We start from the raw sequence: 72,089 nt of genomic DNA, 5'->3' as shown, positions 1-72,089 counted from the left end.
AGAAGCGAACTTTGCTGCATACCGGCCATTGCAGCACTGGTTCATACAACCATGCTGACTGCTGTTCATCAGGCGACGAAGGCTGGAATTTGCACGCCAGTACCGCAACTGAGTGGCGACAGTGGCCTCTTTAGATGAATCACGTGTTATGCTCCATTGGAGAAATGGCCGTTGCCGTGTACGGCGTGAAACGTCTGAAAGCAAACACTCGGGAACAATCATCGGAAGGCCGGAGGAGGGAGAGTCGTGGTCCGGCTAATGTTTTCGTGACATTTCCTGGGTGATCTTGTCATTCTGGAAGACACAATGGATCAACACACTTATGCATGTATCCATGGGGACCATGTATACCCACATATGCAGTTCTTTTTTCTTCGCGACGATGACATGAACCAGCAGAACAATTGTAACGCCCCAACGACCACCTTAAAATCAATTAAGAAAGAACATGAAGTAGGGAAAGTTATCTTGGCAGTTACGACATCTTTGCCGATGAGCTAACACCAAAGAGTTTTGTCAACGACTACATTGTACACCACTGAGCATATTTGTTAGCGAAAGAGAAAGACGAAACATCGTATTTCAGCAATGGACAAATATCCATGTGACAAATGTGAAATTAATATCTCAAAAGTTAAGTCCAAAGTAATGTCATCAGAGGGAACTTTTATGTGGAAGAGAGTTGTAAGCGCAACGAAGAAATTCAATGCGCCTACAGTGCTCTTTCACAGAAGAAGACGCTTGGTAGAACTCATCCAGTGCAGACGCACGAGAGCAGTTCTGATCTGAATTATTGACATTGCGAATCGTGACGAGATTGTTTTATAGTTTAGAAGTGTTTGTTGCGTGACGGGATTCACGGCTTAAGAAACTGATTTTATGAACTGAGACAAGAACAGATAGACTCATTTAACCGTGCACTACGGGTTAATTGAAATCTAATAACGGAATTAGTGAACATTGGACTTGACTTTAAATTAGTTATACCTTAACGAGAAGTGAACATTCTATGAAAGAATACACGCAATTAGTCTTGAGTAGGACCCAAGTACACGACATCATGAAGATAAAACAATTACGCTAGAATGTTGAGTTGTGGTAATTGCCAAGAAACTATAACTCAATCGGACTGACTTAACTAAACTATTCCGTTGTCGTGTGGTGCGGGAGTTCTAAGTATTTAGTGATAAAATAACAATAAACTGTTCGCTACCAGTTAAACACCCGGTGTGGACTACATCATTAAATAGTTTGATAAATGACTAAATCGACGACTGATCATGAAAGACTATTTCATTGAAGTGCAAATATTCACGTCATTAGTTTAGATGTGAGCTTTAAAATATTTTCGTATTACGACGCAATCTTACGAAGACTGTATCAAAGAGTATCTCTGGATCTCGTTGCATACCAGCCCAACAATTCCATACCAACGAGACAACAGCGTAAGAAAAAACTGTTAACTAATATATTTCCTCGCAATCAGTGGTGTGTGCTATGCGAACGAGAGAAAAATTAATAAGTACTGCAAACCCAGGAAATTAACAATACAATATTAATAATGAAAAGCATAAATTTAACGAGTTCGCATAAGTGGAAACGCTGCAGACTTGTAATACAACGACCACGCGAGGAACGCCTTTTCGGAAGTTTTTCGGGTTTTTTCTCCCGTTAATCTACGGGGACTAACGTTATATCGCATCGTGTCTCTACTGTGCCGCGAGAGCTGTGGCAGTAGCAGCTCTACGGCGTCGACTACATCAGCACGGGGTTGGAGTCCGGGGGCACGCACCACACAATACATGTCACACAGTTTGGAGTGTACGCGTGTGGTTCAAAGAGCACCAGGATGTGTTTAACATACTGCCCCGACCACCAGACTCCCAGGATTTAAACCCAATTGTGAATATGTAGGACCGTCTTGATCGGGCTGTTAGCGCCGTCGATCCTCAACGGATAAAATAGCGCAACTAGCCGCTGCACTGGTGTTGTCATGGTTCCACATCCCTGTCGGTACCTTCGAGAACATCACTGACTCTCTTCCTGCAGCAGTCCGCGCTGCAAAAGCTGGGTATTCAGGCTTTGACAAGTGGTCACATTAATGTGACTGCACAGTCGATTTGGCCGGAAAATGCTTACGATCTCCTAGAGGACGAGATATAAAACGCGGACTGGCAAAAGAATGAAAACCATACTAGTAAAAGAGAGATTTGTTAAAATCGGTTATAAATTTGAGGGTAGGAAGTCTTTGTGAAGGATTTTGTCTTGATTTTAATCCTATTCGGAAGTGAAACATCACAATCATTTTAGACAGGATTATGGAGTGTGGTGCTACAGAGGAATGCAGAAGATTAGACGGGCATATCGCATAACTAATAAGGAGGCACTGAATCTAACTGTGGAGAAAAGAAATTTGTGGCATAACTTAGCAAAAAGAAGGGATCCCTTGATAGGAACACCTAAGGCATCAAGGAATTGTCACTTTCGTTATTCGGGGAAATGTGGAGAGTAAAAGTTGTGGAAGGAGAGATAGTGATAAACAAAGCAAGCAGGTTCAAATAGTTGTGAGCTGCGGTACTTATTCGGAGATGAAGAGGCTTTCACACAATGGACTAGCGTGGAGAAGTGAAGCAGACCGGTGTTTGGACTGGATACACAGCAACAACGCTCTCTGATTACGATCCAGCATCTTAAGCATTCTGGCTCCTCGTTGAGTAAAGCCTTTAGGATACCGTGAACTTTAGCTGGCGCGTGACTACCACTATCTGACAAAAGCATACGAGACTCCCAATACCTGAGTCAGTGAACGCCACACAACAAATGCCATGAAGAAATTAGGAGAGGACTGGAAATCAGCGTAAGTAGTCTTCTTTATAACTGTGGTGCTACCGTTAGCCATACATCTTGTGATGGCTTGCAACTCTGAGTTGTCAGACTCATCAGCTTTTGTACAATAAATGACATTTGCCACCTAAGTCTGGCTTTCTTACACTCATTCTCTAATGGCCCAAGTAAACGATTCACCGGGACATTTAAGTAATTAACATTTAAGACACTCGAAGAAGTTAGTTGTGACCGGACAATGGTGATATTTTTAAGCATCCTTGGTGCTACACCTGTCTTTGACAAATTACAGAGTAACTGGAGACAATAAAGTGCACGGAGATAGGTACGAGTACAGGGGCCCACAAGTTCGGGATACACCGCGTACAGTTAAAGTGTAATATCACGACGTAATCAGACCCTGTAGATTAGCTCTAAGGTAGAAAGTTGGTAATTTGCCACTAATAACACAACGTGCAAACCGGTACCGATATGTTGTTGTTGTGGTCTTCAGTCCAGAGACTGGTTTCATGCAGCTCTCCATGCTATTCTATCCTGTGCAAGCTTCTTCATCTCCCATTACCTACTGCAACCTGCATCCTTCTGTATCTGTTTAGTGTATACATCTCTTGGTCTCCCTCTACGATTTTTATCCCCTACGCTGCCCTCCAGTACTAAATTGGTGATCCCTTGATGCTTCAGAATATGTCCTACCAAGCAATCCCTTCTTCTAGTCAAGTTGTGCCACAAATTTCTCTTCTCCACAATTCTGTTCAGTACCTCCTCATTAGTTATGTGATCTACCCATCTTATCTTCAGCATTCTTCTGTAGCACCACATTTCGAAAGCTTCTATTCTCTTCTTGTCCAAACTATTTATCGTCCATGTTTCACTTCCATACATGGCTACACTCCATAAAAATAGTTTCAGAAACGACTTCCTGACACTTAAATCTACACTCTTCTTCAGAAACACTTTCCTTGCCATTGCCAGTCTACATTTTATATCCTCTCTACTTTTACCATCATCAATTATTTTGCTTCCTTAATCTAATTCCCTCAGCATCACCAGATTTAATTCGACTATATTCCATTATCCTCCTTTTGCTTTTGTTGATGTTCATCTTATATCCACCTTTCAAGACCCTGTCCATTCCGTTCAGCTGCTCTTCCAGGTCCTTTGCGGTCTCTGACCGAATTACAGTGTCATCGGAGAATCTCAAATTTTTTATTTCTTCTCCATGGATTTTAATTCCTACTCCGAATTTTTCTTTTGTTTCCTTTACTGCTTGCTCAATATACAGATTGAATAACATCGGGGATAGGCTACAGCCCTGTCTCATTCCCTTCCCAACCACTGCTTCCGTTTCATGTCCCTCGATTGGTGTGAATCAATTATGTGTACTGTGTACGTTATGTCTGATTAGTTGGTAGGCAGTGCTGAATGAGTTGTGGATGGTGCTATGAAATAAAACACGAATAGAAGAAAACATCGTACGCCACGGAATGCTGTATTGTTCATGGACACACTGGAGGAAAAATGAGGGCCGAACATAGCAGTGAGTCTTAGCAATTTCCTCGTGTATGGCAAGTAATACCATCACACTCACGTAATCATTGTGGTCACAATGAAATATTCGACGCTTTTTCGACACAGCTGGCAGCTTAGACCAGATAACCGGATAATAACAATACCTCTAACCACAATAGGTTTTGCTTGGACAGTGTCGTACTACTTTGCTTAATTAGATGAATCGACTATAAATAAGGTCTACACAGCAAGTCTTATATCTGATGAATGCTAGGCGATGAACAATATAGTTATTTTGTGAATAAAAAAACACCTTCTCTTTCTGTACTGTATTTTATTACTCCCAGACGTGTGTCACCCATATACCTGAACCAACATAGTTCGTTGCATACTTTTGCTACAATTTTTGTAAAAATCATCTATTCATTGTGATTTATAGAAATATAATAAAATTACTGCCAATTCAATAATGAAGTTTATTTACCAAGAAGCTGAATTACCAATGGGGTACCCAGTGTCAGGACCCCTAGCAAATATTTTTATAAATCACAATGAACAGATGATTTTCACAAAAATAGTAGCAAAAGAATACAACATACTGCATTGGTTCAGGTATATGGTTGACATCCTCTGCTTAATAGATGAACCACAAACAAAACTCGAAAAATTACACACATCAACGAGGTACATAAAAATATAACGTTCACATTGGTAAAAGAACAGAATAACCAAATGAACTTTCTGGGTATAACAATCGCAAAACAAAACAATAAGCATATGTTTGAAATGTACTGTAAACCTGCAGCAACTGACATTATCATTCCCCAATCCATGAATCCATGAACCACCCATGAGCACAAAAGCAAGCAGCACTCCTATACATGCTCCATAGACTCATCACAGTGCCACTCAACAAAGAAAACTACCAAAACGAACTGGTCATAATAACGCAGATAGCCCGAAATAATGGTTACAATAGTAACGTTGTCACAAAGCTTGTAACCTCCCTGCAAAAATGAAAGAAAATATTTAAATGAGAATAGACATTGTGCTAAGTGTAACCTCCCAGTAAGAATTTTTAAATGATATGAATTGAATGAAAATGCAAATAGAGCCAAATGTTAGCTTCCCACAGTAATAAAAATCAATGATAATAAAAATGTGCAAAAATGTCACGTCTCCACAAAGTTAACGTTAAGGTGAACCTGATAAATTTTATAAGCGCAGCTTCGCTGACCTTAGGCCCTGTGCAATAATTAATCTGATAAATTGATTCCGGGAGGAAAAGCATGGGAAATATTGTTTCAATTGTAATAATTCTTTTCTTAAAAACGATTGCTTTAAAAAAAATTATTATTGGGGCATTTCTTGAACAAATTAATTACAATTAACATATGTTATTGGCTGAGCGCAATGCTGCTTCATTGCCTTTGATAACAATATACCTCGTCCTGAATCGTGACCAGAGACCCATGTCGACGCCCGCCGACTCCTCACACACAACTGCGACTCGCAACTACATGCTCTCGCGACTCGCTATGTACAACTACTTTCTCGCAACTGAACTCTCGCGCAGTCAAGCGCAGACTAGCAACGATAAACAACTCTCTGGTCAGAGATTCTGTCATGCCTCGCCATCGCTGCGACTGAATACACACGTATTTCATAACCCTCCACGGGGGGGGGGGGGGGGGGGGGTGGCAAAAATTTGGCAGCGATGGTGAGTCAATTGGACTTGCCATGAGCAACAAATTTTTTCTTAACTAATTAACTTTACAGTCACAGAATATTCAGATGTAGAACATGAAGTAAATGTGGTGCACATGCACCGAGTACAAAATATATATACAATGAGTACAAAACAAATGACATAAGTGCACACACACTGAAAAACTCTTTACCATTTTCACAACAGATAAACATAATGGCAAAAAATCATGTTGACAAATGACATAAGTGCACATGCACTGCAGTTCAGAACATATCAGCAAATCAAAATGTACATACAATGAGTAGAAATCATGTTAGAAAAATGACAAAAGTGCACTCGCACTGAAAAACTCTTTAGTATTTTCACAACAAATAAACATAATGGCAAAAAATCATGTTGACAAGTGACATAAGTGCACATGCACTGCAGTTCAGAACATATCAGCAAATCAAAATGTACATACAATGAGTAGAAATCATGTTAGAAAAATGACAAAAGTGCACTCGCACTGAAAAACTCTTTAGTATTTTCACAACAAATAAACATAATGGCAAAAAATCATGTTGACAAGTGACATAAGTGCACATGCACTGCAGTTCAGAATATATCAGCAAATCAAAATGTACATACAATGAGTAGTAATCATGTTAGAAAAAGTGCACACGCACTGAAATTCACAATATATCGAAAAAAATGTATAGGCCATGAATACAAATGATGTTAGCAAAAAAATGATTTTCACTATGTTACAAGAATTAGGATAGAAAAGGGAAGGATTGCATCACAGTTGTAGCACTTTAGGTTGCACGCAGCTGCACTGAAAGTCCATATCTTTCCACAGAAGTACAACAACAAGTGACACAATCTGAAGTTATTTTCCCAAAAGTATTTATCAGCGTACCCAAGACACTGAAATGTCGTAGTAATATTCCATGTTATCATTTTGGCAGTACATCAGGTACACCAAACAGTAGGACCACAATAACGTCTCCATCGCTCATGGTGGTGGACAGCATGTCGTGTCAACACCACGCTCTTACAAGGCACACCAACGTAGAATTAGTGCAAAAACCAAATATAGTGCTCCATGATCAAGAGGATATACAGGACAAATGGATATTGCAGTAATTCAGGGTAGTTAGGTCAGAAGGTGAAGGACATTAAGTCACATACTAGTCTTCATTGGGAATTACATTAGTTGTTTGCGGCATTCATAGCCCAGTTATTGAACATTTCTGTACCATGTATGTAGTATTACAGAAAAATGTTCATTAATTGTTTTACAGACGACATTGGCATTGGTCATTTCAATACAGTAATCAGTAGCATTCATTTCCTACTTACAAAGCATTATTAATGATTGGTCATTGCAATACCATAATCAGTAGCATTCATTTCCCAGTTACAAAGCATAATCAGTAGCATTCATTTCCTTGTTACAAAGCATTATTAATTAATCATTGGTCATTTAAATACAGTAATCATCTCAATACAGTAATCAGTAGCATTCTTTTCCCAGTTACAAAGCATAATCAGTACCATTCATTTCCTTGTTACAAAGCATAATTAGTAGCATTCATTTCCTAGTTACAAAGCATTATTAATCATTGGTCATTTCAATACAGTAATCATTTCAATGCAGTAATCATCTCAATACAGTAATCAGTAGCATTCTTTTCCCAGTTACAAAGCATAATCAGTAGCATTCATTTCCTTGTTACAAAGCATAATTAGTAGCATTCATTTACTTGTTACAAAGCATAATTAGTAGCATTCATTTCCTAGTTACAAAGCATTATTAATCATTGATCATTTCAATACAGTAATCAGTAGCATTCATTATTCAAGTGACATATTATTCATAGCTGATCAGCATTACTCAGAACTCTCTTAAACTGGTATCATTATTTGGGAGTGGTAATACATTTTTTTGTTAGCAATGCATTGCTTTGGGTAATTATAGGGGAAAGCAAGAAAAAAAATTTGCTTCTGGGTTGTTGCTGTAAATGAAAATGTGTAACGTCATTCGTCATGAGTCCGCTGTTGCAAGATTATGAAACAAGTAGAGTATATGCAATCACATTCATAAATGACATAGATTTAATGAACAACTGCTTATAGCACATTAATTTCATAAATAATTTCTCCTGCAAAAATATACAAAAAATGGATTATTAAGCTGAAAGAAGAAATGCGTTTTATGCTGAAAAGTAGTGAACTTCGAATTAACAGGTAGTGAAATGTGTATAAAAATGTGTTCCATAGCTGTCCTTTCCAAAACCTTCCATCATTATACAATGCAATATAACACCTGCTGTCAAAGCAAACTGCAACAAATACTTAAATAACTACATAGCATAAATACATAACTTCAGCAATATCCTCATCTGTAAAGAAAAAACTTCATTATCCATAGTAGCATATTCTTCATCGTTATTCATCAGCATTCATTATCATCTGCAAAAAATCACTTCATTACTCATTATACAACTATTCCTTATTTCTATCATATTTCATCACTAAAACTAAGATGTGTAGTTCTGTCAGACAGCCTGCATCAATCGCCTCGTATTCTGAAACAAAAAATTAGTTAAGACTGCTATTCTACGATGTGTATGGTATATTCTTGTTAATGCTTGTTAATCCTGATCCATTTACTCTTCATCACGAGGTTTGCATCTTCTTTCGTTCATTCCGAAGGTGAAATTCCCATTTCTGTTTAATTTATTTCTTTTACGCATCATTTCTTTCTGAAATTGATGAACAAAGATTAATGTCTTGCATTTAGATCATATACTCACTAAATAATGATTGGTTTATGGTAACATAATTAAGCATACAGCATAACATGACAGAAAACGTAATATGTAAAAAAAAAAAAATAGACAGTGTTCAAATGCAAAAATGTACACAGAATATCACAATGCAGCAGCAAAAAATGTAAAACAGTCACGATGTTGAGATATCATAGGGCAAAAATGTCCAAGTCAACTGGTGTGTGTTATATCTTAACTATTTCACAGTGCATACAAACAAAATATGAAAACAATCGTACATACATTAAAAAAAATGACAAGAAATGTGACCTTCTTTGTGTTCAGCTTGTATGTTGTGTAGTTAGTAGAGGCAAGAATTAAAGCCTTTAATGGAGAGAGAATTTAATAAAATTAATATGTCACTAGATAAAATTGCATAATTATTCATAAGATACGTAAGTTTACTTGAAAAAAAAAATGTGCACAGTCTGATATGTAACGACAAAAAGAGCGACCTGCTAACCTTACCTTGCCGGGCACTTGCCAAGAAAAAATACGATAATCATCAATAAGTAGTCACATAAATTTAATTGCAGAAATAGTCATAAATGTGTAAATTCATCTGGAAAAATATGCACGGTCTGATGTGTAACGACAAGAAGAGCGACCTACTAACCTTACCTTGCCGGGCACTTGCCAAGAAAAAATACGATAATCATCAATAAGTAGTCACATAAATATAATTGCAGAAATAGTCATAAATGTGTAAATGCATCGGGAAAAATATGCACGGTCTGATGTGTAACGACAAGAAGAGCGACCTGCTAACCTTACCTTGCCGGCACTTGCCAAGAAAAAATACGATAATCATCAATAAGCAGTCACATAAATATAATAGCAGAAATAGTCATAAATGTGTAAATTCATCGGGAAAAATATGCACGGTCTGATGTGTAACGACAAGAAGAGCGACCTGCTAACCTTACCTTGCCGGGCACTTGCCAAGAAAAAATACGATAATCATCAGTAATTAGTCATGTGAATATGATTGCATAAGTGATCATAAAAATTAGTAAATGGCATCACATAGTATTTTGAATCATAAAGTGTCTTCATTCAATAAAGGGTTTAATATTGGAGACATGGTGGTTGCCTTTACTTTTTCTGGTTCTCAGAGTTTCGACGTGTACAACATTGGGGTGAGGAATGCTGCGAATCCGATATGGACCTGCGTATAGAAGTTCAAATTTACTGCACTTACCTTTTATTCTGCTGGATAAACAGTGTGTACGTACTAATATCTTCTGACCAATGTGAAAGTCGCGGCATATACAAACTTGTTCTTGCTGTCTTCTCCGGCGCTCTGCGGCACGTTTGATGTTGTTCAGCGAAATGTTAATTGTTTCATGGTGTCGTAGTCGACGAGATGTAGGAAAGTTTACTAATTCTGTAATTTTGTTAGATGGTTCAACATTTTTCAGTGTGACAGACGGAGATAGCATAGTAGATTCATTTGGTATGGAATTAATTACATCTTGGAATGAGAATATGTGTGTGTCCCAATCAATATGTCTTTTGTGGCAGTATATTCTACACAGTTTACCAATTTCTTTCATTAATCGTTCACGAGGGTTCGAAGAAGCATGGTACCTGGATATATAGATCGGAGAAATGTTTCTAGTTCGTAACATACGTGTCCATATAGCAGAACGAAATTGTGATCCATTGTCAGAAATTACTTTCAACACATGCCCTACATGGAATAGAAAATGCTTTACAAATGCTTTCGAAACGGTTTTAGCAGTAGCTTTGCGTAACGGAGTGAAAGTATCAAATTTTGAAGTGAGCTCAACAGCGACAAAGATGTAGCAAAAACCTCTATTAGTTCTCGGAATTGGACCAAAAATGTCTACAGCGGCCATATGTCTCAATTTAACAGGTACAATTGGATGTAATGGGGGAATATGTGAACTTGTGTCTGACTTAGCTTTCTGGCAGATTTTACATGACGCTAAAACTCGTCGTATACGTTTCTCCATGTTGGTAAAATAACAGTTCTGTCTCAGTATAAGAAAACATTTTCTGGCTCCGTAATGTGCATAACTTAAATGAGTATACCATATTAATTTGTTAACCAGTTCGTCAGGAATGCATAATAACCAATTGTTACTGTGAGGATGAGAGCGGCGAAACAGAATGTCATTGCGTACTGTGTAATGGTTTCTAATCGTAACATTATTCTTATCTTGCCAAAGGTGTTTAATTTCTTTCCATACGTTGTCTTTATTTTGCTCTTTTGCTATGTCCGGTAATGACGACGAAATAAAATTTTCAAATGCAACTTGCTGAATGTACATGACGCTGAAATTTGCTTTGCAGAAGTTGGTTGCGATGTCTTGCTGACTGTTGCTGAGAGAACGAGATAGTGCATCTGCTATAATATTTTGTGTGCTGGGAATGTGAACAATTGTGAAATTAAATTCCTGTAAATAAAGCTTCCATCTGCTTAATCTATCGTGTGTGAATTTAGCTGAAAGTAAAAATTGTATCGCTCTGTGATCTGTGTAAACGGTGGTATGTCTGCCATAAAGAAAATGCCTGAATCTCGTAAAAGCCCAAACAACGCATAATGTTTTCAGTTCCGTAACGGAATAATTTCGTTCAGCAGGTGACAGAATGCGGCTTGCAAATGCGATGTTTTTAATTACTGTTGAGCCATCTTCTTCAATTTCCTGAAAAATATGTACGCCTAAAGCGGTGTTGGAACTGTCGGTGGCAATGGAAAAATTTCTGGTAAGATCTGGGTGCGATAAAAGTGGTGCATTGAACAAAGCATGTTTCAGGTTCATAAATTCAGAATGTGCTTGCTTATCCCAAGACCAAATAGTGTTTTTACCTGTCAATTGGCATAATCTAGGTGTGTCTAAAGCAGAGTGATGAATAAATTTACGAAAAAAGTTAATTAATCCCAAAAAGCTACGTAGTTGTTTTTTCGTCGTAGGAACAGTAATGTCACGTAGAGCTTGAAGTTTTCCGGATCAGGCGCAATGCCTTCTGCTGAAATTACGTGTCCAAGAAATTTTATAGAAGTTTTACCAAAATGCGATTTACTGAGGTTAACTGTGAGTCCTTGTGCACGAAAAGTTTGTAACAGTCGTTCAAGAATCATATTGTGTTCAGACCAGTTAGCTTCTGCGATAAGAATGTCGTCTACGTACGTCGTGATTCTGTCTTTAAGTTCTGTCGGAAGTATTGTGTTCAAACCGCGAATAAAAGCTGCAGAAGAAATAGTTAAACCGAATGGTAATTTCCAAAATTGATAACAGTCGCCAAAACAGAGAAATGCTGTGTACTTTCTGCAATTCGGATGAAGCTGAATTTGCCAAAATCCCGATTTTAAAGCTAATGTAGAATAAATAGCAGTACCATGAAATTTCTGTAGAAGTTCCTCTAATGACTGTGGTCGATCTGTTTCATTAATAATAATGTCATTAATGTGACGCGAATCAAGTACAAGGCGAAGTGAGCCATCTTTTTTCTTAACAATATGTAGCGGGTTTATGTACGGACTAACTGCCGGTTCTATAATTCCTTGGTCAAGCATAGCTTGCAACTCTTTTTTAACTTGTTCTCTGTGGATATATGGAATGGGATAATGCTTTGCTTTAAATGTGTCGTGCTGTTTGACTTGAAATTCATACATAAATCAGGACATAGTACCAGGAATGTTGTCGAAAACTGGAGCTTGCTGTAAAAGAATTTTGTGTAGTTGCGTGCGTTCGTCGTCTGTATTTGCACTGCTTTGTTTAACTTTATCAGAAATCATCAGCATTACGTCGTAGTCAGCTTCGTCTGGAGTGTTATAGTTATGTACGTACGTATCTGTGAGCAATGTGGAATTACAGTCTATGCTACGTGATACGGAAATGACCTCTGTGCGATTAATTGTTTGTTCTTCTGCAGATAATGAGTGCTGAAATTCTAAAGCCAATTGTACATTTTCGTCCTTCAACATTAAATAGGAATTCTGAAAATCGATAATGGCATCGTGTTGTACCAGAAAATTCGTACCTAAAATAATGTCTGTCGTCAATAACGGAATAATCCAAAAATTTGAGTGAAATGTGTGACCCGCAATGCAAAATGATAAATGTGTATGTAATTTAACGTCTACTCCTTTATTCGATACTGCTCCTTTTACTTTCGTTTTGCCTAATGGTAATGTAGGATAGGTATTCTCTTTGTTACACTCGTTGAAAGTTTCTTCATTTATAACTGACATAGGTGATCCGGAATCGATTACTGCTGAAAATTTCGATGAACCAATTTTAATTTCGATGACGGGGTGTGAAATGGTTTTTTTTTTTAACAACTGGTCTTTCCTGTAAAAGAGTGTGTCTGATGTCGTCAAAAGTAATAACATTTTCGTGAACAACATTCTGCGTGTCAAAAGTATTGCTTGCGTTACTGGAATATGCAACCTGTACTGTGTCTGGTCAACTTCTATCGTACGTGCTGTTATTTACGGGAGGATGCTGTGGCATATCCACTATTTGAACTGTTCTGTTATTTCTTCCTGACTTATTACGCTATGGATGATACCTACTGTCGGGTTCATTCATGAGAATATGTTCTTGCGGATGATTTTGCTGTTGGTAAGACCGACTGTTATTATATGTACGGTAAAAATTTTGCTCATTATTTTTACGTCTGTCGTGATAGTCATTCCTATACGGTGCATTGCGATAGGAATTGAAATAGTGTGTTTCTATACGTAGTTATTTCTTTGCTGCTGTGCGTTACTATTTGTTGGAGCTGAGACTATACGTGCACGCGGCGAAACATTAAAGCTTGGTTGACCTTGTATACCACATTGTTGGTTAGGTATGCTAACCGGCTGGTTTTGATGCTATTGCGGTGAAAAACGTCTATTGTTACAAAAATGTGTTAGCGACTGCTGAAAATTTTACACATACTGATGATTAAAATTTTTTCTGATATTAACATTACGCTGGTAGTTCTGGAGTGCCTAATGATAAATGTCACTTTCGGTAGGAACTTGTCTTATCGGGTTTTCATTAGTCATTTCTTAATCCTAGGTAGAGCAATAGTTAAAGAGCTGTTTTAATAGATATAAAGGATAGTAGAAGAGAAGGCAGCAGTGCAGAAAACTAAAGATGAAACAGCACTACTACAGCTCGGGGCCCTATGCACGCTACGGCACATATTCATTAAAGCGTAATGAATCCCCTGAGGTCTATTACGCGCTGCAAATGCATTTTAGCTTTTGCGTTACAGGCAATGCCGGTGAAAATTCAAAAGTAAATTGCTGTATCCATGCTGATTGTAGTTTCTGCATTACACGAAATGTTGGTAAAAATTCAAGAGCAAATTGTCGTATCCAGTTCAAAGCTAGTTTCTGCGTTACAGCTAATACCGGTGAAAGTACAAAAATAAATTGTCGTATGCAGTTCAAATTGTGTATCTGTGCTCTGTCATTATTAAATTCCTTAGATTTTCTTATAGATAAAAATTGCTCGTAATCTACGTTCTCGTCACTGAATTTGAGAACACGTTCAGGTTTGTGTGAGAATCTGTTTGTCTGTGTCATTTCGGATTTCAAGTTGCGTAGCTTTTCAGATTTTAAGTCGCATAGCTTTTCGGATTTTAAGTCGTGTAGTCTCTGTAAATTGCTTAAGTTACACTGGCTGTGTGAGTGTGACAAATGCTCGCAACGTGGCGTATTCTGTGACGTGTTATTAACTGAAATATTTTTTATCTCTGTTACCTCTTGCTGTAAACTTGACAATTTTCTATGTAATGCATTATTAGACGAATCTATCTCACTGATTGTCTGCTGTAGATTTTGGAATTCAGGTGTTTGGTTAAACGAAATCGGTGCAGTATTGTCTGATTTATTGTCATTATTACTTTCGATAACATCAATACGACTGGCCAAATCATCATATTTTTCAGTCAGTATTTTTGCCTGATCATCGTTTTTACTGTCAGAAGCATTAATCTGTTTTTGTAATTTACGTGTGGTTTCGTTCAATTTTTTAACGTCAGCTTTGACGACATCGGAATCCTGTGTTAGTTCTAATTGTTCGAATCTGTCTGTCACTGACTGAATATCTGCTGTGTGTGTATCTGTTTTTGATTTAAGATCAGAAATTTCATCACGTAATTCGGCGTTCAACTGTTTGATGATATTAATTTCGTCGGACACTGTAGCAATATTGTTGTCTACGTATGTTTTTGCCTTCGCAAACAATTTACGTTTGTCTTCTTGTCTCTGTGCTGTGATTGTTTCCATTTCTTGACGTTTTACTTTATTTTGATCCTGTATAAATTTGCGGAAACGCGTATGTGGTGATTGAAGCGCTCGTCACTTTGAGTGTTCTGTTGTTCGAATTTCGCGTCTATCTTTGCGTCCATTGTGCGCGAACGTTCTGCTGTCATTAATTTAAACTCGTCGCGTAATTGTGTAGCTTTTTCAGAGCATTGTTTACCGACTGTACTAATTTCGTCTCTGAGTGATTCTGTTGCAGCTGTTTGCATATCCCTTAATTCTTGGGCAACAGACCTAATTTCTTCGCTACTTTTCCTTGAACAAGCCTCAATTTCCTCGCGTAATTGTTCCTTAGTATCATGACACTGCGCAGCAACGGCTCTAATCTGTTCACTAAGCTGTCTGGAATTGTTGTCTAATTTTTCATTTAACTGTCTGGGATTGTTGTCTAATTTTTTATTAAGTTCGTCTTGTTTTTCACTCTGTTGTCTGAAATTTTCTTTAAATTGTTTGTTATCTTCACTACTTTCATTAAGTTGTTTACTCATTTGTAGCAACAATGCCATAATTGGATCCGACACAAAATTAGCATTTCTATTCTCTGTGCTATTTAATGGTGGTTCTGGAATTGTCTCGCTTTCTGTAACCATTTGGTTATTCTGAGATTTACAAAAAGGTTTGCCAGTCAAATGTGCACTGTCAGTCACTATTTCGGAATTAAATGAATCCGTCGTACTTTCAGTACACTGTCCATTTTCATTAGACAAATTTGTGTGTTCGTCAAGTGAATTTAGCAAACCGGTTGTGTTAAGCTGGGCAGCGCTCATTGCAACAGAACGCCCCGCGTCATCAATTGTCGTCAAATTAACAGACGAGACAATTGAGTTCGTTTGTTCATCATTAAGATGAAAATCATCATTAGTGGTTGGAACGCACTGATTGTCAGTGAACGCAGGATTGTCATCATTACATTGCATGTCACAAGTACTATCAGTGAAGTTGTTTAAATCGGTTATTTCATTCATTATACCTCGCGATGCACTATTAATAGTCTTTCGAGGCATTTTTACAATAGTCACAATTATTCGCAAATGAAATAAGCACAATGCAAAAAGTGACAAACACAAATACAGCAGAGCAACGAATTGCCGATGATCTGAGGAAAGAAAGTCATAAAATTAGTAAAAGCGTTGCGCCAAATGCTAATTATATTAAGTAAATAAGAGCAAATATCTGACTACTTTTCAGAAGATTCTCAAAGAAATACGATCCTGGTCCGGATGTCGCCAAGTGTAGCCTCCCCGCAAAAATGAAAGAAAATATTTAAATGAGAATAGACATCGTGCTAAGTGTAACCTCCCAGTAAGAATTTTTAAATGATATGAATTGAATGAAATAGCAAATAGAACCAAATGTTAGTTTCCCACAGTAATAAAAATCAATGATAATAAAAATGTGCAAAAATGTTACGTCTCCACAAAATTAACGTTAAGGTGAACCTGATAAATTTTATAAGCGCAGCTTCGCTGACCTTAGGCCCTGTGCAATAATTAATCTGATAAATTGATTCGGGGAGGAAAAGCATGGGAAATATTGTTTCAATTGTAATAATTCTTTTCTTAAAAACGATTGCTTTAAAAAAATTATTATTGGGGCATTTCTTGAACAAATTAATTACAATTAACATATGTTATTGGCTGAGCGCAATGCTGCTTCATTACCTTTGATAACAATACACCTCGTCCTGAATCGTGACCAGAGACCCATGTCGACGCCCGCCGACTCCTCACACACAACTGCGACTCGCAACTACATGCTCTCGCGACTCGCTATGTACAACTACTTTCTCGCAACTGAACTCTCGCGCAGTCAAGCGCAGACTAGCAACGATAAACAACTCTCTGGTCAGAGATTCTGTCATGTCTCGCCATCGCTGCGACTGAATACATACGTGTTTCAAGCTAAATGACAAAATTAAAACTAAAATGAAAGCAGAATGCACAAAACCATTTATAACATCGCAACAGAACCAAACCCAATCACATACACTCAGTATCATAACAACTACACAGAACAAGCAGGAAAATATAAGAGAAAACACAGGATGGTACACAATGACAAACAAACAAAAATTCACACATAAAATCGCGAACATTTTCAAAAAAAACAGGGAATAAACATAGGATACACAGCAGACAATTATATCCAAAAATAGGCTCCAAAATTGGCAAAAAACACAGATATATGCCAGGAAGCTGATGTACATCAATTACATTGTAACACTTGTGATGGCAAATACATAGGACAAACAGGCAGAACATTTGGTGTCAGATACAAAGCGCACATGACAGCCTGGAAATATGGGACAAACCACACCATATTTGCAGAACACCTAAGAGAACACAATCACAAACCAACGACTAGAGAAAAAGGCATGAAAATAATTAGAATCAACAATAAAAAAACACTTTCTGACACTACACGAAAATTATAACATACAGGGAAACAAAGCAGAAGAGGAAACCCTGTTGAATGATCAAGTAGACATGACAGACAACTCATTCTTTACACTATTAGATAAAGTAATAGCGTAACTCGTAACGCTACAACAGATTACTGTTATAATAATAATAATAATAATAATACCACCACCACTTGTCCATGAAGATATCAACAAAACATTTAAACCAAAACTCAAATCAGCTGAATGCCTAAACTTTCAACCATTCTCTGACAGCTATTGCATTCATGTTCACATGTTCAACATTCCGCAGCTTGCACTGAATAACCACCACAGACACACACACACACACACACACACACACACACACACACACACTCACACTCAGATACAAATATTACAGAAATGAATATACGTTAGCTTTCAATATACAGGGTGTACATAAAGTCTGGGAACAATTTCAAATTATTAATTGCACAAGAACTAAAAATTGTACAGTTGTCATACATATTGTGTTTTGAAGAGAAACTCTGATTTTTTTTTTTTTTTTTTTTTTTTTTTTTACAAACGTTTTATATGCGAACCGTGAGTGACCCGGCAGATGTCAACACGGTAATCGAATTCTTGCCATACCTGTCCGAGCATGGCATTGTTGACTGTGGCAGTCGCTTCCAGTATTCTCTCCCGGAGTTCTGCTACAACACGTGGTAGAGGCGGTACGTACACCAGATCTTTAATGTGTCCCCCACAGAAAAAAGTCACACGGAGAGTCCGATTGCATTTGAGGCATACGCTATTGCTGCAACATGCCCAAGTAGGAATATCCAGTGACAGTGTTTTCGGCGAAGTGATCTCGCACCTGAACTCGCCATGTTTGCGACTAGCGCTGTGTATTGGCAAATTACCAAACTACGCTTTGGCGGTATACAGGAAAAAAAAAAATTTTCAGGGGTTCTCTTCAAAATGACATGTGTATGATATCTGTACAAGGTTTGATTCTTGTGCAATAAATAACTAGAAGTGTTCCCAGACTTTATGTACTCCCTGTGTACTTCCGTAGGTTGGCAACATGTAATTAAACAAACCAAACAAGATGAGACATATAGCGAACTCAAAGTAGTTACATATTGAAATCACAGTTTTCGATGAAATATGTATAATTAGTGACAGAAGACTGATAGGGCATCACAATTGTAAGTGCAGACAAGATGAAAAGTAGGAAGAAAAAAGTTCGAAACATAAAAATATGCTTACGTTTCGTAAATAGGGCTGTAGTGCGACCTCCAGCCAGATGAGAGGAAACACGGATGCCAACTAAAAACGCGAAGAACTATAAGTAATCTCTTATTATCATAAAACTGTTTTATAATCTATAGATTCCACATAGCAAACCAAAACTATATCATTCTGGATCCCAGTGATGAAGCGTTAAAGTGAAAAAGGCGAAACGTGTCTGGGAGAAATAAAATACAGTGTAGCAAGAGAAGGTGTTTTTTATTTGCAAAACAAATATTCCTGTGCTTGCTGCGGGGGATGGTCACGCAAACAAGCTCGTGATGAACAATCTATTTACGCTGCTTTAAATGCTTGCCGTCTCTCTATTTTTCGGCCGAATTGCGCCAATTTGTTATGAATGACGGATTTATGTACCAGTCTGACGTGGGGCCAGACTAACACTGAATTTGAGTTTCTTGGTATTTCAAGTAGTTCACCTTCCCCTGTAATCATTGTTCGCTTGAGCTGCTTGGTAATGGCGTGAGTAGGCCTACGTAGTAAACGACATTCCAAGAACCTAAACTCCGGTCTCGTTGGAAGCATTCAGCTTTGACACGCAAGTCTCCCATTACCTGCACGTGTTGCGTTAAAAGTTCCGTGCGACAATCAGCAGATTTCTGTAGTGATCTGTCTGGGTTATGGTCCTTCTCCTGTGAATATCATTTGAGATACTAAATTTCATTTAATTTTTTTAAGTGTGCATGAAAGCATGTGCATTCTTTCATTATAGATTACTACTGAGGCAGCGATAATTGACAGCGGCCGGCCGCGGTGGTCTAGCGGTTCTGGCGCTGCAGTCCGGAACCGCGGGACTGCTACGGTCGCAGGTTCGAATCCTGCCTCGGGCATGGGTGTGTGTGATGTCCTTAGATTAGTTAGGTTTAAGTAGTTCTAAGTTCTAGGGGACTTATGACCTAAGATGTTGAGTCCCATAGTGCTCAGAGTCATTTGAACCATTTTTGAATTGACAGCGTGCGGCGTTATTCGGTGAACTGGACCAATGCTTTTTCTGGCGCCCAATGCACGTATTGTCAAAACACCATTACTGTGACACCAACAGATGTGGGTTGATGGTTTAAAGTTCCCCCATTATTGAGAACAGCACTTTCGTTTATTCTTAAAGTGCAGTTGTTGACCAGTAACGGCGAGTGTGGTAAGTGATATTGGACCTGATCTATCAGATTTTTAGAGAACGTCAGAGGAGGAAGGTGAACACGAATGAAGAGAAAGTTGTTCGTTTCTCAACACTTACGAAGGCAAAGAACGTATGCAAACACAAGAGGTTTTACTGATGAATTTGAATTCCTCACAATCCGCAACTGTCTCATTCACCTAACTCATCATCAAATACGTCTTCGGGTTAAACGTTTTTGCTCGTTCCGAAACAAAGCAGTTTAATGCTGATCGCACCACCTTTCTCGTGGTCAACCCGTCCTCCTTATACCACTGGGTCTCCAGCCATAGTTTTCCTTGGTATCCGGCTTTGATCCATTCGTAGTAGATGGTCATGACATTGATTTTGGATTTTTCCACTGTTTCTAGAACACGGAGTTTCTGTCTTATCTCTTAGTTCCTCTCAAGACCTTCTAATTTGTATCCTGCAACAGACGAGAGTTTCATTACTTTGCTTCAGTTCTCTGTAATTGTTTGGGCGGTAAAGTACATACTTAGGATCAACAGAACAGTAAAGGTACAGTGGTAGTGTTATAGAATTTAAGTACCGTCTTTCTTATGGTTTTGTTCAGGAGCATTCTCTTAACCATACCTACCTTGGGCAAGTACGTTTGTAGTTTTTCTTAGGCTCATTATCACAAAGTGCACTGAAGCTCTCAAGAAACTGGTATAGGCAAGCGTATTCAAATACAGAGATACGAGTATGTAAACAGGCAGAATACCGCTCTGCGGTCGCTAACGCCTATATAAGACAACTAAAGTGTCTGAAGCAGTCGTTAGATCGGTTACTGCTGCTACAGTGGCAGATTACCAAGATTCAAATGAGTTCGAACGTGGCGATATAGTCGGCGCACGAGCAATGGGACACAGCATCTTCGAGGTTGCGATGAAGTGGGGATTTTACCGTAAGACCATTTCACGAGTGTACCGTGAATATCAGGAATCCCGTAAAACATCAAATCTCCGACATCGCTGCGTCAGGAAAAAGATCCTACAAGAACGGGACCAACGACGACTGCTTGAATCGTTCAACGTGACGGAAGTGCATCCCTTCCGAAAATTGCTGCAGATTTTAATGCTGGGCCATCAACATGTGTCAGCGTACGAACCATTCAACGAAACATCATTTATATGGGCTTTCGGAGCCGAAGGCCCACTGGTACACGTTGGACGACTGCACGACAAAAAGCCTTACGGCTCGCCTGGGCCTGTCAACACCGACATTGGACTGTTGATGACTGGAAACATGTTCCCTGGTCGGACAAGGCTCATTTCAAATTGTATCGAGTGGATGGACGTATACGGTTATGGAGACAACCTCATGAATCCATGGGCCATGCATGTCAGCAAGAGAATGTTCAAGCTGGTGGAGGCTTTGTAATGGAGTGGGGCGTATGCAGTTGAAGTGATATGGGACCCCTGACACGTCTAGATACGACTCTGACAGGTGATACATACGTAAGCATCCTGTCTGATCGCCTGCATCAATTCATGTCCATTGTGCATTTCGACGGACATGGGCAATTCAAGCAGGACAATGAGACACCCCACACGTCCTGAATTGCTACAGAATGGCTACAGGAACACTCTTCTGAGTTTAAACACTTCCGCTGGCCACCAAACTTCCCAGACATGAACATTATTGAGGATATCTGCGATACCTTTCAGCGTGCTGTTCAGAAGAGATCTCCACCCCCTTGTAGTCTTACAGATTTATGGACAGCCCTGCAGGATTCACGGTGTCAGTTCCCTCCAGTGCTACTTCAGATAATTGTCGAGTCCATGCCACGTCGTCGTGCGACACTTCTGCGTGTTCGTGGGGGCCCTACACGATATTAGAAAGGTGTACCAGTTTCTTTGGCTCTTCAGTGTATAAAAGACATCACAGCCTAGACAGCTGGATGTATGAGCTTATGCCACTAATTCTCGACTATGATTTTTGTCCTAAAATGTCTTTTTCACAATAGACAAAAACTTTAATTTTCTTTGTGGAGATAATTAAAATATATCGTTTCAGCAAATTGTTGCAAACAATTTCAGACGATTCACGCCGTACGTGCGAACAGCCGTCTGTCTTGTGGAGCATAAAACGTAATTCATCCGAGAAGGTCTTCTGTCACCACTCAGTTGACGTCCAGTTGTGGTATTGGCGAGCAAATTCCAGCCTTCGTCGCCGATGAACAGTAGTCAGGATGGGTGCATGAACCAGGCACCTACTGCGAAGGCCCATAAGCAGCAACTTTCACTGAATGGTCGTTGAGGAGACACTAGTGGTAGCCGCTTTGTTCATCTCGGTGGTCAGTTGCCTAACAGTTGCTCATCTGTTCGCCCATACACACCTCTGCAGCCGTCATTGACCTCTGTCATCTGTGGTCCATGGTGCACCACAGTGGCTGGTTTTGGATAGCGCCCTTTTGCCATGCACTCTGTATTTTAACGATGGTGGCACACAAACAGTTTACAAACTTAGCCATTTCCGAAATGATTCCGCACTAGGCCCGAAAGCCAATGATCATGCCCTTTTGGACATGCAACAAAGACTACACCATTTCCACATCACCCTGCCCCGCTTTATATACACTCCACTGCTAGTGCTGTGACCTGCCGTCTTTAAATGGTTATTGATCGTTGACGTTGAACATAGACGGTGGTAACATTAATGCGACTAGGATGGGTATGTTAAGGAGTAAAAAATCATGGACTTCATCTCTTCCCAAGTTTTATTACTCCCCCAGATTCTGGAACTACATGCATCCTGCCTCACTTTTAGTATTCGACTACTTTCTACCACCTGTATCCTGTACCAGCTAATAAGATTCCCACACGTCCTCGAACACCTAGAACACATTCACCTCTCCTAAACCTCCCATAAACTTAAGTCTGAACACCCTGTAGTCCCCCCATCTTTGCGAGCCCTGTATGTCTGCCGCCTTTCTGTCCACATGTCCTCCATTCTGGCTGTCTCCAAACATTCCATTTCCTCCATCCAGGTCATGAAATCATCGCCGAAATCCACCCTGCCATATAACTTGCTTTATCAAATTCAGATGATTGCCTCCATCATTTTCTCCAGTAGTGGGGCAAGGCCGATTTTGGGACGATTGTTTAGTGCAGGTTGCCTACATCAGGGACAAGTATGCACTCAGAGACCAACCTGTTGTTCCCTTTTGATTAATGGTCTTTATCTATTGTTCTGCAAAGAGGATTGTAACGCCCTGGGGTAAATCTACCCTTCTGAGAAACCTCCCCCACCCCTGCCTCTCCCCCTCATTCCCCTAACCCCTCAGGCAACCTTCACCACCCCACAGCCTCCCTCTCCCTCACTGATAAAGGTACACTTTCAGGCTTGGGTTATTCGAATAGCCCCCTCCTCTCTCACTCTATCAATTTTATTGACAATTAAATTACCGACGTGGCCGCAGCCACAGCCGCGTGCATGTCAGAGTTCACCACCCCTGGCCAAGGAGGGCATCCAGCGATGATTGGAATAGTAAGAATTCGGATGTTATCGTTACCTCCAGCGCAAACGTCCATCATTTGGAATATTTTCTCACGTAACACACACATGTCCACTTCTGTCGCGCTCACCAAGCACGCTGGTCACTTTGCCAGCACTCACTGCCATGGGCAAGATCAGACAGGTATGTGCATTCTTTGTACCAGTCACAGGCTGAGCTAATCCATTACTTCCGGTTGCTGACTCCTCGTGACCACCATTGCAGCCAGCCGTGGTGGACTTCAAAACAAACAGCTGCAACTTAAACATACAAAGTAGTTCTAAACAATTCCACACTGACAGTTTAAAAAATCCATTTTACCCAATCCGATGTTATAATCTTGTTGGCCACATACCTCGAAGTTCTTACGCGAAATGTAGATTCCTCCTGTTTATACGTGTTATTTTCGAAGATAGAAGAAATCGCCAACACGCACGTTTTCACCTCGCTTACGTATCGTTACTTGTTGTAAAAATCCTGTACAAGACTATGGCATAGGCTATATTCCCTCGAAGTATTCTTTCATTAAGTAGAAAATATCTTTTCTTATCTGTCATGTCCTGCATCACAGGACGAGAATGTTAAACTCATTTTTGGCGCATGATGGAGTGCTAAGATCTACCACTGTCACAGGATGGCTCTTCACTTTCGGACTCTCTCTTAAGGTAACTGGACAGAGAAGTGGTAAATATAAGGTTTATACTATGTATCACTTTATAAATTCGGTAATACATCTGATGTTATTACGATGATTGTGTAGGTGAGAGATTCAAACATCGTTAGAAGATATCGTCACTGTGGAAAAAATCCCCAAGTCAAGTATCATACCCATGGTACCCTAATCATCGCCTACACTTGACATGTGTCATTTCATTAGCCGGCCACGGTGGCGGAGCGGTTCTAGGCACTTCAGTCCAGAACCATGCGGCTGCTACAGTCGCAGGTTCGAATCCTGCCTCGGGCATGGGTATGTGTGATGTCATAATGTTAGTTAGGTTTAAGTAGTTCTAAGTCTAGGGGACTGATGGCCTCAGATGTTAAGTCCCATAGTGCTTAGAGCCATCTGAACCATTTTTTGGCATGTAATTGATATGAAATTGGCAGGCTAATTAATTAAATTGATCATGAGAGTCACTTTGCACGGGGAGTAATTTTTCTTTTCAGTAGTCGGATTACACTCACCAGGTAGTTCAAATGGGCATTACCGTAGGGAAGACGATGTTCTTTTCGAGGAAAACTATTGAGATCCGACATCTGAAGCTGACCACAGAAGCATTCTATCTTCCGCAACATATATTACATGTAAGCACGGCGGTATTAGAAACACTATCACAACGACTATGTTCCCGCCCCCTGCATAAAAAGCAGTCTTGGTTCTACAGGCACACACAAGAGTCGCTGATCGTGCGACGCTTTCTGGTAGAAATTCTATCTGCGATTTGGAATGAATTCTATCCATTGAACCACATACTTTCGTTAAACCCTACGAAGATGTCTTTTAATGATTATAGCCACAGGTGAATAATATTCGTGCCATGCTCGTATCTCGAAACGAGTCACCTTTTTCGAACCTATCTGCTATAGCAACGTTCTACCGTGGTTTTAGACAGTCCCTAAGCATCTTGTAACTGTTCCTCAGTCTTTTCCCTGACCTCCCTGCAGCTTTGTCCAATTGATCATCCCAATTTAAGTCGGAACTGAACGGAAGTCGGAGAGCGCTATATCCACCATCTTCTGCAACCCGTCTAGAAACAGGTTGAGCTGAGTTAATGCTCCAAAACGAAGCTTTCTCCTGCAGCACGAGGTAGTGTAAATGTCAGTTCAAACAGTTACGATGGTCTCTCTTAGTGGGAATATTAGGAAGACTCCACATCATACAGGAACTGGAAGAAGGACGAGGATTTTGCTACTGCATTGAGATATGTTTCCAAACTACATACAGTCTGAAGGTTATCTGCACCTCTCAGGGTGCATTCACATATGTCACCCAAACATTCTATCATTGTTATTCTGTACCGTCCAACTGAGAAAAACTACGAACTATAAAAGCTCCATTAACTTCATCCAACAGAGAACTCAATAAGATTTTTACCGAATGTCTCTTTTTTGATACATCGAAAACGAGCATATATGGCGATCCTATTAAATATACAGGTATTGATCCATTGGAGCAGGCTGCCCATGTTCAATGTCGCTTGCACAGACCAGTGTAAAGTTTCATCGCCTGTACCATGGGAGGACCATATCCCACAGAATATCAGTTGCAACAGAGGGTCCCTGTGTTGTTGTTTGAAACATGTTTTTTTTCTGCTCTAACACGCTTGCACACCGCCATACATTTTGTTTTTTCTGCCATGACTTCGAGGTCTGTGTCAGGTTCTAAAGTGACATTAACAAGTTTTGGTCCATTGGCCCTCACAGAAAACTGGACATTGCCCAATGTAAATCATGTTGGATATCTCTCTTAAATATGATAATGGATGTTAATGAATTTGTTGCCAATCTCCTTTGTAAACTGAATATTTTAATGTTGACTGTTCTGGTTTTGCAAAAATGTGTTTAGCTGTCTTGTAGTGTCAGTCCACATACACAGCACATCATCTACGTATCTAAACCAATATTTAATATGAAATTAGTTAACACAATAAAAGTGATACTATAGAACAAAATGAAAATAGCGCTTTTCATTTATTATAATTAACCAACAGAAGATTCAGTTAACATGTCATTTGTTTCTTGAAATAAGTTGTTTTATTGAATAGTAGCATGGTACTAGCAAAGGTGTCATGGCATCTAGGCTCACCCCAGCTTTTAATTTGATCAAAATCATTTTTAATCTGATTGGTTGGTTTTGGGGGAGGGGGGGGCAAACAGGGAGATCAATAGTCCCATTGGATTAGAGAAGGATTGGGAAGGAAGCGGTTGTGCCCTCTAGAAGGAACCATCGGTTTTGAACAGTCGTCCTCTCAATGCGAGACCAGTGGGCTAACCACTGCACCACCTTGTTCGGTTTTTTAATCTGTACATATAAAAGTCAGTGTCGTACTGACTGACTTATCCTCTATATGAATGCATGGTGTTAGTTCTTTCGAACATGTCCAAAAGAACAGACACCATCCACTCATGTAACTGATTCGTCTCGATGGGCAATGAATCCACCACCTTCAGTTAAGATGCATAATTACTTGTACATCTGATCCCCTGTGGGAATCTCAAAGTAGCGAGCATGGAGGATATGGAAGGGACTGCGGGTAGGTGGCGCTGATTGGGAATGTGAATGGACTGAGAGGCGTGGCGAGTTAGTCCGCGTGGTGTCTGGGTGGCACAGTGGTTAATGCAACTGCCTAGGAAGCAGCAGATCCCAGGATCGAATCCTGGTCTGGCACACATTTTCACTCGTTCCCACTGATTATGCATAAAGTCCTGATGCCGCTGAAATCAGTATTCCCTTCCATTTTCTTTCCTCGACCCCCCCCCCCTCCACCTTCAATTTAGGTAATACGACTCATCATCGTCCAGCCGAAACCGCTAAGGATAGAAACTTGAAAGTTGGTGAGGGTGTTGAGCTTATACAGCAGGCGTTGTTTAAGAAGAGCTTTTTCGAAATTCCGGGAGGTGAAAGGTTTTTTGAGAATACGTCGCTATTAACACAATTTGAAGTTAGACCTACGAAAATTGGTATTTGGTTTCTCGGCCAGAAACACGTGTTTCAGTAAGTTTGGGAACTTATCCCCTAAGGAAGTGAAATAGGGAATGAGAATTTTCAAGAAAATATTTTGTTACATTTTAAAAATTTTGAAGCTAAAGATATGAAAATAAAAATTTTGAAGTTAAATCTATCAAAATCGATATTTCGCTTGTCGGTTAGTTAGAAAGAAATATGGGTTACAGGGCGAAAGTTTGTATCAAAATATCTCCACAAGACCGCAAAAGGTATGATTAATAAAAACGTTGGACTCCAGCTACCAGAGTCGCTTTTTGGACAGAAGCGCATCGGGAGAAGACCATGCTTTTATGCTTTTAATTAGCGTGAACATTTTAGAAGGGATTGCAAGTTATTAACAACATAAAAATTCGATCAAAGAAAAACAATAATAATCTGTGCAGACCGTACAGCCTATGCAAACGAAGCAACGGGCGCTAAGTTAGTAATTAATATTTGTAAAGAAAAGTCCCAAATTCACACCTAAAAGTTGATGTGTCCCCGGCGTTTAGAATCTCCGAGTAGGATTCACTCTACCGGCTTGTTCTGTGTTCCTCACCCACTTGCTTACTTCTCTGTCACACTGCACGGCCAGTATCAACCAGAGTGTTGTGAGTGCGGGAACTACTTCTTATTCGTCGCTATAACACTCTGCATTGCTTCTCAAGAAAGCCAGCTGTGCTTGTTAACTTCAGCGTCCCAATAAAAAGGTAAAAACTGGCAAATAAAATTGTTGTCCGAAATAAGAGGGACGCCACAATCAATTAGTTTGGTTGAACAGCATTGCGTTTTGGTTTCCAATATATTTCAATTTACCGATAACGAGCTCTATGGCAGTAATCCATTTTGAAAATGAAAATTAATCTTGCAAGATGTAAAATGTAAAATACAGAACACAGCAGAGGACTTGCGTTTCATGACAGCAAAATAACATTATGTGCAAGCTGAGTTACAATAACAGTTTCATTGTACGTGTTACCAAATATATCACCAGAGACATGAGCAAAATTACACTAAGAGGATATTAAGGCAAGGAACCGTTGTTTGAGGGTGCAGTTTAACTCGTGACTGTGGTGAAAACGACATTGACTTAACGAGGTTACTTCGAACGACAACCGACCCGCAGTACCTGTAACTGCCAAGAACGAGAAATAACATTCTATGATTGCATCACCGACACATGGACGTCTGTAGCAACTCATTCAGTGCCACAGACACAATCGCAACCGTATATGGTGGGAGACGTCGGCCTGCTGTTTGTGCCCAGTCCAACTGCCGCGGAAGAAGACTCCACGGGCAGCGCTTACCGGCCAAGGTGAGGACAAAAGCGCCCTCTACATCGGACAGTTGCCTCGCAAACTAGCAGTTGACAGGTGGCATGCGAAAGCACTCACGAACAGCTGAATTAAAGATAGCTGCTGCGTTTGCCGGAGAGATCGCTTTTGTTGTCTAATAGTTGGCATTTCACGAGACTTGGACGGCGTGTGAACGGGTACTGGTCAGTGCAGTGTGGGCAAGACATTCGATCTCTAGAGTTCCCGACGCACTGGCTACTGCATCTCAGAGGAGTAGAGACAAAGCTCACACAAAATAACGTGGTTTCTGCAGAGAAAAGGCGTTCTGGTACTGAACATTGGGCGAGTCCATCTGTACGTTCCGAAGGGGCGTCGGCCTCAGCGCACTGTCACCTGTCGACCTGTGCACTTTGGGCGCTTTCGTTGCTTTCTCCTTAAAATGGCACTGCACTCTCATTTCACAAGAGGTGCAGGACAACTTCTCCATAAACAGGCATGCATGATTATGTGTAATACTATCAGATTCATGTCAGAAGATGCAAACGAGGAAGCAAAAAATCTCATTAAAAAGTGTGCCTGCAGGAACTGCTACCTATTCCGATTCCACAGTGAAAAGTAGAAAGGAGGAGAAGAAAATATAGCTACAAGTAGTTCCCAAGACTTCACTATTTCAGGAATGTTCCAGAAAAAGACTAGAAGAATGTTATATGAGAGGTGATCCACATTGATTTACACATGTTATATACACATACACACATTGATCAGCCATAACTTTATGACTACCGACCTTTTATCGATATGAACCCATCCAGGCGACAGCAGCGTCACCTGGCGAGGAATGACTGCTAGTCAGACACACACACGGTGATGTAATAACAGTGAGCGTGCTGTTCGTGTGTAGAATGGGGAAGGCTCGCCATCTGAGTTTGACCGGGCAGACTGTGATGGCCCAGAAGCTCGGTACGAGTATTTCGTAAACTGCGCGACTTCGCGGGTGTTCGAGGTGTCCTCTGGCGAGTGTCTTCAACATGTGGCGAAAAAGAGGTTGAAACCATGTCTAAAGGTCGTGGGGTTGGGCGGCCACCCCTCGTAAAAAATGTCGGATGAGTAGGCTGGGCCGGTCCGTGTGGCCGAGCGGTTCTTGGCGCTTCAGTATGGAACCGCGCGACCGCTACGGTCGCAGGTTCGAATCCTGCCTCGGGCATGGATGTGTGTGATGTCCTTAGGTTAGTTAGGTTTAAGTAGTTCTGAGTTCTAAGGGACTGATGACCTCAGAAGGTAAGTCCCATAGTGCTCAGAGCCATGTTTTGAGTAGGCTGGGCAGATTGGTGAAACAAGAGGGTCGTCGATCTGTGGTGGAACTTGCATCAGACTTTAATGCTGGGCAGAGTACAAGTGTATCTGAACACACAGTGCACTGAACTCTCCCAACGATGGGCCTCCGCAGCCGATGACCCATGCAAGGGCCAATATTAACATCATTACATCGGCAACTACAACTGAAATGGCCACATGACGGACGGCACTGGTCGTTGGCGCAGTGGCAAAATGTTGCGTGGTCTGATGAATCCCGATACCTTCTTGATAATGCCCATGGGAGGGCGCGAATCCGTCGTCTTCCAGTGGAACAGCCCCTTCAAACCTGGACTTTGAACGGAAGCAGCCGGCGGCTCTGAGGAACATTCACGTGGGCATCCATGGATCCAGTGGAGCTCATGCAAGGCACCATGACGGCCCGTGAGTATCGTACACTGCTTGCAGACCACGTACACCCCTTGATGACGATCATGTTTCCCTACAGCAGTGGCTTTTTTCAGCAAGATAATACGCCATGTCATAAGGCCAGGAATGTGTTAGTGGTTCAAAGAACACAGTGGCGAGTTCCAGTTGAAGTGCTTACACCCCCCCCCCCCCCCACCACAATTCGCCAGATCTGAACCAGATCGAGCACATATGGGATGTGACTGAATGTAGCGTTAGAGCTCATCGACCCCCTCCCCGACATTTACAGGAATTAGGTGACTTCTTTGTGCAGGTGTGGTGCCAACTCTTTCCAGCAAACTACCAGTTCCTCTGCTTCTATGCCACGACACGTAGCCGCTGTTATCCAGGCCAAAGGTGGACGTACCGGCTATTGGGTAGGTGGTCATAAAGTTGTCGATAATCAGTGTATATACACTGAGGTGACAAAAGTCATGGACCAGCGATATGCACATATACGGATGGTGGTACTATCTAGTAGACAAGCTATCAAACGGAAGTGCATTGGTAGAATCGTCATTTGTTCTCAGGTGATTCATGCGAAAAAGTTTCCGACGTGATTATGGCTCCACGACGGGAATTAACAGACTCTGAACGCGGAATGGTAACTGCAGCTAGACGCATGGGACATTCCATTTCGAAAATGTTTAAGGAATTCAATATTTCGAGATCCACAATGTCAAGAGTACGCCGAGAACACCAAACCAAATTTCAGGCATTACCTCTCACCGTTTACAGCATAATGGCCGACGGCCTTCACTTAACGAATCAGAGTAGCGGCATCTGCTTGGATTTGTTTCTGGTAACAGACCGCACAAATCAATCTGGGACGTACTAGCCCATTAGGAGAGTATGGCGGAATTTGGTGTTGATAGCTTATGGTAGCAGACGACCAACGCGAGTACCTTTGCTAGCAGCACGACATTACCTGCTGCGCCCCCCCCCCCCTCCTCCCCCTGTGCTCGTGATCATATCGGTTAGATCCTAGACTACTTGAAGACCGTGGCCTGGTCAGATGAGTCCCAATTTCAGCTGGTAAGTGCCGTTGTAGGGTTACTGTGTGGCGCAGACTCCAAGATGCCATTGACCTAAGTTGTCAACGAGGCACTGTGTAAGCTGGTGGAGGCTCCATAATGGTGTGGGCTGTGTTTACATGGAGTGGACTGGGTCCTCTGCTCCAACCGAACCGATCATTGGATACTAGGAGACCATCTGCAGCCGTTCATGGACTTCACGTTCCCAAACAACGAGGGATATTTTGTGGATGACAATGCGCCATGTTGCCTGGCCACAGTTGTTTGTGATTGGTTCGAAAATGGTTCAAATGGCTCTGAGCACTATGGGACTTAACATCTGAGGTCAACAGTCCCCTAGAACTTAGAACTACTTAAACCTAACTAACCTAAGGACATCACACACATCCATACCCGAGGCAGGATTCGAACCTGCGACCGTAGCGGTCGCGCAGTTCCAGACTGAAGCGCCTAGAACCGCTCTGCCACACCGGCCGGCCGTTTGTGATTGGTTTGAAGAACATTCTGGACGATTCGAGCGAATGATTTGGCTACCCATTGAACATTTATGGCACATATTTGAAAGGTCAGTTCATGCACAAAATCGTGCACTGGCGTCGCTTTCGCAATTATAGCCGGCTGTAGAGCCAGCATGGGTCAGTATTTCCACAAGAGACTTGCAACGACTTACTGAGTCCATGCCATGTCGACTTGCTGCACTGCGCTCTGCAAAAGGGGGTCTGACGCGATAGTAGAAGGTATCCCATGACTTTTGTCACCTCATAGTGTGCAGTGGATAGCGTTTTGGGTTAGCATGCAGAAGGTCGAGGATTCGATTTTCGGCTGAAGGTTGCTTTTTCTTTATTTCTTAAAATTACTCTGCGTGGTACGGTATCTGGCTTCTTAAATGATATACAGCGATTACTGTCAGTCCTCTATAAAGTATTTGCAATTAGGTACTACAAACACAGAAAAGGAAAAAAACAATCGTTTTCATTCATCTGCTTTTAAAGAATTGTTTCGCACTACTGTATCTACTAGATTCCAAACTTGTTTTCCTTGTACCATTCTCATCGATTAATAGCAACTGTTAGTCAAATTAAATCGGGTGATGCTGAGGGAATTAGATTAGGAAATGAGATACTTAAAGTAGCAAAGGAGTTTTGCTATTTAGGGAGTAAAATAACTGATGATGGTCGAAGTAGAGAGGATATAAAATGTAGATTGGCAATGGCAAGGAAAACGTTTCTGAAGAAGAGAAATTTGTTGACATCGAGTATAGATTTAAGTGTCAGGAAGTCGTTTCTGAAATTATTTATATGGAGTGCAGCCATGTATGGAAGTGAAACATGGACGATAAATAGTTTGGACAAGAAGAGAATAGAAGCTTTCGAAATGTGGTGCTACAGAAGAATGCGGAAGATTAGATGGGTAGATCACATAACTAATGAGGAGGTATTGAATAGAATTGGGGAGAAGAGGAGGTTGTGGCACAACTTGACAAAAAGAAGGAACCGGATGGTAGGACATGTTTTGAGGCATCAAGGGATCACAAATTTGGCATTGGAGGGCAGCGTGGAAGGTGAAAATCGTAGAGGGAGACCAAGAGATGAATACACTAAACAGATTCAGAAGGGTGTAGGTTGCAGTAAGTACTGGGAGATGAAGAAGCTTGCACAGGATAGAGTAGCATGGAGAGCTGCATCAAACCAGTCTCAGGACTGAAGACCACAACAATAACATTCATGCCACGTTCGCGTCCATTACATTTCGTTAGGTCCTTATGTCCCCAGTAGGGCTAGCAACGCGCTTTACGAATAATTTCGATGGTCACATTGGGGGAGGGTACACAGACAACAGGTCTGGAATCCAGTAGATGCAGTTGCGCGAAACAATTCGCTTCCACGGCGTGCAGAAAGCTTCTTTAGAAGCTGACCAGTGACAACGATTGTATTTCTATTTCTGCGTTTGTAATACGTAACTGCAAATATTTTGTAGAAGAGCCACTGTAATCGCTGTATGGCAATTAAGACACCAGATACCGTACCACGCAGACTATGTTTAGCAATAAAAACAAATAATGCACTAGCCAGATTCGAACCCTCGACCTCTTGCATGCTAACCCAAAAAGCTATCCACTGCACCAACTACAAAACACTGCTGTATCTCCTGACAGAGTTACCATATATGAGATTATAGTGTTGCCAGATTGCCAATCTTTAACGTCCATTTACTGCCCGAAATATGGGCAGGACGAAATTTTGTAACAGCCATTTTTGTATTGCCAGTACGTGAGGAATTACGCTGCGAAGACCGAGTGCGTGAATTTTTCTTCGCCATATATATGTTTTGAGGCAGTGTAACTGAAGGCGCGTAAAATACCTATGTTATATTCATTCTGTGTTTGATAATGGGATCCTTTTTTGACTTGCAGAAAACTATAAATATAATTTGAAAATTTTTCTGAACTTTCTGTCACAGTCCACAAAATAACGAAAGGAAAACAATTCATCACTTATTATATGTTTGTTGTTCATGCTGTAAAAGTTCGGTATGAGGCATTACATTATAATTTATTATTTCTGTACCACTAACTCTACTCGCCACGCATTTTACAGAGAATATTCGCATTTATTTACCTATCTTCCAGTTCTCTCTTACATCAGGGTTTCGCTAAAACACCTTTAGTACATCATAGTTACCTAAGAAATAACAATAATTTCAATAAGACAGATAGTATCAAAATGATTTGAGTGTATGTAGAGACAATGTGATTAAATAGTACTGACTGAAAGCTGATAAAGTGAATACCAGCGGTACTTCTACAACTGCTGTTTCGAATTATAATGACGATGATGATTATGATAGTAATAGTAACAAAAATGATAATAATAATAGCAGATATAAAAAGAATTTACAAGTATACAAAACAGATATTTTTTGATATTGCGAATTCTGGGGGAGAGATATTTAAGGAGACTCCATCAGCTAAAGACACTGGGAAATGAGAAAGATGTACTTGGAAAGAAGGATGTAAAGGGAAGGATGTAAAGGGGAACAAGTGCGAACAGGTACAATGGCAATCATTATTGTTGCTTCAGTAGACATGTCACTAAGGGTCTTTTGGAACTGGAGATACTGTTATCTAATACATCAATGGAGGTTATGCCAGAGTCGGATTCCTGATACTGAAAAGGACTTCGAGAAAGTGGCTGTAGATATCTATAAAACCATATCACTGCACGACACATAGTTTAGGAGGAAAACTACAAAACTTACTCTGCAAAATTCTGGCCAGAGTGGCAGAGGGTTGAGAAACGGGTGTTGATGTTTTTTCACTATCAGCTTCCTTTATAATTTGGATACACTGACGGCAGTCGCGCTTACTTTGTTTTTCAGACGGCGCGTACGCTGCACGTCTGTAATAACATCTCTTTGTCGGCCGCTTCTCACGGATTCTAATAGTAGGAACACTCATCGTGTAATCGTGAAGTGAGCCTCAGTGGATGTAGCGGGTCGGAAAAATTGGTAAATTAGTTAGTTTATTCAGGAAATTGATTTTATAATACTGTTTCTGATATGCTTACTGCGAGAAAGAAAGATTTTTGATTGATATGATTAAGACTTCATAATAAGGTAATGATTAATTTTCTTTGCTTTAATTGCGCAAGATCTGCTGCCTACACACCATTATGCCAATTTAGTACCCAACACAGAACTTTCCCCATCTTCTTAATTAGGTGCTCAGTTAAGCAACTTTTGTAAACTACAACGAACAACTTTTGTAAACTACAACGAACATGTATATTTTGTAATAATTCTTTGAATATGACACTGTTGAACAAACAGGTTTCTTGATGATAATGAAGTATTCTTTTGTAAAGTGACTTTTCTAAATCTGCCAATCACCTTTTAAAGGAATCAGTGTTAATGTAATTTACCACGTCGTCACCCATTTCCCAATGTCTGTCATTTACTACATAAAGTTTCACAATTGCGCATTATATGTACTCATTGCACACGGAGTTAGCTTGAAGTTAGTTTGTCGTTCAGTAAATGAGACGCGCCTTTTAGTAGCTTTCAAGAGCACCATCAACAGTTTTCCAGAGAGCAGTTATTCATTGTCATAGATAAGCTAAAAGAGAAGAAGAAAAAAAATATTTTTCAGATTTAAAGACACTTCCTTTAATACGACCAGAAAGCAGTCAAGGTTTTGTCAGATTTCATGCCAGAGAAGTGAAGAAGTATAAAAATTAGGTAGAATCGGGTTTTCTTGGTTAGGTGACACAGTACACCTTGTAAATCACCCAGTGAGATTAACTTCTGTTTCGATTCACTGTCGCAATAGATGCAATTTCTCAAACAACTCTTCAGACCATCCAAGCAAAACAACTGCCAATGTAAAATCAATATAGAGAAACTATCAGTAAAACTAATAATCATAAATTTTTAAAGAAATTTCATGGTGTCGTCGGCGACTGATAATTTTTACTTATTGCGTTTTATCTCCACCAAGTTTGTTATACACCACATAAAAATTCAGACACCAAAGAATCTGTTCTGTGTTGTCTGCTGTGTTTCAAATTCTTCATTGAGTAATAATATTAATTTCCACTTTTAGGCCGGCCGGTTTTAGGTTTTAGGCGCTACAGTCTGTAATCGCGCGACCGCTACGGAGCAGGTCCGAATCCTGCCTCGGGCATGGATGTGTGTGATGTCCTTAAGTTAGTTAGGTTTAAGTAGTTCTAAGTTCTAGGGGACTGATGACCTCAGATGTTAAGTCCCGTAGTGCTCAGAGCCATTTGAACCATCCATTTTTAGATTGCAGGTTCAGCTGTGCACAAAGTGAAAAGTAAGAGGGCACGTAGAACAGGCATAACGAATATTATAAACTTGTGATATATCTTTCATCACAGCATTCATTAAATCGCCACTGAACGGCGCAGGATTTTTATATATGGTTCAAAAATATGAAATCAGATTCCTCTCTCGTAAAGTTGTCTCGATATGCCTAAAAATTCAACTATATTTTGTCTCACATCCACTCCAGTCTCCAAGTATAGTGAAAACTATGATATATTCTTCTCATAAAAACAGTTTTCTACACGAACTACAATATATGCAAATCCAGAGCAAATATTTCGTTAATTAATCCTCTTCAGTGTACATATATCGAGAAATGAAACAATCGTATGGTATTGATATCATGGTGTCGCCCTCTGGGGAAGCTCCACCCATTTTCAGAAGACACCTCATTGGGCGACTTGCGTGACGATGATTATGAGATAATGATGAGGACAACACAACACCCACTCCCCGAGAGGAGGAGAAAATCTCCGACCCGACCGAGAATCGAACCTGGGCCCACTGCCTGCCAGTCAGATGTGCTGACAACTCAGCTAAGGGGACGGACATTTATTGAAAAAACAAAATGGTTCAAATGGCTCTAAGCACTATGGGACTTAACATCTGAGGTCATCAGTTCCCTAGACTTAGGACTATTTAAACCTAACTAACCTAAGGACATCACACCCATCCACGTCCGAGGCAGGATTCGAACCTGCGACCGTAGCAGCAGCGCGGTTCCGGACTGAAGCGCCTAGAACCGCTCGGTCACAGCGGCCGGCAACCATTTATTGAGGTATTAAAAGCTTCGTACATTAAGACGAACGCTCTTGTCTATTAAAGTAACCTCAACAAAAAAGGCACACTCGTACAGGAAAACGACTTTGAAGTCCAGTTTTGCGAACGACTATACACGACCAAATGCACACGAGACTGAACGTTTTATAAGAGAAGAAGTTAAAATCGATCCACGGGAAATGGTGGGAATCCATTTATCGATCGTTTCAAGTGTCGTCTATGCTAAGCTTATTAACGAGGCGGCTTGTGAAAGACTTCTACAACGACCACCGTACGGATATCGTTTCTCTCATGCCAACGGGAATGCTGGTGCGGTTACAGTCGACCACGCGGGAATGGGGATACGCACCACACGGGCCTTCGAACTTCCGTTTGAGGCCGCGTCTGAACTTGTGATCGGCGCCTTTCGACCATACGGTACAGTTCTATCCCAGGTGGTCGGAACATGGGCGAGTTTTACCACATATCCCGTCCTAAATGGGATGAGACAAATACGGATAGAACTGCGAAAGCACGTGCCCTCTTGATTCTATATAGGGGGTTGTCGAGCGATTATAATCTATGATGGGCAACCTCGCACTTGATCAGGGTGCTGGGAAGAAGGTCACGTCCGCTCGGAGTGCCTCCAGCGACGTTTAGTGCAAACCCCGCGGGATGACATTCGGGCGCCACAACAGATGACTGTATTACCGTTGACCTTTGTGGAGGCCCTGAGAGGAGAAGTGAGGCAAATTTCTGATGGGCACCAGCAGCTGCGCACTATAGAGAACATGGACACCAACGGATTGGAACTCCGACCACCGGTTCAGCCACAGCAGACACAGGAACCCATACAAGAGATGCAGCTGACGGTCGCTCCAGGCTCAACCGTGGTGGCTGCCAGCGCTTCCACCGAGATCGTGATAGAACAGTACCAAAACGGAGGATACAAAATCCAAACAGCTGACGCGGAAGCAAGGCAACGGAAACAGCATTCGCCGAAGAGAAGACAGAAACGTGGACTGACTTCTGCTGACGATAGCCACAGTCCTGAGGGGGACAGTGGACTACGACGACAGTATCGACCTGCGACCAGTGGATTCAACGGACACCGAGATGACGGTGCAGGAATTGCACAGCGACGAATTCTCTTTCTGACGATCGGAAGGCAGAAGTGGAAATGACAATAGTCCAACATCAGAGCGGTTACACCGCTGCCTGCCATCTTTCGGCCAGCTCCGGAAATATGTTGGGGGATTGGGCGCAAGAAATGGACCAACAGGAGCAGGATGAAGATACGGACGCGACGATTGAGGATATTCCTGGCCAAGCGCCGGGTGGGGCCAGGGAATGCTGAACAACTTGGTGTGGTGAGAAGCGACGGGGGTGACGATAGCCGAGAGCGGTTCGGTTTTCAACACCATCGCTTGATGACCCCCCCCCCCCCTCCTCCAACTGGTGAACACGCGCCAGGCGTACCGCATTGCAACGATAAACATTAGTGGCATTCGGACACCACTTAAAATTCAAATGCCGAAAGATATTTTACACACTGCGGACGTGGATATTGTACTGCTACGAGAAGTGCCTTTCACATCGCCGCCGGAGTTCTACGGCTACGAAGCACATTATTCAGTGCACGATGAGAGTGGACACGGTGTGGCGATCCCCACCAGGGAACGAACAGGAGTGGAGGAATTCATGTCTCTCCCTTCGGCACGTGGAATAGCGATCACTGTCGACGGCGCTCGTGTCTTCAATGTATACTGAAACATCCCCTTAGAAAAATTTATGAATTACTGTGCTGATAAACCTCTTACATTATTTCATTTTCAAACAGCTGAGCAAAACTAAACGTACTCAGACATTTCGCTCTTTACCTATTCTGATCAACACTAAACTGACACAATATTTTTAGCGCAACGCAATCTGAATTTCAAAAATCCCTAAAAAAGAATGGCCCTGACTAACAATAACCTATACCTTTCATGAATCACTTATCACTTACCTCACAAAAATCTTTGTGACTCGAACTATTGCAATACAGCGAGCGCCAACACTGGCAGCTAAATAAAAGATTCTAATACTGAAGTCACTAACTATATATATATATATATATATATATATATATATATATATATATATATATATCAGTTCATGACATCCAGTCTTACAAATTTACTGTCTCTGATGGACACACGTCCAGATCATCCGCCCTGAAAACTCCGCCTTCTCACTCTCCACATCCATCACTGCTGTAGTGATGGGGAGCTCGTGAATGAGTCGTTCAAATGAACGCTTCGCTCCAGTGAAGTTTGAACTAACCACTCAATTTCAATGAACTGGTACTTCAAACTCTTCACAGATAGCACACTCCACACTTTTTTCTAGTTCACTCACTCTCTCCCCCTCTCCCTCTCCCTCTACATCGGCGCTACGTCACTCATCCTCCCTTCACTTCAGTCCTGCCTTCACTGCCCGTCGACGAATCGCGCGGTGTTTGTGGGGAACGATAGGCTTACGAGGGGTTGGGGAGGTGAGGGGCGAGGAGAATGCAGCGTCAGCTGCTTCCTGCAGTGCTGACATCATTACCCGTGATTATTTGTGCACTAAAACTTCGCGTCTACGGATAGCCTACCGTTGGCAGCGCTTGCAGACAAATGAATATTAAAGATACAAACGAAGCGGCTGGCTGTGTGAGCACGCACAGCCAACATGAAAATAAGAGGTTTGTTAATAACACTGAAAGAGGGATTTTACCTGAAATCGTACCAATGACTACAGGTGACAGTTTACGTTTTGAATCTGGAGGGTTATTATTCTCAACAAAAATAAAATCTACAGGAAAACTTCTGAATAATTACTTAATGTAGGTATATAGACTTTGTGACAATGGTAAACATACTCATTCTATTTTGGATTAAGTTTTAAAAGGAACATAAAATTGGACTGCATTTCGTTGGTAGCCCTAGTTTTCAGTCCATGGATACAACAAATAATGTTTAATTTGGCAGATAAAGACTTTTTTGGGCGCTTCATGAGAAAATGTCGAGCAAGATTAAATGTAATATCTTCTTTATATGTGACAGGCTCCTCTGTTTATCTTTCCTTTGTCCCCCTCGACCATGCTCTATTTAACTCAGACGCTGTAAGAGCGTATAACGTTGCGTGCACGTTACTGCATAGTTCGGCCATCTACTGGTAAAATTATGAAGTATTACGAAGCTTTATTGTACGAGCGAGGTGAAGCGAACGCAGCCGCGGCTGAGCGGCGAAATGGGCAACTTCGCCAGGCTTCCGTACTTCATGAATGAACTACTTTATTTGAACGCTTCACGGCAAAAAGTGAAATGAATGAAGTAGTTCACGGGAATGAACGAGTTCGACCCATCTCTACAGTGCTGGCGGCTCACCTCCAACTGTGGAACGCTACGCGTTGTTAACAGTCAACTGCCCAACACTACAATAGCAAATGTTCCAACAATGCTAACCAGCCACAGACTGCACGCAGCACAGTCTGTGATTTTCATATAGAGCGCTACATGGCGTTACCAACATAAAAACCTTTCGTGTGTCTCATGTAGAACAGCGCGTAGCGTTGCGCAGTTGGAGGTGAGCCGCCAGCAGTGGTGGATGTGTGGAGAGAGATGACGGATTTTTGTAATTTGTCATGAACTGCTATATATATTATGACTATTAAGGTAAGTACATTGTTTTTTCTCTATTAAAATCTTTCATTTGCTAACTATGCCTATCAGTAGTTAGTGCCTTCCGTAGTTTGAATCTTTTATTTAGCTGGCAGTAGTGGCGCTCGCTGTATTGCAGTAGTTCGAGTAACGAAAATTTTTGGTGAGGTAAGTGATTTGTGAAAGGTATAGGTTAATGTTAGTCAGGGCCATCCTTTTGTAGGGATTTTTGAAAGTCAGATTTCGTTGCGCTAAAAATATTGTGTCAGTTTAAGCACAGTCTTGTATAATTGTTCAAAGGGGACGTTTCATTGCTTTACCACCTACTCTTGTACTGAAGAATGAAGAACCACCGAACAGAATCAGAGAGCTTGTACCTTTCCCGAATACACGTAAACTTCGACACAAAGACATAATTGATTTGGCTCTTAAAAATATAAAATCTGCAGCAGACAAAAGGAGAAAACTACACGTAAAGCAAATGCAAAGAAATTGTATATTGGTCAGAAAGTTCTCATTAAAGCTCATTCATTGTCACATAAGAAGAAACACTTGAGTCACAAATTCTTTCTAGTTTACAATGGACCTTACAGAATCCGACGTATACCACATGATAATTGCGTACTAGGAAGAGTAAAGGTTTACACCACATTTCGCATGTAAAACCGTTTATTGAAAGATAATCTGCTTTTTAACTTTGTCTTTGCCATAAAACGTTTCACTTCACGTTACTAGTATGCTTTAGAAACTGTTACCATGCAACAATGTTTGAAGTTAAATATCCAGTCAAGAACCAAGAGAACTTATTTAAACAGAAATTACGAATGCATTGTTATAGTGAACAGACGACACAGTGTTATTGTGTGTGTACATTCTTGCTTGTTAGTTGCACGATTACGTAACGACTATAAGGCTCACATACTTAGAACATATACTGGTACTGCTAATGAGATTCTAATGCAACATTTTGGTTTACTTGAAAATACATTCTGGATTTAAAGCACTTTCTGTGAGATACCAGACAACACAGTGGTTAGTTTATGTGACAACTACACGGTTTTATCACGACGCTACTATAAACAGCCTACTTACAATACGAGCCGTCTGGCTCCATAAAAAGAAGAAAAAGGGCGACCTTTTACAGCGAAGAGACAGCACCGTTGTTCGCCGGACGCTATGACAATTATGTGGTGGGTGGCGACTTTAATTGTGTCGTCGACCGAAAGTATCAAGTACCTCATTATGTGCCATGCATGGAATTGCGCGCTTTGATTACCGATATGGCGCTTCTGGATACCTGGGAACTGCAGCATGGCGATAGAACGGGTTACACGTATGGAACGGGACACTCGACGAGTAGACTTGATAGCGCTCTACGAATGGAGATACTGGATGCCGAAATCTGGCCAGCGGCTTTTACGGATCATATGGCGTACGTCTGTACAATTTCACTAACGAGGCAGACGATATGGCGGAGTAAGGGTCACTGGAAAATGAATAGTGCACTTTTACGTGACGCTGCATGTCGCCGGTCGATAGAGGAGGTCTGGGAGACCTGCGTTCGGCGCCAACGAGTATGCACCTCGGTTCTCCAGTGGTGGATCAAATGCGCAAAACCGACGTTACGGAGAATGTTGATACGATTCGGGCAGGACAAATTGCAGTGGGATCGAGCGACGGCGGATTTTTATTTTACAGCCCTGAGGGAGCTGATGACCCAACAACCATCGCCGGAAAGGCACATCGCCATGCGCAGGATAAAAGCCAAGTTAACACAGCTGACGAGACTAAGAGTGGAAGGGATAATGGTCCGTGAGAGATTGACGGACACAGTCGCTGCCGAAGCCCCCTCAATGCACCACGTAGTACGTGAACGCCAACGACGACGAAGGACATCGATTAGGGAACTAATCTCTGAAACTGGCCAGCAAGTTGTGATCCAACGTGATATTGCGCAGGTGTTTACCGACTACTTCCGGCAGTTATATGGACCTGTACAAGTGAACCACGAGACACTACATGATGTCATCTCCGAAATGCCAGATAGAGGACCACCACTGGAAGCAGAGGCTTTCATCACAGCGATAACGGAGGATGAGCTGACAGACACAATTGCCAGGGGAGCTCCGAACAAGTCCCCAGGACTGAACGGCTTCCCACTTGAATTTTACCGCGCCTTTGCATACATGGGACAGACATGGATTCAGATGTATAACGAACTCCTGTTACCGTAGACCGAGATACCTGTCGAATTCACGGAGGGTATCATCATCCCAATACCCAAACCACGCGGTGGCAGAAGGCCAGGAGATTATAGACCACTGACTCTCCTGAACTGCGACTATATGATTTTCGTGCGCATCCTTGGAGCTCGCCTGAAGTCTTCAATTTCTGATAGACTCCTCATAGATCAAACATGTCTCGGCGCTTGGTGATTACCGAGATATCGTCGCATTGGCAGCGGCATGCCAACTGCTCGGGGCACTAGTCTTTATTGAATTCGAGCATGCGTTCCACAGGGTGGATCGTATCTTTTTGCACGCCATGATGGGCATATTGGAAATGCCACAGCCCTTCATTCTAGTAACTGTTAACATGGCGTGCAATCAAAGGTCTCAGTGAATGGGCGGGACACTGACTACATTGTCATTTCACGGTCAGTTCGTCTAGGTTACCCCCTTTCGATATTTTTGTATTCGATGGTGTTGGAACCCTGCCTATATGGCCTCCAGAGATAGCTGGAGGGAGTGCAGTTGCCACAGCTGACCTTTCATTGCCAGGATTATTCTGACGATGTGACGCTGCTGGCTCGGACAGGCGACGAAGTACGTACGGCGTTGGCATGGATACAGCGATACGGGATGGCGCCGGGAAGCATGCTTAATCTACAGAAATCACGCTGCATGAATGTCGATCGAGGATTACTACCGGGGGAGGAAGGCCGGCTCGTATTAGTTAACACCATAAAATGTTTAGGTGTTACGTTCCACACGGATATGCAGCGGACAGCAGCGGATAACTACCGATGCATACTGAAGCTGATGCGGACAGTGGTACTGTTACAGAAATTAAGAGCGTTGGACATGATTCACAGGGTGACCTAGGTTAGCGTGTGCCTAGCACCGAGACTCACTCAAGGCCCGCCGGAGTGGCCGAGCGGTTCTAGGCGCTACAGTCTGGAACCGCGTGACTGCTACGGTCGAGTGTTCGAATCCTGCCTCGGGCTTGGATGTGTGTGATGTCCTTAGGTTAGTTAGGTTTAAGTAGTTCTAAGTTCTATGGGACTGATGACCACAGCAGTTAAGTCCCATAGTGCTCAGAGCCATTTGAACCATGTTTGAACTCACTCACGTAGCGCATGTCCTGCTTTTAAAGCGCACAGTGGCAACACGGATGCAAGCAACTTTCGGAACTTACGTGAGTGTGGGACACCTGTTTAAGATCCAATACACAACGCTTACGTTACCACCTTGAGAGGATGGACTTGGTCTGGTGAACGTATACAAAAAGGCACGGGCGTTATTTGTCAGTACGGTTTTTCGACAGTGGCGCGGTCAATTTCGGTTGCGTTGGCCGATGCACTGGCGCCGACTTCCACGGTGCTCCCAGTCAATGTGGGCCATATTTCACCGAAGATGTCACATTTCAAGTCTTTCTTTTTGGAGCTTAGCTGTGTCAGAGAAGCCTTCCCAACAACGCGACTACCGACGACGAGAGATGTGTACCAAATATTACAGCGCCGGTGCCCCAGGAATACCCTGGAAACGAAGTATCCAGACAAGAAATGGCGACAGATATGCCGCGTTATACGGAACGTTTACCTCCCAACGTCAATACGCTCAACATGGTATGTGGTGGTAAATAGGAAGTTCGCAACGAATCAACGGCGGCATGCGATTCATTTGGCAGACACTCCACTTTGTTTAAGCTGTGCAACAGTGGACACTGATGACCATCGTTTACCATGTAGCGGTACGGCTCCGGTGTGGCGCTTGGCAAGACAGACATTGGCGTTCTTGTTACGCTTCGCCCCTCACACAATTTCATCGGACACCGCCGGCCAGATGGAGTGTGACGAAGTAAGCCGAGACAGACATCGATCACACTTAACGGAACCTTAGTTATTTTCGAGAAGACCACCCAGTCTTAAGGCAACGTCTGGAGAATGGGTCGATAGATGCCTCTATTGTTTTATCGAACGTCGGGTGGTGATCAGGCGTCACCCCGAAATGAATTTAATTTCATTGCTAGAGGAGCATGTTTCTTTTGTATTTGTACTATCAGCGATGTCTTCACGTCATTTTCATTTGGACATTTTCAGTTTTATTTGTTTCCTTTCTTAATTAAATTTATAATTAGCCACTATTTGTCAACATTTGAACATTGTAGACATTATTTCTGCGGTAGTGTACAAAATGTATGTCAGCAAAGGTTGTAAGTCTGACCTTGTAAAACAATTATTCTTTGTAAAAAAAGTTAGTAGAGCACTTGCCCGCAAAATTAAAAAAAAGGGTCAGTGCAGCTGAATGGTATGCTGTGAACCCTAGTTCAATTCCCAGCACTGCCAGGGATTTTTTCTTTGTGAGTGGACTGGAATGGAGTCCCCTCAGCCTCGTGATGCCAACTGAGGAGTTATTCGCCCGAGTAATGATGATTTATGAGCTGATCACTTGTATCTGGCGAACGGCTCTGATAATAAAGATGAAATGCAACTACTAAATAATACAAAAATTGTGGTATGATAAAGTCATTTTTGCCTGAAGAATTACAAGACACAGCCGGTCGGTGCGGCCGTGCGGTTCTAGGCGCTTCAGTCTGGAACCGCGTGACTGCTACGGTCGCAGGTTCGAAGCCTGCCTCGGGCATGGATGTGTGTGATGTCCTTAGGTTAGTTAGGTTTAAGTAGTTCTAAGTTCTAGGGGACTGATGACCACAGATGTTATGTCCCATAGTGCTCAGAGCCATTTGAACCATTTACAAGACACAAATATTAAATGAAATATGCACTGAAGCGCCAAAGACACTGGTATCGGCAAGCGTATTCAAACAGAGAGATATGTAAACAGGTAGAACACGGCGCTGTGGTCGGCATCGCCTATATAAGACAACAAGTGTCTGACGAAGTTGATTGCTCGGTTACTGCTACACCAAAGGCAAGATTAAGTGAGTCTGAACGTGGGGATACAGCATCTCTGAGGTGGAGATGAAGTAGGGATTTTCCCGTACGACCATTTCACGAGTGTACTGTGAATATGAGGAATCCAGTAAAACATCAAATCTTCGACATCGCTGCGGCCGGAAAAAGATCCTGCAAGAAGGGGGCCAACGACGACTAAAGAGAATCGTTCAACGTGACAGAAGTGCAACCCTTTCGCACATTACTGCAGATTTCAATGTTGGGCCATCAACAAGTGTCAGCGTGCGAACCGTTCAACGAAACATTATCGATACAGGCTTTCGGAGCCCAAGGGCTACATGCGAACTCTTGATGACTGAACGACACAAAGCTTTACGCCTCGCCGCGGCCCGTCAACACCGATATTAGACTGTTGATGACTGGAAACATGTTGCCTGGTCGGACGAGTCTCATTTCAAATTGTATCGAGCGGATGGACGTGTACGGGTATGGCCACAACCTCATAAATCCATGGACCCTGCATGTCAACAGGGGACTGTTCAAGCTGGTGGAGGTTCTGTAATGGTGTGGGGCGTGTGCATTTGGAGTGATATGGGACCCCTGATACGTCTAGATACGACTCTGACAGGTGACACGTACGTAATGATCACCTGCATCCATTCGTGTCGATTGTATATTCCGACGGACTTGGACAATTCCAGCAAGAGAATGCGACACCCGACACGTCCCGAATTGCTACAAAGTGGCTCCAGGAACAGTCCTCTGAGTTTAAGGACTTCCGCTGCCCACCAAACTCCCCACATATGAAAATTACTGACCATATCTGGGATGCCTTCCAACGTACTGCTCAGAAGAGATCTCCACCACCTCGTACTCTTACGGATTCAGGATTCATGGTGCCAATTCCCTCCAGCACTACTTCAACATTAGTCAATCCCATGCCATGTCGTATTGCGGCAGTTCTGAGTGCCCGCGGGGGCCCTACAAGACATCAGGCAGATGTATCAGTTTCTTTGGCTCTTCAGTGTATGATAATTTAATAGCTAATCATTTTTATTTGGTGAAGCGGTCTGATAATGGAGGTGAAGTGCAACTGATAAATAATACAAAGAATTTGGTATGATAAAGTGATTTTTGCGAGTAATGAGATGTTGGCTGTATTCCTGTGCTGGAGTAGTAATAAGTATCATGTTATAGGACTCTACAAAGTTTGTGAGTGAGAATATGCGTTAACACGTTATCGCTGACTGTACATGCGAGCCGTGGCTGTGTAGGGCTACAAGGCGACACCGTAAGCTGGGGGGAGGATCCAGTTAATAAGACTACTTCCCCAGTGCTGCGAATACATTACCACCTGCAAAACTGGGCGCGCAGTGACAGCTCGGAGCACAGGAATAATGGTGCAGCAGGTTTCAGTGAAGGTCCGCGCCCGTGGATAAAGCCCCGACTGATACAGTGCGAGTGCGAAATGATAAATAAGAGCGACTGTTGTCAGCAAGCGGTTACATACAGGCCCTGCCCAGACTATCGTGGCATAATACTTATGACTCTTGCGATCACCTTCACTCTGGTTGACCAGAAGTGCAGAACTAGCTTTCGCTTTGGCGGTCCAGAAGCAAAATAGACCGATCTCTTCCTGCCGTCCAGAAACGAATCTCAATTGAACTCCTCACTAGCATCCAAGTGCTAGCCAACCCCGACAACACTTAACTTCGGCGATCTGACGGGAATTGGTGTTATCACTGCGGCAAGGCCGTTAGCTGGACTGTTTTATGCTATGGGGATATTCACCAGGGCTTCTGTGGGATTGTGGTAGCAATCAGAGGCACCGTGACAGCTGTTGGCTTCGTGAACGTTATTGGGGACTACTCGCCAGTATCTCGTCTCCTACCTTCCAAACTTTACAGAAGTTCTCCTGCAAACCTTGCAAGGAGACGAGATACTGGCAGAAGTAAAGCTGTGAGGACCGGGCGTGTGTTGTGCTTCGGTAGCTCAGATGGTAGAGCACTTGCCCGCGAAAGGCAAAGGTCCCGAGTTCGAGTCTCGGTTGGGCACACAGTTTTAATCTGCCAGGAAGTTTCATAGCAGTTCCGCTTGGGACGCGACAGCGATCGGACGTGTCGGTACTTCCGCGTAGTCGTAGCGCCGCAAGCCGTGTTTATAATAATTCTTGGATTGTGACCTGTGATACTCTCAGTGCTTCACCACTACCGTCGTACTCAAGCTTCTTAATTTACTTAAAGCGGTCCCGACCGCTCATATAGTGCAGTTATGGCTCCCAGTGTACCACGTAAGAATACCCTGTGTTTTGCATTTGACAAATTTTCCAGGAATGTGCAACCGAGTTCTCTAGAAATCCATGACTGGATAGTAGATATTATTGGCATCACATCCGATCAGGTCCACACAGCATATTATGACATGGGGGAATACTGTTTCTTTGTGAAGTTTTTAGACCAGATACAACTGGAGAAAATTTTGGTCAATACTGGTGGGAAAGCAGAGTTCCGACATCTTGATCAGTCGGTGAGTACAGTTTCAATAACTAACGCTGACATTGAGTGTAAACAAGTGCGATTGTTCAATTTGCCACCTGAGATTGAGAATTGTTTTCTTAGAGATGTCCTCGCCAAATACGGTGACATCCGACAGATTAGAAACGAAAAATGGTCGAGCCGTCACAAACTCCAATGTTATAGTGGGGTTCGCTCAGTTGACATGGCCGTTAAAGTCAATATCCCATCCTATATAATGGTTTGTGGTTATAAGGCTCATGTCATTTACGAGGGGCAAGTAGGCACTTGTTTTATCTGTAACACGAGTGGCCATTTACGAGAGGATTGCCCACGGCGAGTTGTCGTACTTCGAAACAATCTGCAACAACGACAGAGATTAACATTGGCTGATGTCCTAACTCAAAATCAGACGCCTTCTGTGACTGACTCCCAACCGTGTGCATCTGTGTCAGAGGACAACGATCTCGGTAACAGCACCTTCCCACCCTTGCGTCAAAAACCCGTGGCCAGTCACCCCCTAGCCACCGGTGTTGCATTATCTGTCGGTAACAAACGACGACGTACTATAAGTGACGGTAGTGGTTCCGCCGAACAGGTAGTAAAAAATCAAACCGATGACGCGGAGCCACGGGCCTCCACACAGGACACGCATGGATGGCTCAGTTACGACCCGCCAAATTCCCATTCAACCGCCCGACGCAGAAACTGTCAATACGAGTGCAGCCGAGTGTTTACAGCAATCCGTTCCGATGCCGCTTGCCGACTCGCCGCAGGTGGCCAACACACAAGAGGCGGCAGTCAGTCAACTGCAACTCGTAAACACAGCGGATGAAGCACGCGGTGTAGAGCATAACATAAACAGCCGCCACCTCGGAGCTGCTTCCAAACAACACGAGGAACCGGACAGCTGTATACAAATAGCCAGTGCGGCTCCAAACAAACACAGTGAGCCTACTGAAGCCGCGTCTTCGGACTTGCCGTCATCCGTTCCGAAGCAAGGACTTTCACATACTGCTTACAGCCATGACTCGCCGACTCCACCGTCTTCAATGACACTTCGGACGCCTTTGCGACGGCAAAATAAAGTTAAACCAAAGGACTCCGTGGCTGGAAGTAACTCAAAAAGTAAAGTCAGCGCTAAAACTGGTACAAAACCTGCGGATGTAGGTTCGAAGTCCGACGGTGAGATGGACTGGGCTTCCTACGCTTCCCATCACCCACAAGTCTCGGACGATCACGAGTCAAGCTTATAAGTTTTTGTCCCTGAACATTAATAGAGTTAGGACAGATTTAAAATTAGCAATGCTACGGCAGTTTATCTATGAGTCCGAAGCTGATATAGTTCTGTTACAGGAAGTGTCTACCTTAAGTTTTCATGTATCAGGATTTGCAACAATCGTAAACACCGTGGCGGACGGGGGTACAGGTACGGCCATTCTATCACGAGACGGAATCCCAGTGAGCAATATCGAAATGTTGGACTCCGGTAGAGGCATAGCTTGCCAAATTTTTGACGTCACCCTCGTCAATATCTATGCTCCATCTGGAACGACCTTAAAATCAGAAAGAGCTAACTTCTTTAAACAAGACATCATATACTTGCTACGCCGCAACCCAACCCAGTTGATAATTAGTGGTGATTTCAACTGTGTGATCCACAGGAAAGACCAATCGCCAAACTTTAATTACTGTAGGGAACTACATGATCTGGTGCGTCACCTGCAGCTGAAGGATGCGTGGGAACTAAAATTTCCTACCCTGGTAAAGTACACGTACCTGACCACCACCGCATGTAGCCGTCTAGACCGTTTGTACATCTCTGAGAACATTTGCCAACATGTTCTGGACGCTGATGTCATTCGGGCTAGCTTCTCCGACCACTGCGCCATCTGTATCACGATAAGTCTGGCCAAACAGCATACTAAATGGCATAGGATTCCGTGGAGCCTAAATGTTTCCATTCTCGCCGATGCCTTGCTACAAGATGTCATCTCCACGACGTGGGCGGATTGTCTCAAGCAATGCTGCAGATATCCGAGCAAGATAGCCTGGTGGAATGCTGTGGTCAAACGGAAAATGCGATTATGTTTAAGAAACTACAGTTGGCAACGGGCGCAAGATGTCAAACGCACGATTGATTTTTACCAGACAGTTCTGCGAGAGTTGTATGCGACCACGACACCAACCAACACACAGCTGACGACCTTCAAACAAATAAAGGCGAAGCTTATAGGCATAAAGCGAACGCAGCTTGAAGGACTGAAGATCAGATCTAAAGCAAAATCGCTTCAAGAGGACGAGCTTGCATCGCTGTATCACCTCATAAAACATCGTGCTCATCGCAAGCGAGCTTTTAACGGGGAGCTGGACACAGATGATGGACTCCGTTTGACCCGACAGAGTGATATTCTTACTGCAGTTTACCGGTACCTCACGGATCTGTACTCGCAATGCGATACATATGGTGATGACGGCGGCGATATCGTGAGTGCTCTGCCCACCGTAGTCACGTCTGCGGACAACTCGGCGGTCGTACACGATTTTGCTCCAGACGAAGTCCTTGAACTGATTTCTGGCTCGCCATCAAATAAATCCCCTGGCCCTGATGGTCTGGCACGGGAATTTTATGTGCGCTTCTGGCCCATTATCGGACACGCTTTTACAGATGTTCTCAATGAAGTGGTGCGAGGGAGTGACGTGCCGGCCGAAATGAAGGATGGTCGAATTGTACTGATACCAAAAAGCAAACACCGAAAAACATTAGATAACTTCCGACCTATTACTTTACTCAATTTTGATTACAAAACCTCGCCAGAGCACTCAACAGCAGATTGTCTCCGTTGATGAAGCAAGTGATTCACAACCATCAATCATGCATCCCTGGTCGCACTATTATGACGCCCCTTTCGGAATATATAGATGTAATAGCCTTTGCGTCAGTCACTAACGTGAATCTCGCATTGCTGTTTATCGACTTTTGCAAGGCTTTTGATCGCGTCCGCCACGAGTACCTCCTACAGCTACTGCAGCGTTGTGGTTTTGAGCAACGGGTTATTAATGTCGTGCAACATTTCGTCACGGGCATTACAACCAGAATCAGCGTAAATGGACAGCTTACTCAACCCATCGAGGTCCAAAGAGGAGTGCCGCAGGGGGAGCCCTCTCTCCATGATGTTATGTGTTTTATCGCTCGAGCCGCTCTTACGCTCTGTTCATGACAAACTTGCAGGCCTTTCGATCGCCGGGACGTCCTTCGTGGTTCGTGCTTACGCCGACGACGTCGGAGTGTTATTGCGCAACGACGGAGACGTATCAACCCTCAAGACCGCGGTAGACGAGTACTGTCGTGCTTCCGGTGCTAAAATCAACGCCGGTAAATGCACCTTTGACAACATTCGAGGTTGGTTGGTTGGTTTTGGGGAAGGAGACCAGACAGCGTGGTCATCGGTCTCATCGGATTAGGGAAGGATGGGGAAGGAAGTCGGCCGTGCCCTTTCAAAGGAACCATCCCGGCATTTGCCTGGAGTGATTTAGGGAAATCACGGAAAACCTAAATCAGGATGGCCGGACGCGGGATTGAACCGTCGTCCTTCCGAATGCGAGTCCAGTGTTTAACCACTGCGCCACCTCGCTCGGTCAACATTCGAGGATTCGATGCAGTTATTATACCTTGGGCGAAGCGTGTCGAAACCCACGCCACTTGGGGATGATTATCGACAAATGCCCGCTAAAAATGAATGCAAAAAATTGGAAGCAGGTCACCAATAAAATGCAAGGTGCCATCTATGAAAACAATTGGCGGTCCGTTAACATTCTCCAACGCATACGACTCCTCAGCAGTTATATATTCAGTAAAGCGTACTATATGGCCCAACTATTTCCAGTCCTCAAGATGCAGGCCAAACACGTGATGAAACTCTCTAATAGATTTATCTGGCAAGGGCATCTGTTCAAAGTGAAATACACCACGCTGATGTCTTCCAGACAGGCCGGCGGACTAAACATGCCTGACATTAACCGAAAGTGTACTGCGTTATACAGGGTGATTCAAAAAGAATACCACAACTTTAAAAATGTGTATTTAATGAAAGAAACATAATATAACCTTCTGTTATACATCATTACAAAGAGTATTTAAAAAGGTTTTTTTTTCACTCAAAAACAAGTTCAGAGATGATCAATATGGCCCCCTCCAGACACTCGAGCAATATCAACCCGATACTCCAACTCGTTCCACACTCTCTGTAGCATATCAGGCGTAACAGTTTGGATAGCTGCTGTTATTTCTTGTTTCAAATCATCAATGGTGGCTGGGAGAGGTGGCCGAAACACCATATCCTTAACATACCCCCATAAGAAAAAATCGCAGGGGGTAAGATCAGGGCTTCTTGGAGGCCAGTGATGAAGTGCTCTGTCACGGGCTGCCTGGCGGCCGATCCATCGCCTCGGGTAGTTGACGTTCAGGTTTCATAACTAACCTTTTTCGTAGGACTCTCCATGATTGTGGAATTTGCAGCTCTCTGCTAGCTCTGCGAGTCGATTTTCCTGGGCTGCGAACAAATGCTTGCTGGATGCGTGCTACATTTTCATCACTCGTTCTCGGCCGTCCAGAACTTTTCCCTTTGCACAAACACCCATTCTCTGTAATCTGTTTATACCAACGTTTAATACACCACCTATCAGGAGGTTTAACACCATACTTCGTTCGAAATGCACGCTGAACAACTATCGTCCATTCACTTCTGTCGTACTTAATAACACAAAAAGCTTTCTGCTGAGCGGTCGCCATCTTAGCATCAACTGACGCTGACGCCTAGTCAACAGCGCCTCAAGCGAACAAATGTACAACTAAATGAAACTTTATAGCTCCCTTAATTCGCCGACAGATAGTGCTTAGCTCTGCCTTTTGTCGTTGCAGAGTTTTAAATTCCTAAAGTTGTGGTATTCTTTTTGAATCACCCTGTATATTAAACGACTCACCCATTTGTTGGACAAGGAACCTCTCAGCGTAACCAGTTGGCTCTTCCGAACCTTACAAGCCACCGATACGCATCCACCCATTGATGTAGGTAAAATACATTACAAACTACGACATGTCAAGCAGTTTTTTCTTGAAGTAAGCCATATTGATGGACATTATTTCACGCAGGATTTACCGACGACGCATCTGTTATTAAAAAGATGGACATCTCCAATAGTCCGGAATCCCATTGAACTTAAATACCCGAGTGTTCATGGGAAGGCAGTTTGGGACAACATAAGTTTAACCGTCCACACTGCTGAAGTGGCGTCCACATGGTATAAAGTGGTAAACGATGTTATACCCACTAATGAAAGGTTGCATAGAATCGGTTTAAGTGACAGTGATAAATGCGTCCGCTGTGGTCTGGTCGACACCTTACGCCATCGCTTCACTTGTGGCGGTCATCTCATTAACTGGAAATGGGTGCAGCAGAGGCTGGGCCTGATTACCCGCAGCAGCCCAGCCAGCCACTGCACCGACATCCTGCTCTGGCCGGACGCGAAACATTTTCCCGCTACCAAGAACAACACCGTGATGTGGATGTTAGGACAGTTTGTGACATATATCATCATCCACAATAGTGAAGATAATCTCTTTAGTTTCGAGGCTTACATGAGAACGGCACGCTGGAAAATGAAACGATACCCAAATTTCAGGAAGATGTTTGCAAGCATGTTAGACATAATTTTTGAAACACAAGGCGTAGGGTAATTCTCGATGCCGGTAAGGACACAAATCACATGCAAGACTATGTAGCGAACAAAATACACAACGAATAAGGGGTTATGCCAGTTCATGGGACTACTCCCGACTTCTCAATGGTGTTATTAACTTCATTATGACGTTTTCATTAATTTATGTTCCTGAGCATCTCTTGTTATCCGTTTGTGTGCTCCAAATGACTTTGAGTTTGGACGGTTATGAATCAAGTGACAGAACTGTCATTCCAGTTCAGACAATCAATTTTATATATGTTTGCGTTTCGGATCTATGTCTCTGTCTGGACTGAAGAGGCTATTGTCAGTTTACTATTTATGTTCTATTTTGTAAGCTTACAAATGGCACTATATTGAAATGTGTTCTTCAGTCTATTGTAGAGTACAATTCGTGTTGAATCAGTTCCAGCACTTCAATACTTTGTCTTTGTGCTTATGTACATATATGGTTGTTTTAATAAAGGAAAAAAAGGTAAAAAAAAAATATCAGCGCACACTCCGCTGCAGAGTGAAAATCTCATTCTGGATTTCCATCTGTTTGGACCACTCAAAGACGCAATGGGGAGGAAAGAAGTTCCGTTCTGATGAAGAGGTACGCCACGCGGTGCATGAGTGGCTGCGCGGACTACCAAAAGAATTTTTTTCTAAAGAAATTTATGTACTTTGTAAGCGCTGGAGGACTTGCATTGAGCGTGGGGGAGATTATGTTGAAAAGTGATACAGCTTTGTACCATTTCTGCACGATAAATATATTTTTTTAAAATATTTAAGGTTTTCATTTGACTCACCCTCGTAATAGAAAATTGTAGGTGGACGTACGTGTTCACATTTTTGTAACATTAATATTGAATAATAATCAGCATAAAACAGACGTTGCGAAGACGGTACCTGACTTGACCATCACCACAGTTTAAAGTCTGCAGTTCGTGACGTACATCTACATGGATACACAAATAAGTGCCTGTCGGAGGGTTCGATGAACCACCTTCACAATAATTCTATATTATTCCACTCTAGAACAGCGCGCGGAAAACGAGTACCTATAGCTTTCCGTGTGAGCTCTAATTTATGTTAGTTAATTATGATGAACGTTCCTCCCCATGTAAGTCGGCGTCAACAAAATATTTTCGCATTCTGAGGAGAAAGCTGATGATTGAAATTTCGTGAGAAGTTTCCGCAGCTATGAAAAACGTCTTTGCTTTCATGATGTGTACCCTGCATCATGTCAGTGCCACTCCCTTCCCTATTTCTCGATAATACAAAACGTGCTGCTCTCCTTTGAGCTTTCTCGATGTACTCCGTTAATTATATCTGGTAAGGATCCCACGGAGCGCAGCAGTACTCCAAAAGAGTAGTACACGCAGTGCACGCAGTCTCTTTACTAGATTTTACAACCGCGGTGGTAAATTTAGAGTGATGTTTGTGTCATACTCGTACGTTTCTATTTAGTAATTACAAGCCGAAACAATATGAACACTTCTTTAACAGCGTGATAGTCCACCTTTGGAACAGAATAGAGAAGCGATTCTGTGCGGCATGGGTTCGACAAGTCCGAAGTAGATTTCCGGGAGTATGTGACAGCACACGTCTTCGCAGAGGCCACGCAGTTCCCGTAAAGTACGGGCCGTTGGCTTGTGGCGCGAAGTTGGCACCCGAGAGAGTCCAAGATGTGTTCTATCGGGCTCAGAACAGGCGAATTTAGCGGTCAAAACATCAACATGTGTTCACTGTGATGCTTTTCGGACCACGGTAGCACGGTTCTAGTCTTGTGACATGGCCAGTGTTCCTGTCAGGAAGCTTCAGATGGAAATCACTTGGGGCAAAATCTGGTGAGTATGGTGGATAAGGAAGACACTCAAAATGCAGGTCTGTGATTGTTGCAACTCTTGTACGGGCAGTGTGGGGACTTGAATTGCCATTTTTCAAAAGGACACCTGCTGACAGCAATCCACGTCGCTTTGATTTGATTGCAGGCCGCAGATGATTTTTTAGGAGATCTGTGTATGATGCACTGGTAACAGTGGTCCCTCTAGGCATGTAATGCTCCAAAATGACGCCTTTTTCTTCCCGCCCGCATCTCGTGGTCGTGCGGTAGCGTTCTCGCTTCCCACGCCCGGGTTCCCGGGTTCGATTCCCGGCGGGGTCAGGGATTTTCTCTGCCTCGTGATGGCTGGGTGTTATGTGCTGTCCTTAGGTTAGTTAGGTTTAAGTAGTTCTAAGTTCTAGGGGACTGATGACCATAGATGTTAAGTCCCATAGTGCTCAGAGCCATTTGAACCATTTTTCTTCCCAAAAGAGAGTCAGCATAACCTTCCCTGCTGATGGTTCTGTTCGAAACTTCTTTGGTTTCGGTGATGAGGAATGGCGCCATTCCTTGCTCACTCTCTTCGTTTCCGGTTGGTGGAAGTGAATCCGGGTTTCGTCCCCAGTAACGATTCTTGCAAGGAAGCCATCACCTTCTCGTTCAAAGCGCCGAAGAACCTCTTCACATGCATCAACACGTCGTTCTCTCATTTCAGGGGTCAGCTGCCGTGGTACCCATCTCGCAGACACTTTGTGAAACTGGAGCACATCATGCACAATGTGGTGTGCTGATCCATGACTAATCTGTAAACATGCTGGAATGTCATTCAGTGTCACTCGGCGGTTTTCCTTCACTAAGGCTTCAACTGCTGCCGTGTTCTGTGGAGTCACAACTCGTTGTGCCTGACCTGGACGAGGAGCACCTTCCACTGATGTCACACCATTTGCGAACTTCCTACTCCATTCGTAAACTTACTGTTGTGGCAAACAAGCATCACCGTACTGATCCTTCAGTCATCGATGAGTTTCAATAGGTTTCACACCTTCACTACGCAAAAACCGAATAACAGAACGCTGTTCTTCCCTGGTGCAAGTCGCAAGTGGGGCGGCCATCTTTATACTGATCCTGCGACGGTACATGTGCATCTGCGCTATGCTGCCACCTACAGGCCATTCTGCACGCTGTTTGTAGCACGCTTACCAACTTACAGGATAAGGGCGCGAAATTTCGATTTGTTATTACAAATTTAAGGTTTTCATTTGACTCACCCTCGTACTTATTCACTGCCACAATACTAGACTGATGCATTAAAGGTCACAACATCAGACTTTCAATCTGTGTAAGGCACTGCCTTACTTCTGTTCCCTTTTTTATTACTCGCTCACTCCTGCCATTTAACTTTATATGCCATGGGGACTGACGTCAATTTGAGAATGAAATGTTTGATCAGATACATGTCGTCGTAAAGGCTGCATTTTGACGACGACATGTACATATGTCAGATAGTCTTATATTCTGATAGAATGAGTGACTTGAAAATGGCCCTAAGGCCGAAATTATTTCATACAGTCAACGACGACTATCATGTCCTTTAAAAAGATTTAATATATGTTAGCTGTGTTTGTAAGGTATTGCAGGTAGTAGATAGTGTTTACGCATTATAAATGCTAACACTGGTTGTAAGAAATTTTCGGTTTTAATAGACGTTCAGTAATTGTAACTTCACGAGAACTGCAGGAAAATTGTGTTTGCTAGTTGGCGTATAACTGAAATGAGTTATTTTGCCGTCTAGTTCTTACTCTTTATCGCCGAGAGGCTACCAATTAATTTTTCAATTTTCTTCTTTTCCGACAGCAATTACCTTTCGATATTGAATTTTTATTGTACATCATATCAGGCTTCGGATGGAAGTAGTTGGTTATAAGATCAGGATAATTTTTTCGTGTGCTCGTCCAAGCGGAAATTCACGTATGTTGGTAACGAAAGCATGTTATTGTGATTGTAGTTACATCTCGTACCCATGTCAAGTATAAGCTTCGACCAACATTATTGCGACGAGTTAAAATAGTGTGCCAGGTTTCGAATCCAAATGCTTGCCTTTCACTGACAGAGCGCTACCAGCTGTGCCAGCCATGTATACCTCACAGACCCAGAAAGGGCTTCGACTTTTCACTCCTCTCCTTCCACGCGTTCACAGGCATATAGACACTCTCCTGCTATTTTAATTGACTGGCGCCTCTGGGTGGTGGTGATGGTGGTGGTGGCGGTTGTAATGGTATGTATAGGGCGCTCAACAGCGAGCTTGTCAGCGCCTGTACTCTACTAAACTAGTACAAGTGTGGTTATCAGCTGTGAGAAGCATGCACCAAAATGTATATTAAAAGATGGGATCCGCAGCCATACTGAGACACCCACACTGTCACAAAAAACAGCAGAAGATGGATGCCTCAGGACAGCGTGTGAGTAAAATACATCGACCATAACCACACAATATCTAAAATAGGGGACAAGGAATTGTACCTACATGATCAATTGAAAAATAAACAATGGAGCAACCACCCTAGAAACACATTAAGCTTTCTATCTAAGACACTATTAAGAAGACCAGACCTCACACAGAATCTTAAAACACGAACCACATTCGATGCATCATCACCTAAAGTAGAGAGCAGGTGAAATGGTAAGCGGACTGCGGCCCACATACACTATGTGTTCAAAAGTATCAGGACACCCCCAAAAACATACGTTTTTCATATTAGGAGCATTGTGCTGCCACCTACTGCCAGGTACTCCATATCAGCGACCTCAGTAGTCATTAGAAATCGTAAGAGAGCAGAATGGGGCGCTCCGCGGAAATTACGGACTTCGAACCCTCCGCCACACACCGTCAGGTATGTTGCGGAGTATGGATGTAGATGTATAATGTGGTCAGTGTAATTGGGTGTCACTTGCGTCATACGTCTGTACGCGAGATTTCCACACTCCTAAACATTCCTAGGTCCACTGTTTCCGATGTGATTGTGAAGTCGAAACGTGAAGGGACACATACAGCAGAAAACCGTACAAGCCGACGTTGTAAGGTCGTAATGTGTAATAGGCAGACATCTATCCAGACCATCACACAGGAATTCCAAACTGCGTCAGGATCCACTGCAAGTACTATGACAGTTAGGCGGGAGGTGAGAAAACTTGGATTTCATGGCTGCTCATAAGCCACACATCACGCCGGTAAATGCCAAACGACGCCTCGCTTTGTGTAAGAAGCGTAAACATTGGACTATTGAACAGTGGAGAAACATTGTGTGGAGTGACGGCTCACGGTACACAATGTGGCGATCCGATGGCAGGGTGTGGGTATGGGGAATGCCCGGTGAACATCATCTGTAGTGCCAAGAGTAAAATTCGGAGGCGGTGGTGTTATGGTACGGTTTGTTCTTCATGGAGGGAGCTTGCATTCCTTGTTGTATGGCTTGGCACTATCACAGTACAGGCTTACATGAATGTTTTAAGCACCTTCTTGCTTCCCACTGTTGAAGAGAAATTCGGGGATGGTGATTGCATCTTTCAACACGATCGAACACCTGTTCATAATGCACGCTGTATGGCGGAGTGGTTACACCACAGTAACATCTCTGTAATGCGTTGGCCTGCACAGGGCTCTGACCTGAATCCTATAGAACACCTTTGGGATGTTTTGGAGCGCCGACTTCGTGCCAGGTCTCACCTACCGACATCGATACCTCTCCTCAGTGCAGCACTCCGCGAAGAATGGGCTGCCATTCCCCAAGAAACCTTTCAGCACCTGACTGAACGTATGCCTGCGAGAATGGAAGCTGTAATCTAGGCTAAGGGTGGGCCAACACCATACTGAATTCCAGCATTACCGATGCAGGGCGCCACGAACTTGTCAAGTCATTTTCAACCATGTGTCCCGATACTTTTGATCACATAGTGTAGCTTGGTATTAAACGCATTTAGTTAAAATATCGCGTTCAGAAACCTATACGTCACAAGCACTGCGTACCGGTGGGTCTTCATGCCAAAGGAGGAATCCATGCGTCAGAGGACAGAGTCCTATCTGGAGGCGCGTTAAATGTACTTTCTCCCGTCGCAGGGGCCGGAAGGAGAAACGTTGGTTTCACGGGCCTCAGCTTGTTGTTCACCAACCGTAGCAATTCCTCCTTCCACAGACGTATGATGCTGTGTCTCAATAACGAGATAACTGCAACGACAGGGGCAGCAGATTCAGAATTTGGTACTACCAAACAGGCATGCTTAGCTCCTGCATCTGCTGCTTACTCCGAATGCCCACTTGCCCCGTTACCCAGTAGAATGAAACATACTTCCCTTGCTTCTACAAGTGGAAAAGGGTGTCCTGAATCAGTTGAAGATATTTTCGGCTGGATACATGTGATAGGTAGCCTGAAGGGGGAGTCGGCACAGAATAGAAATTTGGTAGCAGGAAGACACCACAGCTTCTCTAGTGCCCTCAAGATCGGACATATTCAGCGTCATACGCTGTGAATGTACCAGGTAAGCGAATCTTGAGACACAGTCTAAAAGCAACACCTCAAAGCCGACGGAATAATCCAGGTTAGATCCGTCTGTGTAGCCGGTCACCCAGTCGCAGTGCTAGGCTAAAATTCTGTAAAACATCAGTTTAAAAACAGAGGCTGGAGTAAAAATCTTCTGGCACAAGGAGACATCTGAAATAATCCTGGGTCTCCGTATTCAGCAGGGCGGCGAATGACTTCAACAGCGATGAAGCGTCTGGACCAAGAACCACTAAGCCCTGCCCCACGCGAATGCCGAATGACTTCATTGCTCGTGGTCTGCTTCTAAATAGTTGGTCCAGTAGAGGACTGTGGCGTGGAGAGTAGGCTGCACACATGATGCATCATGAGACCCGCCGCCGGACGAAAAGCCGTGGTTCACCAGCCTCAACACAGAGCCTAGGAATAGTACTCGTCCTACATGTGCCTGTCGCCAGCCGAATCCCCTCATGATGAACAGTTGGTCGTACTGAACCAAAAGTCAAGGTGGAATCGCACAAACGCATTGTAAAACTGAAGCAGGCATGTCTGGTCTGTTCCCCATGACCTGTGGCTGAGGCATTTTAAAATGTTCAATACCTTCAAACCTTTGGTCTTCATAGCTTTCAGATGTGGTAACCACGTGAGACGTTCATCCAAAGTGAGACCCAAAAATCTCACTGAGCTTGTAAAATTAAGAACAGTGCCCCTCACTGTAAGAAGAGGCAGGTTAAAAGAGCGACATAAACGATTAAAATTAACGTAAACACATTTCTCAGAGGAAAATTTAAAACCTGTACTACCTGCCCACTCATCCAAACGCTGTATGGTATGTTTCAGCTGACGAACGGACGTTGCAAGATTGTAGAAGGAGCAGAAATTGCGAAAATGGCCCAAAAACAATGAATATGAATGTCGAACAGGAGACTTAACTGTCGAAGCAATACCATTGACAGCAATAGCGAACAGGTCCTTCAGGGACTCCATTTTTTTTTGTCAAATCGCTCGGAAGGAACATCACCGATCTGACATCGAAAAAATCGTCTGGAATGGATGGACGACATGAAAATTGGTAATCATGCTCTGAAGCTCCATTGGTGAAGTTTTTCAAGGATGTGATGCCACCAAGTAGTGGCATAGGCCCTCTCAGGATCGAAGAAGACTCCCACGGGGTGTTGCCAACTTAGGAAAGATAGTTGGATTTCCGCCTCTAGCAGGATGAGGTTGGCAAGGATTGAACGATACCTCTGAAAACTACATTGTGGGCGACTAAGGAAGTACTGCGATTCTGGGACCCAAACTAGACAGAAGTTGACCATGCATTCTAGTCTCTTTCCTGTGCAGCTAGTGCGGGCCGCACTACGGTAACTACTGGGCAACATGTGGTCTTTCTTCGGATTCAGAAGGGGCACTAAACACGCCTCCCTTCACGAGTTGGGAAAGTTCCAGTCAACCAAATCGCATTAAAAAGGGACAGGAGTACTTTCTTTGCATCCTGGTAAAGGTACCATAACATGCTGCACGTGATTTGATCCTTACCTGGGGCACTCTCCTTGAGCTGTAATGCTCGGTGTTGCCAGAATTAAAATTCCAGCCATCCCTTTCCACCAATGCCCGATGGCGACCGAAACCTGGATCCTGATTTACAGTGGCAGTGATCGAATCAAAGTAATCCACCATGGCCTTCGGTATGTCCTCACGTGTAGACTGTAGACACCCTGTAAGTAGGCTGTTTAGGTTCTTATATTGGTAACGCCACCGCCACGTAGCGCTCTGTATGAAAATCACTGGCTGTGCTGTGTGCAGTCTGTGGCTGAATGGCATTGTTGGAATTTGCTATTGTAGTGTTGGGCAGTTGGATGTGAACAGCGCGTAGCGTTGCGCAATAGGAGGTGAGCCGTCAGCAGTGGTGGATGTGGGGAGAGAGATGGCGGAATTTTGAGAGCGGACTATCTGGACGTGTGTCCATCAGAAAGAGTAAATTTGTAATATTGGTTATCATGGACTGATATATATATATATATATATATTATGACTTTTGAACACTATTAAGGTAAATACATTGTCTGTTCTCTATCAAAATCTTTCTTTTGCTAACTATGCCTATCAGTAGTTAGTGCCTTCAGTAGTTTGAATCTTTTATTTAGCTGGCAGTAGTGGCGCTCGCTGTATTGCAGTAGTTCGAGTAACGAAGATTTTTGTGAGGTAAGTGATTTGTGAAACGTATAGGTTAATTTAGTCAGGGCCATTCTCTTGTAGGGATTATTGAAAGTCAGATTGCGTTGCGCTAAAAAATATTGTGTGTCAGTTTAAGCACAGTCATGTATAATTTTTCTAAGGGGACGTTTCAACCCTTGTTGCAATACAGCAGTTACAGGTCGTCTGTAACATTTGCCAGGCTTTCTCTGTATGGCTTCTCATACCTCTGAAGAGCTAGTGGGACGATTGATCGAGTCCAGAAACACTTGCCAAACATCTTTTTGTTTCCCCTGATTGTCCGTCGTGCCTTTGCCCCCGGGGTTTTTTAAGGCTGCAAGGTTCATAGCAGAAGCTTCACATTTAAACCGTCGCAGGGCCATGCGTCTCTCCCTGATGGCGGAGTGACAGTTATCGTTCCATCATGGGACACTACTGAACCGTGGATTTACTTTCAAAATCTTTTCTTAAAGAATTTACTTTATTTACTAGCGATTCATCAAGAACATTAACACATTTAATCACACTATGTGAGCGTGGAAGTAATTGCCAGTGGGTAACTGATGGAAACAAATTTTTTTCAACAAATGGAAATTTTATTCCTAAAAACCCTTTCTTAAAAAAAAAAAAGATTTAAAAATTATAATCAGAAAGCACCCTCTAAATATCAAGTTACAATTTATTCAGAGGCAGAAATAACAATTTTTTTTGACAGTATGAGCTTCCGGGCTGAGAACCTTGCCGCTCCATTTTAACACGGCCGTAGTCACGACCGCTCACAACAACCTCTGAAAGACTACAATGGTGCAAATCTGCAACACACCAGGTTACTTTAAACTAAAAAATTTTAACAACTCACACAAACACATAAACTATGCACCCCGTAGGAGGGATGGAAATGGTACAAAACACTCACATTAAAAAAAATTACTTGCCACCGAAAGTGCAACTTGTTTTTAAAAGAAAACTCGTACCGTGGAAGGGTGGCAACTTTATATACTAAAATGACCATTTAAATAAAACCCCATGAAATGCAGTCTTACATAAAATGTACGAACATGCTCTACATCACACATATACCGCCTCTCAAGATGATAGGCAAGATAAAAACATATTTCAGGAATTCGGTCTTTACACCTTAAGCAATAAATTCGTTAACACCGAGTCCGACAAACATGACAGAGGCAGGTATTGGTTCAAATGGCTCTGAGCACTATGGGACTTAACTTCTAAGGTCATCAGTCCCCTAGAACTTACAACTACTTAAACTTAACTAACGTAAGTACATCACACACATCCATACCTGAGGCAAGATTCGAACCTGCGACCGTAGCGGTCGCGCGGTTCCAGACTGTAGCGCCTAGAACCGCTCGGCCACCTCGGCCGGCAGAGGCAGCTATTAACGTATGGCAGATTGACAGGGGTATTACTGAACAACCTGAAACGCAGTTTGCTCTAACCTGCCCCTACTCCACAAGGGAAAAACAGACCACCCAATTCTTAAATAACCACCTTCCCGCGGGTGGGCAAACGGAGAAGAATGGTGGGACGACCCCAAAACAAAGCGGCTTGTGACCTCACCAAGAGAACAATTAGAATTTAACAAGTAAATGAAACAACAGATCTCCAATCACTTAACTTCTAATAAACTGCGATTTCTGGTGAAGACCTGGCGCAGCACCCCCAATGCACTCCCGAACCGTCCGCTGCCAGCCGCTTCATCGGACGCAGGAAGGCGCGCCGATCTCCCATCTCACGGCGTCGCATCTCGCACCCGCCAGCCCGATGTCGTGATTTGACTCCTGTTGCTCTCGTGTCGACCGCGAAGCCACTACCCCTTTCTATACGGCGCGGCCCACTGGACTCACGTGGGGACCTCACATGCGCCGACGCTCAAGGCGGACAAGTCATCTTGTGTCTCAGTGCGCGACCGACCAACCAATCGATCCAACCGCCAATGACCGTTGCCCTAGCAACTCGAGCAGACTGGCGGCCTAATGCGCAGACTCAGATGCAGGAACTCAGCCCCGACGGGGCGACCACTCGCTGAGTTCTGTTACTGGCGGAGTGGCAAGACTCTCATTTTCTGGCTTTAAAGTTTGATCCAAACAACAGACATACTAGCACTCCGACGACAGACAGACACTAACTGCCGCACAAATGCGAATGAGAGAGAGACCAACAACTGGTGACGAGAGACTGACCCAGCCTCACTCCGACTGACCAACTGCCACTGGCGACCTTATAGCGCCCCTTAAATGCACGTGAACATGCAACCTTTCCCCTTTTCCACCAGAGGGAGACACCAAAACTGCGATTGCCACAGCGGCGCCACCGCCAGAAACGAAGGGCGACTGCTTCACACTACGCGCTCCGGCGCGCTCTTCAAATCAGCAAATTTTACTACGGCTCAGCTACCCTCCAAGGTCGATCTGAAGACTTGCGGATAGACGCATCAGCGGCATGGTGGATCACATTAGTGATGTGATACACCCAATCCTGGACTCTATCTCGACGTTCAAAAACAGCTAATTGACTGCACCGTGTCCAGTTCTCTCTGCTGAGCATCCACTGTGGCGGTTTCCTTCAGGGACAGCTCTGTCTGACATGTGAATCTAGACAGGGAAGTGGTCATTGCAACGCAAGTCATCGACCACTTCTCAATGAACAGCATCGACAAGAGCAGGAGAACAGAGAGCAATGTCTATGGCTGAGAATGATACCACAACAGTGCTAAAGTGCGTACTATCACTACTGTTTAGAAGGCAAACTCCTATGACACTATAAGGCTTTCGACAACTCAGCGCCTGGAGCATGTTGATGAAGATCCTTACAGTACATTGTGTGCATTCAAGTCTCACACAAGTAGGGAGGGTGGAGGAACTTGTGAAATCAGGTCAGAAAAAACCGCTCTATTCAAACTTTCGTTGGGCGGCAGATACATAGTACAGATGGTAACAGCAAATGGATTATGTACTGTGACAGCAACTGCCTGAATGGCTTTTCTGAGGGAGACTAAAGTGGAGTGGTACGTGTAATTCACGAAGATAGCCAGTCCACCTTTAGTCCTGTCTCCACTGAGGTCATCTCTCCGATGGGGGCTATATCCCCTGGGCACAGAGGTATCACTACGTTTAAAATGTGTTTCCTGTAGTCACAGACGGAGGGGTGTCTACTGTGCCAACAGTTCTAGCTCCTCCACATGTTTTCTGTATCCGTTCATATTCCACTGAAGCACAGGAACCATTTATCTAGGATGTTTATGTTTTCCCTTTGCCCATCTGTATGTAGGAGAGCTCACTTCAGAAGAGGGAGAACTGAGTGGACTCAAGGGTTCAACGAAGCAGAGTTCTAAGGCCATGGCCGAATCACCCTCTGACTTTTCCTGGTCTGACAAGCCACCGATTCTTCCTTCTTGGCAGTACGCTTAACCTTAGTCTCCTCCCTCAGATTCGGCGACACCGATGTAGTATGTGCCGCCCCAGTGTGTAGCACTTGTCCTGACAAGGTAGCTTAAGCAACAGGAAAATTGTGGTAAGTTCCTATTGGACCAAACTGCTAAGGTCATCGGTCTCTAGGCTTACACACTACTTAATCCAACTTACATTAACTTACGCTAAGGACAACACGCACACCCATGCCCGAGGGAGGAGTCGAACTGTGGCAAGGCGCCTCAAACTGCACGGCTACCCCGCGCGGCTAAGCAACAAGAGCGGAAGCATTGGTCACTGTTGGGGTTAGCATGAAGGCAGAAACATCAGGAGTTGAAGCAGTGTTCTCCATTGAAGTTTGCGTGGAGGCAGCAACAGCAGGAGTGGAAGAAGTGGTCACCGTAAGAGTTTGTGTGGAGACAGCAGTTCGACCTGAACTGTCGCTGCCACAGGTGCACTTGCAAGAGCATTTCTTGGTGTCACGGTCCATAGGTCATGTCTGGGTGGAACCACTCACAGTCACAGGTTTCTTCACGAGCACTGCAGCAAATGATGTGGAAAGCATAGGGAGTTGGAGGGATTTATACATCTCCTCCACTTCAGCGTAAGATACACTCTTAGTCACCTTTAACTCCTGGATTTTCTTTTCTTCCTTGTACACCGTACACTCTCTGCTCCAAGCTGGACGTAGACCTGAACAATTGACATGAAGGTCAGGGGAGGTACGTGTAGTTCCGTCGGGGTAGCAGCTGTACCATACTTATCACACGTAGGTCATCCATTACACCATAGAGTGGTATATCAGAATTTCTGGCACTTAAAACAACTCTTATGGTGTGATCTGACTATAAGTCTTAAAAATCCAGCTTTAATATAATCTGGCAAAGTCAGTGACGTCGTTATACTGAAGGAAGTTTCACAAGATGTGCACGATAGGGACGCAAATTGTCGTCCATGAAGACGAATGCCTCGCCAATATGCTGCCGATGTGGTTGCACTATCGGTCGGAGGATGGCATTCACATATCGTAAAGCCGTTACGGCGCCTTACATGACCACCAGCAGCGTACGTCGGCTCCACATAATGCCACCCCAAAACAGCTTGCTGCACTCGCTGGACAGTGTGTCTAAGCCTGACTGGGTTGCCCCCAAACACGTCTCCGACGATAGTCTGGTTGAAGCCGTATGCGACACTCATCGGTGAAGAGAATGTGATGCCAATCCTGAGCGGTCCATTCGTCATGCTGCTGGGCCCGTCTGTACCGCGCTGCATAGCGTCGTGGTTGCAAAGAACGATCTCGCCACGGACGTCGGGAGTGAAGTTGCGCATCATGCAGCCTATTGCGCACAGTTTGAGTCGAGACGCGACGTACTGTGGCTGCACGAAAAGCGTTATTCAACATGGTGGCGTTGCTGTCAGAGTTCCTCCAAGCCATAATCCACTGTAGTAGTAGCCCTTGGGCGGCCTAAACGAGGCATGTCATCAATAGTTCCTGTCGAGTGTATCTCGTCCATGTCCGAACAACATAGCTTTGGTTCACTCCGAGATGCCTGGACACTTCCCTTGTACCCTTGTTAAGAGCCCTTCCTGGCACAAAGTAACGATGGGGACTCGATCGAATCGCGGTATTGACCGTCTAGGCGTGGCTGAACTACAGACAACACGAGCCGTGTATCTTCTTCTCGGTGGAATGACTGGAACTGATCGGCTGTCGGACACCCTCTGCCTAACAGGCGCTGCTCATGCATGGTTGTTTACATCTTTGGGCGGGTTTAATGACATTTCTGAACAGTCAAAGGGACTGTTTCTGTGATGCAGTATCCACAGTCAACGTCTATCTTCAGGAGTTCTGGGAACCGGGGTGATGCAAAACGTTTTTAATGTGTATGCATGAAAAAAACAAAGAATGGAAGATTTATTCGAATGAACTAAAGTAACTAAAAAGGCAGAAATGGAAGACTAGATTTTAAGCGACCCTTCGACAGCCTGATGCAAGTTTGTCAATTGGATACCAATTCGTCGACTTGCGTCTCTCTAAGCCGTCCCCAGTTGCGAAATGGGACCTGCAGATTAACTTGGAATCCGAACCACGTGTCGTTCCTGGTGGCTCTCAACGTCACTGAATGTGAAGGCTTAAAGACAGACTGAAAAATTTACGTGGCTCGACTGGGATCCGACTCTGCGATCACTTGATATCCAGGTGCGCCCTTTACGACTAGAGCACTACGTTGACCAGTCGACGACGAGATCATTAATAAAAAAAGTGAAACCTTTGATTATGAAAGGAACTTGGCCGTGACTTTTCAAAGGAGCTTAAGTGATTTAGGGAAATTATGTCTAGACAGGCGGATAGGAACTTGAACCGCGGTTTTCGCCACTGTTTGATTTCGCCCGGTAGGAAACTAGGAGGTACTTGCTGTTACACGACTATTTTTCAGTCATCAATATTCTGACTGATTTGATGCGACCGGCCACGAATTCCTCTCCTGTGCCATCCACTTCATGTCAGAGTAACAATTACAACCTCATCCTCAATTATTTGCTGGATGTATTCCAAACTCTATCTTCCTGAAGTTTTTACCCTCTAAACGAATATAGGTATTAATTCGATGTCTCATGTTATTGTCGATTCACACCGGGTCGAAACGAAACAGAACGGAAGGCGAGATCAGCTTCAAACGGTGGTGCTTTCACTCTAGATGCAACGTCAACACAACGTCACTTCAGGACCTAACGGAGAGCCGGTCACGGTGGCCGAGCGACACGCCGGCACGGTAGCTCAGCGTGTTCGGTCAGAGAGCCGGTTGGGCTCTGTAATATAAAACTGGGTGGAAGGATCAACCACCGAACTTGAACAGGATGTCTTGCGTCGTCCGCAACGACCAAACACAACGCTTCAGTCTGGAACCGCCCAACCGCTACGGTCGCAGGTTCGAATCCTGCCTCGGGCATGGATGTGTGTGATGTCCTTAGGTTAGTTAGGTTTAAGTAGTTCTAAGTTCTAGAGGACTGATGACCTCAGATGTTAAGTCCCATAGTGCTCAGAGCCATTTGAGCCATTTTCTGACGGAAAAGTGGGAATTGGATGTACCAACCGTGACACATAATCGGTTTAAACAGTAATCCGTTAATCCTATACCAGCTGCAGTTGCCTATCTAGTGAATTCCAGGGGCAACAAATATTTGATTTTTCAGTATCCATACATATTATAAGAATGAGTGTGTGTGTATTCCACATCTCCTCCTAAACCACTGGACCGACTTCAGCCAAACTTGGTACACATAAAACTGTGAGGCAACAATCGCTGTGGGGGCAAGAACCAGTTACCTATTAAAGGGGTGGGAGTGGGGGTTAAAAAGAAGCGTAGCCCGCGACTCGAGAATTCCCAGCCTTCATTCATCCAGCAGAATGAGACCACTTAGCGACTTGCAATAAACTTGATACGAATTTCGAATTTTTATGAAATTTCTTCTCGCTGACGACCTTACAGTATCATTTACTGTATTTCCGCTGTTCATGCAGTAAAAGTATCGCATGAAGCGTGGCATTGTAATTTATTACTACTTTACTGCTAACTGTATTCGCAACACATTTTATGTAGGGTATACAAATATACCATTGAATGAAAGTTCAAAATTATATTACTGTATAGCACATAGTTCAGGATATATGTCGTCATAAACAGTGAGATGCGTGAAAAACTGCCGCCTCATGCATGACGTTTAACTTTATTACTTCGTTGTTACTCACTCCCATTCGCAACATATTCCTCAGACAACATCCATCTACAAAATTATACCATTGTAGGACACGACTCAGTCGTAAACATTAAGCAGAAGGCCATACGTTGCGTGTCACTGGCGTGGACGCACGGCTACAAGTAAGTACCTGGGCAACGCAGAGTTTCTCAGCTAGTTTCACACAATTATAGACCGAATTTACGAATTTAAAATTCTGCCATGAATTACTCATCAAGAGTTACGATTTACGTTATAGGATTAATACGGGAGCTCAAGTATTAAAGTTAGACATTGCGTATATGAATTGAGACAGCGTAACTCAGGGCGCGCAAATTACTCAGACTATATTTATCCAGTATTTTAGAAAGATAGCACTTAGCGATACTCAACAATCTTTAAACATATTTTCAAAACTTGTCGAAACTTTTTCTCAGGGATACCCTTCTCCCGTCATAAAATAATAAAAGAGACAAAGTTAATTGATTGCTATCTTTTCGCTGTTTATGCAGTAAAACTTCATCATCACCAGTGACATTTTAATTTATTACTTCCTCACTACTAAATCTGTCCTTAACACATTTTTCAGACTCTGTCCAACGTATAGGCGGTGAAGGTGTTACTGGTAGTATCACAATTAAGGAACCAATGGTACAGATTATTAATAGCCAAAGCAAATTTAATAACGGTTGTAAGGTACACTGCTGGGAAGTAAAAGAATAGGAAAAGTATTACCAAACCATATCACATCATCGACATTTATTTGCTTGAGAAAATATGCAAATACAAATATGCCAGACAATTACTGGAAGACAATATATAGAGGCTTCTTACCATGTCCAATGTGCTTTTTCTTTCTAACTACAAAACAGTGTCAAAAAACTATATTTTTGTCCTCCTGTAACTATAAGTTTTTCGCCGTTAAAAATTGTTGATTTAATGAAAACTGTTTTATCCATTCATGTTCTAGTTTAGTGTAAGCTTTTCCTTTATGCAGGTGTCAGCATTACCAACAGAGACGTCCAGTCGAGCAGCGAGTATATGATTGTGATCCGTCGTTCACCTCGAATGAGGTCACAGCTGTGTGCGACCAGGTTTGTGTGACCTTGTTGCGATGGTGACAGACACCTCTCCCAACGACTCGCTGTGCTTTTGATCACTGCCGAGTCTCCATAGACAATCTCAAGAGCCTATGAATATCTGCGATATACTCTTTTTCCACCAAAAGAAACTCGATGACAGCTCTCTGGTTGGAACACACCTCCTTTAGAGACGCCAGTTTGAAGGTTACGTATAGTGCCCCCACCTGTCGGAGCTTCATGAAACTGTAGGGGCTGAAGAGGGAATATTCTTTAATGTCCCGCAAAACATTCCGTATTTTTGTCAACCGATACTGGCCGAGGAAAAATGTATTGCATTTCTTCTTGAATGCCCCTCGTAAAACCTAAATCATTTTACGGTTTCTTGCATCTGGACGCTCTTTGTAGAAGAGCACTGATTGCAAAAATATTCAAGTCCTCGTGGACGCTCTGCACTGTGTCACGAAAACAATCCAATGAATGAAATAAAGATTAAGAAGACAGAAATCTCCTAAGTGAGTGCAGTGAGAAGAGTCTAACTTTCGATATCAATACGCGACGCCACTGTTACAACACCAACGTTAAAACTTTCTTTCCGAGTAACCTTGACGTTGACCTCCTTTCCTTTGTCGGCCTGTGTTAATGCCACCACTTTAAGTGCACTGTGGGATTTTTGACGCTCTGTTCCGTGAGAATCGACCTTTAATCTGCATTTTTCGCCATGCGCCGCTGCAGCTAAATGTCGCAATGCTAAAAAAAAGGCCATTTATGGTACGAACAGTCATTCGTTGCGGGAATGTGTTACGAGGTTGGCGACGTACCTGGACAGAAGAGCGTCGCGGGGCGCACCTATGTGCATCGCTTTGCTATTTGGCCGCCCGCCAGAGCTGGCGCTGCAGTCGGCGAGACCGCGGAGCAGATAAACTAGGCTTATCTCTGGACGGCGTGTGGCGAGCCGCCGCAGCCACATCTGTGCCCGCAGCGCCGAGAGAAAAATGGCCGAGGGGCGTCCGTTGCGCGGCGCCCATCTACGTGTTATGGGCAATAAGCGAGAGAGCGACAACAGATATACTCAGCTCGCACGTCGTTCTTGGCGTCGTGTCTTCCTCAGGTGAAAAACTAAAAAGGCACAATAAAATAATTACTGCTCGCATGCTTCATATTTATCGGTAAAGTAAGCTGGGGTACTTTGGCTTTCTGCGGATAACTTTAGCCCACTGGTCGGGGGAAGTCTTAAATTTTTGTTGTCGGTAAAATTACACTGTTAACATGGAGTAATCAAGGCAGTATGCATCTACACTGTGTGGATAACGATCTAA

Source organism: Schistocerca americana, chromosome 5 (assembly GCF_021461395.2).
Source record: "Schistocerca americana isolate TAMUIC-IGC-003095 chromosome 5, iqSchAmer2.1, whole genome shotgun sequence".
NCBI lineage: Eukaryota > Metazoa > Arthropoda > Insecta > Orthoptera > Acrididae > Schistocerca > Schistocerca americana.
The sequence above is the reverse complement of the archived record's forward strand: the minus strand, read 5'-3'. Positions refer to the sequence as shown.